Source organism: Arvicanthis niloticus, chromosome 5 (genome assembly GCF_011762505.2).
Source record: "Arvicanthis niloticus isolate mArvNil1 chromosome 5, mArvNil1.pat.X, whole genome shotgun sequence".
NCBI classification, from domain to species: domain Eukaryota; kingdom Metazoa; phylum Chordata; class Mammalia; order Rodentia; family Muridae; genus Arvicanthis; species Arvicanthis niloticus.
This window is the reverse complement of record NC_047662.1, coordinates 84,998,408-85,057,491: the sequence shown is the minus strand read 5'-3', so window position 1 is coordinate 85,057,491 and position 59,084 is coordinate 84,998,408. Positions and strand designations below refer to the sequence as shown.

General features: G+C 43.3%; 1 protein-coding gene and 1 pseudogene across 8 annotated transcripts; both read right to left on the bottom strand.

The window, feature by feature from the left end:
• Positions 1-4,867: 4,867 nt before the first annotated feature.
• Zfp37 (ZFP37 zinc finger protein) lies at positions 4,868-17,804 on the bottom strand. Of its 8 annotated transcripts, none has more exons than XM_034503733.2 (4): positions 17,231-17,804; positions 14,224-14,305; positions 13,782-13,916; positions 4,868-8,905 (listed from the first exon to the last, which is right to left on the bottom strand). In XM_034503733.2, the coding sequence occupies exons 1-4, from the start codon at positions 17,261-17,263 to the stop codon at positions 7,359-7,361; spliced, it is 1,797 nt and encodes a 598-aa protein (XP_034359624.1). In that variant the 5' UTR covers positions 17,264-17,804; the 3' UTR covers positions 4,868-7,358. The 8 variants fall into 8 exon arrangements, with proteins under 8 accessions (XP_034359624.1, XP_034359623.1, XP_034359625.1 ...); XM_034503732.2 differs by having other exon boundaries at positions 14,224-14,308; positions 17,231-17,599; XM_034503734.2 differs by lacking the exon at positions 17,231-17,804 and adding an exon at positions 17,091-17,197 and having other exon boundaries at positions 14,224-14,308.
• Positions 17,805-31,377: 13,573 nt separating this feature from the next.
• On the bottom strand, positions 31,378-32,982 carry LOC117708764 (FIGNL1-interacting regulator of recombination and mitosis pseudogene; annotated as a pseudogene).
• Positions 32,983-59,084: the final 26,102 nt, after the last annotated feature.

The following is a 59,084-nucleotide window of genomic DNA, read 5'->3' as shown; positions in this document are numbered from 1 at the left end:
CCTTTTTTTGTAATATTAGAGTATAACCATATTTTTGAGAAACAAAACCAATCTTTAACGATGTAAGCAATCTATTTTCTCTAAAATCAACACCAAGTAGATTACCTTTATGCTATAAAGTTTTGCTGCCACAAAACAAAGTGTAAAATTTAATGGAAAACTTGTAGCATTATATAACTCAGGCTGCTGGCAGGTACGCCATGAGGATGGGGCAACCAAGTAACACTCAGCAGCTGTAAACAATGGCAGCACTGCAGAATTTGAATGTACTGGCATGGGAACAGGCCAAGATCTAACTATGGCCCATAGTGGTATACTTATCCCCAAATCGAACATCAGTATCAGGAGAATCAGAGCCGTCGTCTTGCAATCTAGCTTCATTCTTCACAATCTGCACCAGCCTCGTAGGGACCCAAATTGGATTGTCTTCACCTGTGGAATAAACACAAACAGCTCCCCTCCCCGGCCATGGCGGGGGCCTATCACGTCCCTGACCTTGGAGAAGGGCCGCAGCCATTTCTAAGTTTGCTGCTGCAAGTCCTGCCTTAGTGAGGAGGCCTCCCAGGCCGCAACAGGCTCTCAGCCAGTCTTGTAGCCCCTTGTTCCTACAAGGGACAATGGCTGCATGGCATTCAGCTGTGGCATTTTCAAAGATCATCTGTTCTATCACTGGCATTGCTTGCTCTGGTCCCCCAAAGATTCTGCCATAGAGGGGGTTCCTTTTGTCCTCCACTCTTAAAATAGAAAAAAATCCAGGCACTGTAACATATATTTTATATAATATTTCCCACATCATAGAGAGAAATGCACCAACAATCTTTTGGTTGTGTGCTGCAGTTTCTTGCTGCTTACACAGACTTGGGCTGATTGGATGCATGTGCTGAGGCAAGACCTGTGCTGAGGTAGGACACATGGAGGACGTGTGATATTTGGAGGGTATAAATAGGATTCCATGGAGTAACAGAGACAAACTGGACTGCTGTTGTATCCATGAAGTGTTTGAGAGTGGATCAAACTGCTGCTGATAACCTGTGAACTGAACTGCTGATTTCCAGACAACACAGATGGGAGTTGCTCCAAAGAACCTTTCTAAACAAATCCACTTGCCCTGTAACCTTTCTTTTTCACTACCTCTGGGTGGTAGGTTACAAGGAAGGTTAAAGTGTTTAAGAACCATAATTTAAAATATTATTTGAAAATAAATTAAAGTTACAGTGGATTATGATGGTTTAATGCTTGGCTCATGAAAAGTGACACTACTATGTGTGGCCTTGTCAGAATAGGTGTGTTCTTGTTGGCAGAAGTTCACCACTGTGGGGATGGTCTTTGAGGTCCTATGTTCAAGCTCCACCCAGTGTGGATGGGAGTCCTCTCCTGGCTGCTGCAGAAGACAGTCTCTTCCTGGCTGCCTTTGGATCAAAATATAGAACTTTCAGCTCTTCCAGTACCATGTCTGCTTGCATGCATCCCACCATGATGATGATAAACTAAACCTCTAACCTGTAAGCCAGCCTCAGTAAAATGTTTTTCTTTGTAAGAGTTACCTTCATCACGATATCTGTTTAAAACAATGAAACTAGGACACAGATCATTGATTTAAAAGGCAACATAAATCATAAAAGAGAGAGAAGTGTGTTGCTGGAAGTATTAAAACCGATCAGCAGTTCGCTACTGCCAGCACTGGCGAGCCACATGGCACCAGAGCGTCAAAACCTCTCCACCCAGCTCACTAAGTTCCCACTGGCGGGTCACTACCACGCCATCTCCGAGCTTCAAAACCCCCACAGCCTTTGTGGTATACAGCAGGCAAACCCACGCTTGGCTGCCGTACCTTTCTTTCTCTCTTGAATTTAGTCGAGTCGCCTCGAGAAGAAAAACACCACACAAACTTAGTTTAGAAACGATGGTAACCTAATCTCTGGGTGCAACAACTAGAATGCTAATTTTGTAAGCCATATTAAATCTAAATCTTCTGTGAGATACTAGTAGCTATATCTTGCCATACCACTGTCCAAAAGGCCCTCACTCTCTCCTACTTCATCCATCCAACCCGGAAGTCCCCCTACGCATCCAGCGATTGGCTCCTTTATTCATTAGGGGATTGGTTCACAAGAAGTCACATGAGTGACTTCTCCTTGTCTGAGTGACTCACTCCTTGTCCGAAGCCCCTCCCAGGAGAGCAGAATTAACATCAAAAATACAAGCAGCATCAGGCCCATCCACAACAGACGTGGAACTTTCTCTTTTCCTTTAGGTTCAGCTGAGGGGAACTTTTCTCCTTCCCTGGAGCTGCATGGAGCAAGTATGGGGTGGAACAGAGGGAAACTCACCTTAGGTAACCTTAGATAACTATTTACTCCTCCCCATGTGCATTCTGCTTAGAGGAAAAGGGGACCTGGATTAAAGGCCTGGCCTTTCCCCATCTCCACACAGGGAGCAACCCTGACTGTGACCAGGAGTCAAGCAACCAAACAAGCAAGTGCTCCTGATCCTGGAGTGGGACAGGTGGAGGGATTTTTTTCTTTCTTTCTTTCTTTCTTTCTTTCTTTCTTTCTTTCTTTCTTTCTTTCTTTTCTTTCTTTAGTTTAATACCTGGCCAAAAGGATTCCAGTCCCCAACAGAATTGGGCACAGGTCTTAAGCGAGGGGCTTCTCATACCAGATAAAGCCACTGGTCAATACAGGTAAACAGAACTGACAAAAACACATAGAAAGACACACAGAGACACACAGAGACACACAGACACACATATACAGAGAGACATACAAAGAGACACATAGACACACAGTAAAGACAACCACGGGTGGTCACCACACATTCATATATGTGAACAGACAGAAGGATTCAGTGACATCTCACATGGATCCCGGATACTGGATCAGCACCCATGACTGACCTCTCCTATGTGTCCAAACAGAAGGTGCCTTAACTAGACGTATCTCCAGAGATGACAGATGAGGTGACTAATTTGTTTTGCTTTTGGAGCAGAGGTGCCAGATCCCTCTGAAACATCAGGTAGCAATTGATCAAAGGGGACTCTGGGGACCTGAAACATCTCAGGTTGCATACCCTCAAGGGGTCTCCTGACCACCACATTCTACCTTGACTTGAGGGGCTCTGAGACCCCAGTATCTGGAGGCCTAGTCTCTAGGATCTCTGTGGGACCACCAGAAATGTTGTGGGGTTATTCACCAGAGAAGACTGTTCAGACACACGTTTAAGCCAATAGAAGGTCTTTATTAGCCAGCTGGAAACTACACTGGGAGTTTGGGATCCCACTGTAGCCCCAAGCCTCAGGATGAGTCTTCAGCACAAAACCCATCTTCTGTGTTGACATGCTTCCGTTGAACAGTTGTCTAGAATTGGAACTAGAGAAGCCCAAAAAGCAAAGTTAATGCATTTAGAGACTTTCCTAGAAGTATATAGACTTTGATAGATTAGTTTTGGCATGTGGTGCTATGTGCTGAATTTTACAGCCTGAATGGCACTTCTGTCATGGAGTGAGTTATAAGATTTGGGGCCCTGTTACACTCTTACTACAGGCATAAGAAGTGTTTGGAGATAAAAATGAAGGATAATTCAGAACCTCTGGGTTCTCTTTTCAAATATATTTTTGAACTTTCTCTGTGGGCTCACATCAACCATGCTCTGTCATTGACCCACCCTCTTGTTTCTAAAGTAATTTCTAAAGTCATTTGGGCCAACACAGGCTGATACAGACTGTCTCCTTTCCAGTGAGAAGCATCAGTCACAAATACCACATAGTAGGCCCCCAGGCCCTACTAGGCCCCAAGACCTGCCATGTGAGTGCTTGAGAACCAAAGCCAGATCCTGAGGAAGAGAATCCAGTGCTTGGTGGAGCCATCTCTCCAGGCCCTACATCCTAAGTCTTAAAGTCCTCCTCTTTAGGACTCTCTGAGCATGTGCTTTAGAGCACTGAAGAGTTTTGGGTTGAAGAAAGCTTCTGTATGACAGATGTAAGCACATTGCATATTTGTCTCTGATCAGAGCCCCTTTCCAGCTGCAATCACTTAAAATTTTGACAATTAGCTATAGTGGGGAGAAATCTGCAGTTCTCCGATGCTTGAGCTGGATTTAGGGCAACCTGTGCCAGCCTGGCCTGGATTTTATGTAGTTGCTGGCCCTTATTCTTACACTTCATTGTCTACTGAACCACCCTCAGCACTGACATCTAGTTCTCTTAGACTTTTTTTTTTTTTTTTTTTCATTCACCAAAGAGAAATTTTTACTATACAAAATGACTTGAAGTATTAATGTCTACTGTTCAGGATAACCTTCTAAAGGGTTTTTTTTCCCAGCTCGGTTCATAGTGACAGACTTCCACTTGGAGAGAAATTTCCAAGGCCCATGGACTCATATTGTACTTTCTTCATTCAAGAGCAGTTATTTGGATATGAAGGCACACTATTCATAAGGTAATCTTCCGATACAGGCATGTACATGGGTACATACATACTTTGCTTTCTCCATATTTATACTTTACTGTTCTCTGAAATGAGGAAGTTGGGAAGAACCAGAATTAAGTATTTGCAGAGAGTATTTAATCACTTACTTGTTTTAGGCCTACTATGCTAGACTGCCTTATATAAACTACTGAGGGGCCAGAATAGGGCTAGGCAAGATCTAAGGACTGAGCATGGATGTCTTGAGAAGGGATTCAATGAATATGCTGTGAGAATAGAAAGGTTACAAATATTGTCTTTGCAGGGAAGGGAGTAAGGACCTGTTTTTATTTTGTGTTTTGTTTCATTTTGTTTGGGCTGGAGAGACAGCTGTGTGTGCTGGGAACTGAATGCTTATATTTTTGGTCATGAGATTAGCCTTTAATGACTGAGTCATCTCTCCAGCCCAAAGGCCTGTATTTTTTTTTTTTTTTTTTTAAGTTTACTTCAAAGTTGTGATTTTGATTCAGCTTCCTAAAATGCTAGGATGAGTGTGAGGAGATCTCAATTGAGAAAATGCTGCCACTAGAAGTGCCAGTGGGAAGGCCTGTGGTGCACTTTCCTGTTTGATGGTTGATTTGAGAGCGCTGCCCTGCTCACCCTTGGAGATGCCACCCTGGGCTGGTAATCCTAATGTACAATCAAGCAGGCTGAGCATGCAATGAGAAGCGGGCCAGTAAGCAGTACTCCTCTACGGCCTCTTACCTCTAGGTTCCTGCCTTCAGTTCCTGCCCCGACTTCCCTGGATGATGAACTCTAAGCTACAAGATGAAATAAACCCCTTTCTCCCCCAAGTTGCTTTTAGTCATGGTGTCTTATCAGCAATAGAACCTAGCTAACAGTTTGCAATGGCAGATAGGTCTCTTGAAAAAAAAAATCAAACTGATGTACAGTGCCTTCTGGAATGCTTCCCTGACAAGCATTCTGAGGCAGACTCTGTGAGAAGCTGAGTGAGTGATCCAGCAACAATATCTGCTACTGGGCAACAGGGTATGGAGGCATTGGTCGCAATAGAGCCGAGATCCTTGGCTAAGACATTTGTGACTTAGCATTCTGAATATGAAATAAAATACCACTTTCACTCATCTGCAATCACAATTCATTTTTAGTTTTTAATAGCAAACAAGAGAAATAAAGTAGCTACAGTTATGAGTCATGTTAACAAAATCTGTGTTCTATAGGAAACTCTTTGTGAATTCACTATCAAGGTTTAATGCCATATACTTCAAATTCATTCATAAATGAGCATAGAAATCTTATGTCACTTTGTCAAATGCACTGTGGAATAGACTCAGTTGTATTTTTAAACTGTGTTAACTAGTGCATATAAAAGTATTTTACTATAATACATATTTGAATAAGACACATATCTACATGATAAAAATGTCAATGTCAATGCTGCACTCCTGTGTTCAGTGGTGGCCACTAGTAATTTTCATCTAGATTTTAAAAAGTCTATTCATATACAAATTTTTGTGTATAAATACATATATATGTACACAGAGGCATAAAAAGACAGACACACATACACACTCTTTGTCTACAATGAGAACATACTATATACACTGTTCAACAATATATTTTCTGTACTTAACAATATAACAAATATCATTCACTACCAACACATTTTCAACTGTTTTCCACTTTTTTATTAACCTTTTATAAACAATATCTAGACAAAACCTCTTAAAGTTTTCTTTTGAAGCCTTTAATTCTAGCACTTGGGAGGCAGAGACAGGCACATCTCTGTGAGTTCAAGGCCAGCCTGGTATACATAACAAGTTCAAGGCCAGCCTGGTATACATAACAAGTTCAAGGCCAGCCTGGTATACATAACAAGTTTCAGGCTAGCCTGGTATACATAACAAGTTTCAGGCTAGCCTGGTATACATAACAAGTTTCAGGCTAGCCTGGTATACATAACAAGTTACAGGCTAGCCTGGTATACATAACAAGTTTCAGGCTAGCCTGGTATACATAACAAGTTTCAGGCTAGCCTGGTATACATAACAAGTTACAGGCTAGCCTGGTATACATAACAAGTTACAGGCTAGCCTGGTCTACATAACAAGTTACAGGCTAGCCAGTAGTAGTACTACATGGTGAGATGCTGTCTCAAAGAAAACAAAACAACTCCCCAAAGTTTTCTACTAATTCAGAAGCTAACAGAGACATTAACAAAGAAAGCTAGACAATACCAGAGTATACCTCACACTCACCTGTATTTTACACAAGGCAGTAAGTATGCAATAAGCAAAATGAAAATTAAATAATTGTGGTGCTTAGGCATACATCTAAAAGGTTCTTATATTGTCATATATTACTGTTCGTTGTTCTAATTAGTTAACATTTTCACAAATGTGTGTGTATGTACATGTGTCAACCTTGGGTACTGTTTCTCAGGAGCTCTGTACCCTATTTTTAAAACAGTTGTTTGTTTTTTTTTTTTTTTTCTGGTGACATTCAGCAAGTCTGGTTGGCCAGGTGGTCTCAGGGACTCTCCTGTCTCAATTTTCCCAATTGTGAGATTGCAAAAACATGCCACCACATCTAGTTTTTTACACAGATCCCAGGGATGGAGTTCAGATCTCTATACTTGTTTAACAAGCATTTTACTGACTACATCTCCTCATCTCCTTATTGACTATTTTAAAAGATCCACATTTTAATCTAAATATGGAGACAATTTATAACAAGTGTAAAATTACAGTATTTTCTGTAAAGGTTTAGGATCAAGTTTAAATTTTATTACCATCTTATGTAAAGATCCATATTCAAATTCTCTCATGTATCACAAAGAATGATTTCTTTAAAAAAGATTTTCTAATATCATCACATTGAGAACATCTTTAAGGTTAAACAATACTGAGCCAGTCAGTTCTCAGATTTCCTACATTAATTTTCCTCCTGAGATTGCTCTTCTGAGTGAATTTTCATATGTTTGGTAAGAGAAGCATTTTGTTTGAAGGCTTTACCGCATTCAATACATTCATAGGGTTTCTCTCCAGTGTGGGATCTCTGATGGATAACAAGTTGTGATTTTGCATTGAAGGCTTTTCCACACTCATAACATTCAAAGGGTTTCTCCCCTGTATGAGTTCTCTGATGTACAATGAGGTGTGCCTTCTGACTAAAGGCTTTCCCACATTCAACACACTCATAGGGTTTCTCCCCAGTATGAACTCTCTGGTGTTGGGTAAGGCCTTCAATTTGCTTAAAGGCCTTACCACATTGATTACATTCAAAGGGGCAATCACCTGTGTGAGTTCTCATATGGTAGGTAAGAGATGAGCTATGTCCAAAGGCTTTCCCGCACTCATCGCACTTATAAGGTTTCTCCTTTGTGTGAGTTCTTTGATGTATAACTAGGTGTGACTTTTTGCTAAAAGTTTTCCCACATTCATTACATTCAAATGGTTTCTCCCCTGTATGAATTCGCATGTGTTTAGTCAGGGATGAGCCATACTTAAAAGCTTTGCCACATTCATTACATTCATATGGTATTTCACCTGTGTGCGTTCTCACATGTTCAGTAAGAGATGAGTTATATCTAAAGGATTTACCACATTCCTTACACTCATACGGCTTCTCGCCCGTGTGAGATCTTATGTGTTGCATAAGGTTTGAGCTGTGTCTAAAGGTTTTGCCACATTCATTACATTTGTAGGGCTTTTCTCCAGTGTGGATTCTTAGGTGGTCAGTGAGGGCGTGTTTATGACCATGCGCTTTGCCACACTGCTCACACTCGTATGGTTTCTCCCCAGTGTGAGTTCTCTGATGTACAACAAGATGGGACTTTTGGCTGAAAGCTATCCCACACTCGTTACACTCATATGGTTTCTCCCCGGTGTGAGTTCTTTGATGGTCAAGGAGTCCCTGTTTATGGCTGAGGACCTTCCCACAATGATTACATTCATAAGGTTTCCCAGAGCCTGGGACTTTGTCAGGTTTACATGGACTACGGCGGGGTGATTTCCATTTCTCCCCAGTCTGAATTTTGTCTTCCTTGGTATGGGACGCACTATGACGGCATACTTTCTCACAGTTCTTGCCGGTTTGGTTTTTGTCACCTTTACCAGACAACTTATTGTTGGGTAATTTGTCACATTTCTTTCTAGTTGAAATTTCATCTTTGTTCACGTCAGATGCAGAATGGCTGAGTGATTTCCTGTGTTCGTTAGCTGTATCAGGTTTCTTTTTCATTGAGTTTTTAATCTGATCAGGTAAGTCTAAATTCTGATTCAAGTTCTTCCCATGCGAACCGGATTTAACCAATCTTTTTTCAGAAGGAATGTGTTTTGAATGGATACTTTTTTTCTCCAGCAAAGCACACTCACTGCTTTTCTTACTGTTTGAACTTTTCTTCCTGAATGTTGCTTCCTTAGTGAGTTTGCTTTGGGATTTCTGCTTTTCCTCCCTCTGCTCGTCATCTTGTTGGACTTCTAAAATAGAATTAATGAAACATTCTTGTGAGTTTCTGCACTCCCACTGAAGTTCTTTATAAGTTTCCTAAAGAGATGCCCTCCTTGTTTGGGGTTGTATACTTACTCAACCCTAACATCCCAGTATAAGATAAGCATCAAGAATGCATGTCCCTACCCTCTTGGACCTGATGGAAAGAAAGTTATAATAACCAGGGGAAAGACAACTGAAGTAGTCATTGGGAAAAGAGTTGGCTGCTTAGAAATAGGATCTTGTAACCTTGAATAGAAGGTGAAACAGACACAAGGAATACTGAACAAGCAATGCATTAAATTAAAAAACAACTTTGTGATTATGCCAGGTATGGTGGCACATGCCTGTTAATCCCAGGACTCAGGAGACTAAAACAAGAGACTTTTTCATAAGTTTGAGGTCAGCCTGGGCTACATAGCAAGGCATTACTATCTCCCCACTGTGATTAAATTTAAGATGACAGGACATAAGTACTACAAGAGCCACACTTATCCTATGTAGTGAAAGCTCTTTAATACAAAGAATGAAGCACCACACACAGGAAGCAGAAATGTAGAACTATTTGTTCTCAGGAACAGTGTGTATAATTTCAATTCCCTGTGACCTCCAAGTTGCCAGTTCTTATTCCTGGTGGAGTTTGGCTAAAGTCTCTGCCCTTGAGTTATAAGAGGTGTACTCATGCCTCTCCAATAAACCCCTCTATTTTTACTAAGGCTGGCTAAAATAAACTAAAACAGAGAATACATCTACCAAGGAGAACTGAGGAACCAGTGGATGACTGAGGCACTAGACAGGGGAGGCTGCTCCTCCCTTCTCTTCTGTGAGCAGTGTAACAAGGACGTTCTTACTAAATAACCAGTGACTCCACAGTTCCTCTAGGTTCCCTGATGCTTTTTACAAAGTCATGAAATTCCTAGCAATTAGCTTGGGAAATGCTTTACGCCATCTGAGTTTACAGTGAGCATCCACCCATTTTTCCAGTGAGCTGAGGAGTACATGCCTCTGATCCTGTCACCATTCCAACAGTTGATGGCCAATTCCAAGCTTACTCATGGCTCTAAGCACTTGCTTATTTTCTCTTCCCTACACTTTACACAATTATACATTTAGAAACATCTTAAAACATCATTCCTCTTCCCTAATAGCTACTCCCTACTATCTCTCTTCATAGAAATAGAATGGGAATCACCTAAGGTAAAAATTTTAAAGATTTAAAGAGAGGAATATATGTAAGAGTGAATAGACACCTCCATGATAAAATAATTTTAAATGGAGAAAATAAGGGTGTCTGCATGGATGGCTGAAATTCTCACTTTTATGGAGGCATTTAAGAGATTGTGGTTTAGGGTACGGTATGTCAGCACACACCTTTAATCCCAACACTCATGAGCCAGAGGCAGGCAGATCTCTATGAGTTCCAGACCAGTCAGGGCTATATAATAGAGATGAGAGAGAGAGAGAGAGAGAGAGAGAGAGAGAGAGAGAGAGAGAGAGACAGAGACAGAGACAGAGACAGAGATGCAGAGACAGAAACAGACACAGGGAAAAACAGAGACAGGAAACAGAGAGAGACAGAGACAGAGAGAGAGACAAAGGCAGATATGTTTGGTAGAAGTTAGATACAGTAGAGGAAGGAGGAGTCCAGAAAAGCTGAACTGTTAGCTGCTCTTTCATCCAGGGACTCAAGAGATCCAGCACCCTGGGATAAAGAGATGAACAGGACCCTCCAGGTAGCCTGGCAGCACAGTCTTCTGTTGCCCAGTGATGATGGGAAGACAGGGACAAATTTCCTTCTTAAAAGAAAATGATCAAGGCTTATACTTGTTCTCTTGACATGTGAGATTAAAACAATCTTGGCCTGTGAATACATGTACACTTGTATATGTGTGCACATATCCATGTGCACATGCATGTGGAAGCCAGTTTGACATCAAGCCATTCCTAGATTGTTTTCTTCGTCATATTTTTGCAACAAGGTTTCTCACCAAACACAGAGCTCACCAGTTGGCTAGACACACTGGCCAACAAGTCCCAGGCTCCACCTCCTTGGTGCTAGATTACAGGTGTGCACACGCAGGCACAGCTTTTCACATGGGGTTAAAGAGCTGACTCAGGTTTATGCTTGTGTGGCTAGTACTTTACAAACTGAGCCATCCCCCTAACCCCATACCAACTTCTTACAGGGATGGATGGAGCTGTCACAGCTGATATCCACTCCCCCAAAAGATAGAAAGTGTGAAAAGACAACCTGACTATGAAGGGATTGTGAAACACAGTCGAGTATGTAACAAGATCATACCAGGGCAGATCTGGGTGTGATAGAATAATAATCGATTAAGGCTGAAATAATTTTCCCTTTTCTTGTTTTTTTTATTTTTTGTTTTTTAAGGCAGGGTTTCTCTGTGTAGCCCTGGCTGTCCTGGAACTCACTCTGTAGACCAGGCTGGCCTCAAACTCACATAGATCTCTTTGCACATGCTTCCTGAGTGCTGAGATTAGAGGTGTGTGTATCCCCCTTCCCAGGAAAATAATTTTCTTAATTTGAGGTAGCAACTATGTACTGGCTGGTTTTATGTCAACTTGACACAAGCTGGAATTATCACAGAGAAAGGAGCTTCAGTTGAGAAAATGCCTCTATGAGATCCAGCTCCATTAGTGATCAAGGGTGGAAGGGCCCCTTGTGGGTGGTGCCATCCCTAGGCTAGTAGTCCTGGGTTCTATAAGAAAGCAAGCTGAGCAAGCCAGGGGAAGCAAGCCAGTAAGTAACATCTCTCCATGGTCTCTGCATCAGCTCCTAGTTCCTGACCTGCTTAGTTCCAGTCCTGACTTCCTTTGGTGATGAACAGCAATGTGGAAGTGTAAGCTGAATAAACCCTTTCCTCCCCAACTTGCTTCTTGATCATGATGTTTGTGCAGGAATAGAAACCCTGACTAAGACAAACTAGAACCTAGATTTTAAGAGAAACCAAATGTAACTTCAGAAACATAAGCATGGGTGCATTGGGCCTCCAAATATAGGTAACGCTTATCAGTACAATATGAGAAGAATTAGGGAAAGTAGACTCATTAAATCCTCCTAAGAACTAGACTTAGAGACAAGATAAACCTGATTCATTTATGTATTGTCAGTGACAACTACGAAAAACAAATCAGTGGAACTTGACAAGAAGATCATGGAATGCAGGGAACCCAGGAACCCCCTATGCTATCCATCCCCCCCTTTTCCTGCTTCTATGAGGATATGCCCCCACCCACCCTCCCACTCCCACCTCCTGCCCACAATTTGCCCCACACTGGGGCATCCAGCCTTCACTGAACCAAGGACTTCCTCACCCACCTATGGCCACCTATGCCTGGCAATGTATGTCATCCTCCCTCCATAGCTGACTCTTAAAAGAATTCCCCACAAGCAGCTCCAATAAGAAGGTACAACAAAGACATTGGAGATGCCCATCTAGATACTGCCAGTGTAGAAAAATTACCTTATATTTGCATAATGGGAGATCTTTTTGAAAGAGACGAAATAGAGGACTAAAACACATGGAGATATGACCTTAAGGGACCATCAGCAAAGTAAGGGGAGCTGGTGAGTAACTCACCCATGTAAAGACACCACAAGAGCTTAAGATTGACAGCTATTAACATGGGCACTAGAGGGCAAGAAGTTTGACCAGAGATTGTATTAGTTACTTCCCTATTGCTGTGATAAAACACCATGACCAAGTCAACAGAGGGCAGCGTTTATGGTTTCAGAGAGGTAAGTCTCTCTCTACAGTCCTGGCAGGGAGGCATGGCAGCAGGGGACTGTCACAGCGCAGGAAGCTGAAAGTTCACATCTTGAAGAAGGGAAAGGGCCACACCTCCTAAACCTCCCCAAACTGCATCACCAACTGAGTGATGTCTCAAATGCCTGAGACTATGGGGATACATCTCAGTCAAATCATCCCAGGGATTAAGGGCGGATGGGCACGATGCTGTCTTACAGAACAGGGGTACAAGGAGTTTCATAAGTGAAGGAAGAAAACAAAATTATTAGGAGCAGGGGTACCCACTGTTGTAAAAAAAAAAAAAAAAAAAAAAAAAAAAGACTGATCTAAAAATGTCTGAATTCATTAAGAGAAACTATGACACATTAGGGAACTGGTGTGCAGGTAAGAGATGGGGAAATTGAGGATTCTTTTTTAAATATGGTAAACAGGAACGAGATTGAGAGTTGAAAAGAGTTGAAAGCTCAGCAGTGGGCATACAGGTAGGGAAGGGGCTGGGTGAGGGAGCTGGGTGCTTCAGGCTGCTGAGCCCTGGACTTCAGCTTTCCCCTATCCCAGTCAGAGTGGTGACTGGCTGTATCTTGCTCTTTATGGAAGACCATGCCTCTCTGGCTCCCCAATTGGAATTGCAGCACCTCTCCTATAAAGAGATTATGCATGCTTACCCTCTGAGCCAGGCAGCTTGCTCTGACCACTCGAAGGTGAGCTACATCTAAGCAGTGATTAATTATTGGAGTAATTAAGTGGTTCCATTCATCCCTTTTTTTCTTCTCCATAAAATAAGAGCTTGTCATGAGCCTCTCACGTGACAGGTTTACAGAAAAAAGAGATATTAGAATCTCCAAGGTATGAAAACACCTGTACTTTGAATTCCTTTTCTCCTGAGAGAGTCTAGTGCTTTTTTTCTACTAGTTCCTAGTTAAGAGAAGAAAACCTGGGACTTTTAAGAAAAAAATTTTTTTTCCATATTGGGATTAAATCTAGGTCCTTGTGAGAAATCACTCTCTATTCTGAGCTGTATCCCCAACCCCAATAAAAGATTACAAATTACTCTTTGAAGAATTCCAAACTTACCACCAAGAAACTAAAAACTTACTTGCACTGCCTCCTGTTTTCTTGGGCCTTGCTATTTTGTTCAGACTACTCGGGCTGGTTTTTTTCACCTTTCCCGATGATGGTTTTTCTTCTCCTTCCAACCTGGAGACTATGCCTTGTTTGGGATCTTGATTTCCTACTCATAAGAAATGGTAGAAACTGAGTGTTGGGCCAGCGTCTCAGAAATCAAGCCCTGATGTCTGTACTTCAGGGCTTTCAGTAAGGTTCTAATGTTTCACGATAAGGATGCCCACTACCTCAACCCAGTAAACCTTCCCTTTTGGTGGCAATGGCACAAGCTTCATTAAAAGGGATTTAAAACTTCCTGACCAACCACCATCACCACCACCACCACCAAAATAAAACAAAACAAGAAACCATCAAGGACCTGGGGAAGAAGGGATTGCAGCAATCACGCTGTGGGTGGTGGGGACTGTCCTTACCCATCGAGGCTGGGTGGCTGCAGTTCTCCAGCTTCGTGCCTTTGTACAAGTTTCTCTGTCCAGGTTCCAGCTGCTCCCATTCCTTCTGAGTGAAAGCCACAGATACATCTGTAAATGTTACTGATTCCTATCATATTCTTACTCGGCCTGGCACTTCTTAACTCTCCACAGTCCTGAGTGACTTGAACAACAGAATTTGTTCTCACCTCAACTCTCCACTATTGCCCACTATAGACATTTAAATACGCTCTCTCAACATGTAAAGGCAATCCCTCACCCTCACAGACCAGCAATGTGTGACTTGGTCACTAATCTTTACCTCACAGACTTCCAGTCTGACTCTTAATAACCCCCAATACTCACTGCCATGGCCCTCCCAATCCCCAGGCCAGTACAATTCTCCTTAATCATGTACGTAATTTTAACAACTCCCAACACCAAATATCAGCAGATCTTTCCAGGCCATAGGTTCGTCAATCACAGAGGCCCACAAGACACATTGATCTCTAACTCCCAGAAGTCCCCAAATCTCCAATCTGACTAATCCCCAATCACTGACACCAACAGAACTCTTCAACAGCATCCATTACAGAAACACTACTCTGTCAGCTCTAGCCTCTTCATTCATTTTAAATAAAATCCACCCATCTCCCAGGGATCCTGCACCTTACAGTGATCTCAAGTAGAGGCTGTGTTTAATTTTTCTCCATGGCTTATATACCTTAGGATCTAATGATGGACAGAAATGATTGCTTCCGCCATTTCTTAACCACGCTCACTGTCTCAAGTCTGTATGCAGGCTCACCAGCTTTTATTACATTAACCTTCAGTAGGAGGAGTGACAAGATTCCATACTGCAGCTGTAATCACAGCCATGTTTCACTACAGCTAATACTCGGAGCAAATCAGCTCATCAGGAAGGGATGAAGTCAGGGTGGAAGCAAAGCCAGGCTTCCGAGAATCCTTTCCCAGTACAGTCATGTAGCACACACTAATTCCTCCAGAAACAAGTTTGGGCAACACATGTGAAATGGGTTAGAAAGCCCCAACAAGGTCCAAAGAGATTTCTACTGGGGGCTGGGTCATATTGGAGCCACCTACATGCATATACCTGGACTCCATCTCCTGAAGCCCAGAGTCTAATCTCAATCTCACCGTCTATAATTAAGCCCTTATTTGCTCACATCCATATGATTTCATTTTTCTGGTATAACTCTGAATTGTCACCATAACCTCTTGCCTTTGACCATTACAATAAACTTCTGACCTCTGGCACCTACTTTTGACCTGTAGTTCATCTTCCATAGAGTAGCCAGTGATGATCTTTTTGATGTATCAATCAGATCAAATCACTTCCAGTGGCTTCTCATTGAAATTAGAATAAAATCCACATCCAATGTAGCCAATATGATCTTACATGATCTAGAACCTTCTACCACTGATTTCATAGTTTTCTGCTTTCCCTGTGTGTGTTCCAGCCACATTATTATTTATTCTATAACAAGAAGTTAATTTCTATGTTAAGACCTTAGCAATTGACGTTCTTCTTTGAATACTTTCGATCCCTGCATTATCCACAGCCTGTCATTGTGTTCATAACTTCCATTTCTTTAAAGATTAACTTGAGACAAACACTTCTGATCTTTACTCTCTACCACATTACCCTCTTTCACTTTCTTCAGAGCAGTTACCTTTGCCTGTGAATAAGTTATCTTATTCACACGTATATTGACATTTTACTGTCTCTTTTCTGTTTCTCAAATTTAAAAGACAGACGGGGGGGGGGGGGGTGGCAACAGTGAGGGGGCTGGAGGAATAGCTCAGTGGTTAAGAGCCCTGGCTGCTCTTCCAGAGGACTTGGGTTCAATTCCCAGCACCCACATGGCAGCTCACAACTGTCTGTAACCCCAGTTCCAGGGGATCTGACATCCTCACAGCAATGCACAAACAATAAAATTAAATAAGTTATTTTTTAAAAGATTGGCTCTGTATGTTGGTACTTAAAACATTCTCTGGCATAAAATAGGTGTTCATCTGATACTCTGCTCTACAATTTTTCAGCCATTGATACCCAAATATCCCTCAGTCACTAACCTTTCCAAACCTCCTCTACATGGAAGTTCCTAATCACCTTTCTTCTCAGAACAGTCACTAACCTCCACTGAACTCCAGTGGCCTACAGAACCTTCTATCATTTAGCCCTGCAGGCTCACAAACTCCTGGCCTCAGAATCACAGAATCATAAAGAACCTTTAATAATTAGTAATAATTCCTACCAAGAACCCCATCACTAACGGGACAGTTAGGACTACTGATACCTTTTCTCCCTAGATGGCAATCTGCCATCCAAATAGGCACTTCAATATAAGACTCCTCGTATTCCACCAAATATCCGCTCATTAGCCTCCAGGCACCTCACTCACTGCCAGTCACACAAAACAGGGACTCTTAAAGACACTGCTTATTAGACTTCCACAAATACCACCATCACTGATCCCAAGGCCTCAACTTCTGATCCTCACATATTCCGAATGAGCCAATTCTCCAAATCTCAACACTGCCCCTCTCATAGTGCAGCCTGTAATTCCCGTTTACCTAAAACACCAGCTCCCAAACAGTTCAAATTCTAATCCTTGTAGGGCTTCCGGTCTGTAATACATCACAAAGCCCTCATTTCTGATCTTGCTAGCTTTCCAGACCCAGACTCAGTCACTGTGACTGTTACAGACGCCTCCCTGCCCCCCAAGCATCACGAATCTCGCAGATCCATCAAAACTCAGATTTCCTGAAATCATAGCAATCCCCAACTCCACATGCTCCAATATCACGGGTATTTAATACTCCATATGCCCATAATATCCTAATACCTTGACCCCTTAGAACACCGGCCTCTCCAAAAGACTATTCAACACCGACGCCACAGATTCTCAAATCTTGTCTACTCCGACTCGAGTCACCCTCCAATCACCAACAGCCAAACCACTCCGAAAACCCTTACAGCCCTCACCGCATCGCTGTCCGCAGACTCTGGTGTAGCCATCTCCTTCGGACTCCTCCTTTATAAATTCTTTGTCCGCACTCCTCCGGCCCACCGCCTCTGGCTTTGTCAGGTCCTTGATGGAGCCAGAGGCCGATATGGCGGCCACCCCGGACACCGCTTCAGAGGGTCCCGGGGCTTCGATGGCGGAGCCCTGCGGAGATTGCTTGTGGGCGCGGCCATCTTGGCATGGACCCCGCCGTACAGCGGAGGCGCGGGCGCCTCTGGGATCACCGTGCAGGCAGGGCTGGCGACTGATTAGTCCCGGTTCCCCCGGAGCTGCGATGTGTCCGAGGCAGGAAGTGCAAGACACGCACCCCAGAATCGAAACCCCGGAGGCTCAGGGAGGCCTCACCTCGGGAGTTCTGTTACAGAACTTGGAATTGCTTTTCCAAAGGGTTTTCCAATTGCAGTTGCCAGGGAAACCCGGGAGGCAGAATGTGGAATCCTACAGTGAAAGAAACAAGAAAAGCCTGTCTAGAGTAATATTGACTTACAGAGAGAAGACATTTATCGTTGAGACACTGGATGAATTCTTTAGATTACTGTCACAATGGGGGAGGGGAGGGAGCAGAGGCAGACAGTGAACACATCACTCCTGGTGAGAGGCCAGCGTTGGTGAAGACATTTCCTCAGAGTTGCACAGCTTTTAAAATGCTTCTCAGTGCACCACTTAACATGCTCATTGCGTTCGCTCAACAGTTTTTAAGTAGAGTTTTTTGATATGTAAATATGTACAATCAAGGTGCTCGACTCTGTTGGTATAGGGCAAAGAACAAGACGATAATACACACACAAACACACACACACACACACACACACCTGTTTGGATTCGCAGTGAGGCAGAGGTGATGAGCTTCTTGCAAATATATTGTTTCTCTTTAATTGATTCAACACCCCTACTCGAAAGTGGACAGAGAAAGGAGACTGCCTGCAATCTTATTATGTAGGAAGCAGAGGCAGAGTCTTTTTAAGACTATCCTTGTTACAGGGTGTGAACTTGAGATCAGCTTGAGCTATATAAAGCACTTGTCTCAAAAGGGCAAAATAAAATGAAGGTTTTTGCAGATTTATTTAATGTGTATGTGCACGGGGAGAAAGACAGAACTGATTTGCAGAGGCCAGAGTTTAAGAGTCAGTTCTCCGTGGGGATCCAGGGACTTCACTTAGTTCTCCAGACTTACCTACCACAATAGTGTCTACACCCTGAGCCTTCTCACAGGCACTAAGATTGTTTTAAGATGTTTAAGATTTTAAGATGTTGCCTTTTTTTCCCCCTGAAGTCCCCCTCAGAAGACAGAAACTAGGGCCTTGTGCTTACTAGGCAACTAACTACTCTATCCTGAGCTAAATCCCAAAGCCCAAATTTAAAAAACAAACAAACCTGTTTGCACCTTCTCCTTGTCTGCTTGTCCCCAGTAGTTTTACCCTTTTGCGTTTGAACCTCTGGTTATGAGGTATTCACCAGAGAAGACTGCTCAGACATAGGTTTAAGCCAATAATAAAGCTTAATAGAAAAAGGCATGGGTGTTTGGGAGCCTAGTGTAGCACTGAGCCTTTCTCAGGATGTGCTAACAAGAACAGTTAGCCGGAAACAGAACTACAGAAGCAAAAAAAAAAAAAAAAAAGCAAGGTTAGTGCATTTTGAGACTTTCCCAGAACCATATGGACTTTGGTAAATCCATATGGTTATTTTTTTCTTTTCTTTTTTGAAATAGTCCACCCTTCTTGTAAAGGGACATCTGTAAATGAATTCTATACTCTAGTCCATATAAAAGATACAAAACCCTGGTATTTTGTTTACAAGCTGTAGGCCCAGACTGGGCAGGTTCTGAACTACTCTAACTTACAACACAGCTCTATGTCCCTTCTTATTTGCAGTTTGAGTCTTGCGTGGGTTATTTTGTTCCAACAGCCTGTCCTCAGGGTCTTCTTCTCCTGGCCGCATGTTCATGATACATTGGCTTCATGGTGGTCTCCTCTTCTCCTTCTCCCCCTGGTCTCTCCTGAGACCCCTCACTGGATCCTCTAATCCTGCCTTTTTTCTCTCTACTGCCCAACCACAGACCTTTTACTAACTAGTTAACTTAACTTGGGGAGCAAAGTTTACACAACAAAGGCTGGTGTTTGGGGGTAAGCAGATCTTGGGCTACAGAACTTAGCATTTGTATACATAGCACCAGACCAACCTCCAACACTTTCTTCTCCCTGCCCCACCCCACACTAGATAGGAGAGAAAGGATAAGAGAGGGAAGAGAGAGGGAAAAAAAAGAGAGATCACCAAATCTAACCTTTTCTTTGTTTCTTCCCTGGCCACTATCAATAACAACCTGTAGGCAACACCCTAAATCCACTGAAATACCAATAACCACCCACCCCACCTCTGGGGAATGAGGGCATTGTGTTCTTTAAAGTGTTTCCTGCTGTGTGGTGGCAATGGCATCTTTGGGGACCCTAAGAAAATTGGGGCATGTTGCCTAAGTCCTGGGAGAGCTGGTTGTTTCATTTGCTGTCCAGGAAGGAGCATGCATGCATAACTGAGGCAGTCTGAGAGGCTGGACCTCTTGGGGCCAGCTGGTTTGACTTCACTGGTGTGTTGAAGGATGTTTTTGTGCATTCAAGTGCTGATTTCTGTATACAGAGATCTAGTTGCAGTCTGGACTTTGGCAGGACTCAGTATTTTGTAAAACATTGTTTTCCATTACCTCCTGAGTGGTTAGATAAAGAGCTGGTCCACCTGTAGCCAGGCAGGAGAGCAAAAGGTGTGGAAGAGAGACAGAGAGAGAGAGAGAGAGAGAGAGAGAGAGAGAGAGAGAGAGAGAGAAGAGAAGAGAAGAGAAGAGAAGAGAAGAGAAGAGGAGAGGAAGAGAGAGAGAGAGAGAGAGAGAGAGAGAGAGAGAGAGAGAGAGAGAGAGAGAGAGAGACTCAGGTGGGGACCAGGAGAGTCACCATCAGAACACAAATGAACAAGCAGGTGCCAGGAGAGACTAAGATGTCAGGTAATGGGCCATGTGTCTGGGAAGCAGGCCAGACCAGCATTGTTAGGTTAGAATAGTTCAGAATCTGTCCAGCTATAGTGCCTGAAACTTTTATAAATATAAAGGTCTCCATGGCATTATTCAGAGCAAGTGTTGACATAGAAAATTTGTACTTTTACACTGGTGTCTGGTTGTTTTGCTCTGAAAACACACAAGCTATTAAAAGTAACATTGTAGGGACATTTTTGTACTAACATAAGTATGAAATGTGCGGTGTGTGCAAATCAGCTAATGATTCCTTGCTCTACGCCTAACCAGGAGAAAGGCATTTGTAAGTCAGGTTGGATTGCATAACTAAACTGTAATGGAGTTTTATAAATCCTCATGCATGGATCCCCATCCATCTGAAAGGATGGCACGTAATAAAGAGTAAGTCACAAGGACCAAGTAGCTACAAAGATTCATTGGTTACTGCAGAAACATCCATGTCAGAAACCTCCATGTCTCCTTAACTGACCCCTCTAATAGCCAGAGGGTTAGGAATCAACGTTTTTGAAACTTGTGCCTGCCGGGCAGTGGTGGCGTACGCCTTTAATCCCAGCACTTGGGAGGCAAAGGCAGGTGGATTTCTGAGTTCGAGGCCAGCCTGGTCTACAGAGTGAGTTCCAGGACAGCCAGGGCTACACAGAGAAACCCTGTCTCGAAAAAACCAATAAATAAGTAAATAAATAAATAAATAAATAAATAAATAAATAAATGAAACTTGTGCCTGTATACAGGCCTCCCATGGTCACATCGAGTCCTGAGTAACTTGGAAGGAATCCACAGCTCTTTGTCTCCTGTGGAAAAAAAGGCAAAGCTTCTTCCCAAATGCAGCACGTTTCCTGACTTCATTGTGAGGCTAACACATCCTTAATTGTCCTTAATATCAGATGATTTAAATCGGCAATCCTTTATAAAATCCAAAATTTTTTGTCTCCAGCTGAGACAACAGTGAGACAACCTGTCTCATTGACATTTTAAAAATTAAATGGTAAAGAATTGTATAATCTCTCTCTGGAAGACCTCATATCCCCACTTTGGTTTTATGAGCATTTTCTTTAAAGTGCAATGAGATCTTCCCACAATTACTTTACCCATAGGATTGTAAGGCATACCTGTAACGTATTTTATATTATAATTTGTAAAAGAAAATTGTTTCATTTTAATGGATACGTAGGATGGAGCGTTAGCAGTTTCAATTTGTAAAGGTATTCCCATGATAGCCATCACTTTTATAAATGTATAATTACAGAATCAGCATTTTCAGAACTCAAGGCAGAAGCCCATTGAAATACTGAATACGTCTCAATTATATATTACATATGTTAATTTTCCAAACTCTGCAAAGTGAAACACATCTGTCTGCCAAATTTCATTTCTTTGGGTACCTTTAGGTTTACTTTAAGCGGGTAATGAAACTTGATTATACAAGGAACAATTAGGACAATTTTTTAATAATTTCTTTGGCTTGTCACCGGGTTATAACAAATATTTCTTTAGGCTTCTATTATTAATATAATATCTTTTATGAAATTTTGAAGTTTTTAATACATTTCCTATTAATAATTGATCTACCTCTTTATATCCTAGTACCAACAGTCCTGGCAAACCCATATGAGAGCAGATATGGGTTGTATATGACGGATGATCTCTGTTTCAAAGTACATGTTGTAGCTGTATAAATAACAGCGTTAATTCTGAATCTTCTGAAATAAGTTCAGCACTTTCTGTATGTAAAACAATTCTATATGTAAAACATTATTAAGAATCAGTAACTATATTATGAGATTCTGGAGATCAGATGTAACTGTTGTGGTCATTTCTTATCCCAATAAGCCCATATAAAAACCACACAACTCAGTCATTATATTTATAAGCTATATGCCTAGATTGGGCAGATCTATTACTACTTATTTATTCCCCAGCTATGAGACCCCTTGCTACTTGAAGCCATGTGATTCTGCTCCATCTTCCTTCCACCTCCTCTCTCTTCCCAAGACCCCCTTTCCTACCCTTTCCTTCCCCCTGCCCAATCATCAGCTCTAGCCTTTTTTTTTTAACTAATCAGAATCGGGAGAAGGTTCAGTTCGATCACCTGAATATTCTAGCACTCATTGGGGCAGCCCCTCGAGAGGAAGCAGAATTAACATTGAAATACAAACAGCACCAGGGCAACCCACAAGAACCAAGAGAATAGCATATAGTTATGATTTTGAACTGGAGTATAGGGCTTTGAATTACTTTATATATTCTGACTTATGAGATGCTGTTACTAACTTATTGGTATCTGTATAAAAGGTAGGAACTTTAGAAATTAGTGTTCCTTCTACTATATGAGGAAAAATCCAATTAGTTATTTTTATAAACTGAAGTCACTTGCTTTGGGGATATTTGTTGTTAATTTCTCCCCCCTATTACTGCAAGCTCCTTGACAGTCCTCACTGATTACCCATAATGAACTAATCTCAGCATTCGGATAAGGCCTTATCATCTCTGTTGGGCTTGTTCCTGCTGATTGGTAAAGTCTTATTCCTGCTATCACAATCAAACCAGAAAACTTTTTAAAAATTGGATATTATATTTACATTTCAGATTTTATCCCCTTACCCCATTCCCTCCCCCCTGCCCAAGAACCACCTATCCCATTCCCCCTCCTCCTGCTTCTATGAGGATGTGCCCCATCTACCCCCCCACTCCCACATACCCACTCTCAAATTCGCCCCCCCACACACACACACACTTGGTGACCAGCCTTCATGAGACCAAGAATCTTCTCTCCCACCTATGCCCGACAAGGCCATCCTCCCCTACATATACAGCTGGAGCCATGGGTCCCTCCCTATGTGCTCCCAGGCTGGTGGTTTAGACCCCGGGAGCTCTGCTTGGTTGGTATTGTTGCTCTCCTCATGGAGCCACAAACCCTTTCAGCTCCTTCAGTCTTCTCTCTAACTCCTCCATTGGGAAACCCTTGATCAGATCAGTGGTTAGCTGTGTGCATCGGCCTCTGAATATGTCAGACTCTGGCAGACCTCTCAGGAGACAGCTATATCAGGCTCTTGTCAGCATGCACTTCCTGACATCCACATCAGTGTCTACCTTTGGTGACTGTACATGGGATGGATGCCCAGGTGGAATGGTCTCCAGATGGCCCCTCCTTCAGTTTCTTTCCCACACTTTGTCTCCATATTTGCTCCCTTGAGTATTTTGTTACTCCTTCTAAGTAGGACCGAGGCACCCACACTTGGTCTTCCTTCTTCATGTGCTTCATGTGGTCTGTGAGTTGAATTGTGGCTATTTCAAGCTTTTGGGCTAATATCCACTTATCAGTGAGTAAATACCATGTGTGTTCTTGTGTGATTGGTTACCTCACTCAGGATGATATTTTCTAGTTCCATCCATTTACCTAAGAATTTCTCAAATTCATTATTTTTAATAGATGAGTAATACTACATTGTGTAAATGTACCACATTTTTTGTATCCATTCCTCTGTTGAAGGACATCAGCTTCTGGCTATTATAAATAAGGCTGCTATGAACATAGTGGAGCATATGTCCTTGTTATATGTTGGGGCATCTTCTCGGTATATGCCCAGGAGTGGTATAGCTGGTTCCTCAGGTAATGCTATGTCCAATTTTCTGAGGAACCACCATACTGATTTCCAGAGTGGTTGTACCAGCTTGCAATCCCACCAACAATGGAGGAGTGTTCCTCTTTCTCCACATCCTCGCCAGCATCTACCATCACCTGAGTTTTTGATCTTAGCCATTCTGACTGGTGTGAGATGGTATCTCAGGGTTGTTTTGATTTGCATTTCCCTGATGACTAAGGATGTTGAGCATTTCTTAAGGTGCTTCTTGGCCATTCAAGTTTCCTCAGTTGAGAATTCTTTGTTTAGCTCTGTAGCCCATTCTTAATAGGGTTATTTGGTTGTCTGGAGTCTAATTTCTTGAGTTCTTTGTATATATTGAATATTAGCCCTATATCGGATATAGGATCTTTTCCCAATCTGTTGGTTACCGTTTTGTCTTATTGACAGTGTCCTTTGCCTTACAAAAGCTTTACAATTTTATGAGGTCCCATTTGTCAATTCTTGATCTTAGAGCATAAGCCATTGGTGTTCTGTTCAGGAACTTTTCCCCTGTGTCTATGTATTCGAGTGTCTTCCCCACCTTCTCTTCTATTAGTGTCAGTGTATCTGGTTTTATGTGAAGGTCCTTTATCCACTTGGACTTGAGCTTTGTACAATGGAATAAGAATGGATTGATTTGCATTCTTCTACATGTTGACCTCCAATTGAACTAGCACCATTTGTTGAAAATGCTGTCCTTTTCCCACAGGATGGTTTTAGTTCCTTTGTCAAAGATCAAGTGACCATAGGTGTGTGGGTTCATTTCTGGGTCTTCAATTCTATTCCATTGATCTTCCTGTCTGTCTCTGTACCAATACCATGCAGTTTTTATCACGATTGCTCTGTAGTACAGTTTGAGGTCAGGGATGGTGATTCCCCCAGAAGTTCTTTTATTGTTGAGAATAGTTCTCACTATCCTGGGTTTTTTTGTTATTCCAAATGAATTTGCAAATTGCTCTTTCTATCTCTATGAAGAATTGACTTGGAATTTTGATGGGAATTGCAATGAATATGTAAGATGGCCATTTTTACTATATTAATCCTGCCAATCCACAAGTATGGGAGATCTTTCCATCTTCTGAGATCTTTGATTTCTTTCTTCAGAGACTTGAAGTTCTTGTCATACAGATCTTTCACTTGCTTGGTTAGATTCACTCCAAGATATTTTATATTATTTATGACTATTGTGAAGGGTGTCATTTCCCTAATTTCTTTCTCAGCTTGTTTATCCTTTGAGTAGAGGAAGGTTACTGATTTGTTTGAGTTGATTTTATATCCAGCCACTTTGCTGAAGTTGTTTATAAGGTTTAGGAGTTCTCTGGTGGAAGTTTTAGGGTCACTTAAGTATACTATCATATCATCTGCAAATAGTGAAATTTTGACTTCTTCCTTTCCTATTTGTATCCCTTTGACTTCCTTTTGTTATCTAATTGCTCTGGCTAGGACTTCCAGTACTATATTGAATAGGTAGGGTGAGAGTGGGCAGCCTTGTCTAGTCTCTTATCTTAATGGGATTGCTTCAAGTTTCTCTCCATTTAGTTTGATGTTGGCTACTTGTTTGCTCTATATTGCTTTTACTATGTTTAGGTATGGGCCTTAAATTCCTGATCTTTCCAAGACTTTTAACATGAAAGGATGTTGATTTTTGTCAAATGCTTTCTCAGCATCTAGTGAGATGATCATCTTTTTTTTTTTCCTTTGAGTTTGTTTATATAGTGGATTACGTTGATGGATTTCTGAATATTGAACCATCCCTGCATTCCTAGGATAAAGCCTACTTGATCATGATGGATGATTGTTTTGATGTGTTTTTGGATTCAGTTTGCAAGAATTTTATTGAGAATTTTTGCATCGATATTCATAAGAGAGATTAATCTGAAGTTCTCTTTCTTTGTTGGATCTTTGTGAGGTTTAGGTATGAGCATGATTGTAGTTTCATAGAACAAATTGGGTAGTGTTCCTTCTGTTTCTATTCTGTGGAACAGTTTGAAGAGAATTGGTATTAGGTCTTCCTGGAAGGTCTGATAGAATTCTGCACTAAAACCATCTGGTCCCGGATTTTTTTTTTTTTTTTTTTTTTTTTTTTTTTTTTTTTTTTTTTGGTGGGGAGACTTTTAATGACTGCTTCTATTTCTTTAGGGGTTATGGGACTGTTTAGATGGTTTATCTGCTCCTCGTTTAACTTTGGTACCTGGTATCTATCTAGAAAATTGTCCATTTCATCCAGATTTTCCAATTTTGTTGAGTATAGGCCTTTGTAGTAGGATCTGGTGGTTTTTTTAATTTCCTCAGTTTCTATTGTTATGTCTCCCTTTTCAGTTCTGATTTTATTAATTTGGATAGTGTCTCTGTGGCCTTTGGTTAGTCCTGCTAAGGGTTTGTCTATCTTGTTGATTTTCTCAAAGAACCAGCTCCTGGTTTTGTTGATATTTTGTATAGTTCTTTCTGTTTCTACTTGGTTGATTTCAGCCCTGAGTTTGATTATTTCCTGCTGTCTTGGGTGTTTTGCCTCTTTTTGTTCTATAGCTTTCAGGTGTGCTGTCATGTTGTTCAAGTATGCTCGCTCCAGTTTCTTTTTGTAGGCACTTAGAGCTATGAGTTTTCCTCTTAGTACTGCTTTCATGGAGTCCCACAAGTTTTGGTATGATGTGTCCTCATTTTCATTAAATTCTAAAAAGTCTTTAATTTCTTTCCTTATTTCTTCCTTGACCAAGTCATCATTGAGTAGAGCATTGTTCAGTTTCTACGTGTATGTGGGCTTTCCATTGTTTTTGTCATTATTAAAGACCAGCCTTAGTCCATGGTGATCTGATAGGGTGCAAGGGATTATTTCAAAATTTTTTTATTCTATTTATGTGGGAAAGTATCTATTCCAAGTTATTCTCTTTGTATAAGAATTCCCATGGGAGAATGAGCAGAAGGCAAAATAATTACTATTGAGCTTAGGATCCAAGTGATTTCTACGTGCATCCTATAATGCCTTCTCTACCAGAGCCAATTCTCTCTCAGCTTCAGCTGACAATTCTCTTGGATTATTTAAGTCTGAATCAAAATTTGGTTTGAAATAAATTATTTAATTCTTAGTACAATTATGAGCAGTAGCCAGTTAATATCTCCCAGTAATTGGTGAAAGTCATTAAGAGTTTGTAACTGATCTCTTCTAATCTGTACTTTCTGTGGTTTAATTTTCTGTAGATTTATCTTGTATCCTATATAATTGATAGACTCTCCTCTTTGTATTTTTCAGGAGCAATTTGTAATACCCAGCAAGGTAAAATTCTTTTTATTTCTACAAACATTTTCCCCCTAAGATACCTGTATCAGAATCAGCCAGCAAGATATTATCCATAGAATGATAAATTATAGGTTGAGGAAACTGTAACTGTTTTGACAACATTTTTAATATCACCATTAGGAGTATCTATTTTATAGCTTGTTTCTGAAGTTGAAGAATGTTAATCTGTGTTTTCTGCTGTTGTAATAGATTTTTTTCCCATAAATTCATCGCTATGTCTGTCACATATGGCTTTAATCTTTCTATCTGACCTCTGGTCCTATACATTTAGTCCATTTTAAACTCCATTTTACCTAAGACAATGTCTCAATCCACAGGAGTTGGGTAGATACCTTTTGAAGTGTCCAAGTTGGATTGTAAGAATTTTGTGGAATTATTTACATCTGCCCCAGTATCCACTAGGCCTTCAATCTCAATTTCATCTAGTTGTAATTACACCTTTGGTCTCTGATTATTCATAACAGTTTGCCATAATACTTGTGTGATGGTTTGTATATGCTTGGCCCAGGGAGTGGCACTATTAGTAGGTGTGGCCTTGTTGGAGTGGGTGTGTCACTGTGGGTGTGGACTATAAGACCCTCATCCTAGCTGCCTGGAAGCCAATCTTCCACTAACAACCCTCAGATGAAGATGTAGAACTCTCAGCTCTGCCTGCACCATGACTGTCTGGTGCTGCCATGCTCCCATCTCAAAGATAATGGACTGAACCTCTGAACCTGTAAGCCAGCCTCAATTAAGTTTTTTCCTTTATAAGACTTACTTTGGCCATGGTGTTTGTTCACAGCAGTAAAACTAAGATAATTTGTTTCCCTGCTACCTTTAAAATCTCTTGTTTCCCCCATCGGGGTAGTTAAGCTTAGAGCAGTGTTTTCTGTCATATCAGGCATTAGTTTTTCTGACTGCTCTCTAGAACAGTCTTTCCTGGGCTGACAGGGACCTCTGACCCCTGGGCCTGAGCGAGGTCCCTTAGGCAGTTTCCTGATCCCAAGGAATTTCCTCATATACTTCTAAATAAAGGTCATGCATAAGCCCTGTGCCTGTATTTTCTACATCGTTTAGAAATCCCGGAAAGATTTCTCCCTGGATTATCATTAGTGAAAAAAATTGTTCTTGGGAACTGTTCATCTACACTCCTTTAGAAAATTACATGGTATTCTACAACAAAAACCATCAGATCATTGGAACTCTCATACCTGTAGCAATTGCCTGTCAAATCATAGCACTAGTAAAAGCATAGGCTCCAGTAATAGCAGTAGATTTAATCAATTCATAAATAGGTGCATAGCTGGCCTTTAAAGGTCTACTAGTCTTGTTGAACTAGCATTAGCACACTCAAAAGCTAAAGACATAGTTAATATCACCCTTACATCTGGATCTGTTATTGTTCTCTTTAAAATGGAGTTACTCTTGGTAAAAAAAAAAAAAAAAAAAAAAAAATGTGTAAAAAAAAATCTTTTTCAGACTCGGGGTATCGCTGTTGTTCAAATTTGTCCTAAACACTTAAAGCTATTTAATGACATTGCTGCTCTAAGGTGGCATCATCAAACAGGGTCTGTATTCTTAATTCAGAATATTCACCTTCTCCTAGCAACTGATCCTAGACAATATTAATACTACGTGCACTTTTGAAGTTGAACTGAATATATTTCTGCATTAGGATATAGCTACAAACCTATGGAGTCCAGGGAGTCAAATATGGTGGTTTGAGTAAAAATGGCCCCTATAGGTTCTTATCTTTGAGTGCTTAAATAGGGAATATTATTATTTGAGAAGGACTAGGAGGCCTTGTGGTCTTAGAGTAGGTGTGCCTATGCTAGAGGAAATGTGGTGGTTGGAGCCAGTTGGTCAGTTTTGTGGTTTCAAAACCCCAAGCCAGACAGACCCAGGGACTCTCTCTCTCACTGCTGCTCAGGGATCCAGGTATAGAATGCTCAGCTACTTATGAATGCTCAGCCCCATGTCAGTTTGCCTGCCACCATGCTTCAAGCCCAGATGACAATGAACTGAACATCTCAAAGTGTAAGCAAGCTGCTATCAAATGCTTTCTTTTACAAAAGTTGTCCTGGTCATGGTTCTCTTCACAGAAATAGAACACTGAGACACAGCCTGAGAAAAGGAGGGAAGGAAGAAACCAAGGAAAGAAGGAAAGGGGGCAGAAGGGAAGAAGAAAGAAAGGAAGGAAGGAAAGAAGGAAGGGAGGGAGGAAGGAAGGAAGAGAGGAAGGAAGGAAGGAAGGAAGGAAGGAAGGAAGGAAGGAAGGAAGAAAGGAAGGAAGGAAGGAAGAGAGGAAGGAAGAAAGAGAGGAAGGAAGAAAGAGAGGAAGGAAGCATGGTAGTTTCAGTGGATCAGGTTTGTTGGCACTGGACTTTAATTTCAGCACTTGGGAGTCAAGAGCAGCAGATCTATCTGATAAGAGGCCAGCCTGGTCTTCTGACAAAGTTCAAGGACACCCAGAGTTACCTACTGAGACCCAATCTCAAACTAACAAAATGTCCACTGAGTTCATTACCTGAGATCAGTCTGCAGAACAGGAAGGAGGAAGGAAAGACATGAGTCTTGGAAGTTTTGCAATGATCTCTATATCTACAGAGGATGCTACATACAGACACACACACACTCACACACACATACTCACACTCACACATACTCACACTCACACATGAAATAAGGAAGGAAAGCAAATAGACCATGATCTGCTTCTAATTACTTCACACAGGCAAATAGTGTATACAGTCCTAGGAAGTTTATGGAGAGATGAATTGACAGCACATGATTGACATGTACACAATTAAATCTTTATTAAAATAGTGAAAACCATGATGAAGCATTACATGACAGGATGCAACCATGATTAAAAATTGAACATGGATAAAAATCTTAACAGGTCTTAGATTAGAGTACCAGCTGGATTGACTCCATCAGAGAGTAAGTCTACTGAACAGGGAGCAGTGGTCCAAGTCCATCAACAGCTGATCAGGATTTTGGGCTGTCCTCATAATAGGTATCATTATCATTAGGCTCAGGATCCATGTCCACTTGATGGACCAATCTTTCAGACAGCCATCAGGCTCCATTTTCTTTTTGTGAAAAACACAGACAGAACCTCGTCCCCAAATTAAACCAGGGTTGGGACCATTCCATGTATTAGTTAGGGGGTCTCTCCATTTAACCCTGGCGTATGAGCTGGAAGTAACTCGATGCCAGTGGCCATCTGCTGCAGACTGACCATCAATTGCATTGACATCCAAATTTTAAAATTTTTAAATAAAAGGCATGATTTAAATAATTTGTCATGTATGGGGATATAACTTCCCCTTTTTTATTTTATGAAGATAATATTTTAAAGTTTCATAATACTTGTTTCACAATACTTTGTCCTTGAGGATTATAAGGAACCCGGTAATATGGGTAATATTAAATTGTTGACAGAAAGTCTCGACTTCATGTCTGCAATAGCCAGTTCCATTATCTGTTTTAATCTGATTTGGAATGATCATCATAGAGAAACAATGTAGGTAATGACTAATTACATTTTTAGTTGCTTCTCCTGTTAAAGCAGTTGCAACTAGAAAGTCTGAAAAGGTGTCAAGTCACAGGTACATATTTTAATTTTCCAAAATCAGAAATGAATAACACCCATTTGCCATAATTGATTATGTATAAGTCCTCGAGGATTAACATCATTATGAAGAAATTGAGGACATTAAGAACAAGTTTTTACCATTGACATGCACAATCTCTAGAAGTACCAAATTGTTGTCTCAAGCTATTACTATTTTGATGATAAAAGAATGAGATTGTATGGTCAATTGTTCCCATAAGGCCTATAATCTTCCTGGTATACAAATCTGCTGTGTCATTGTCCTCACTAAGGGGTCCAGACAATCCAGTATCAGCTCTTAAATGTCCTATAAAGGAACAGTACATGTTTCTTAAATTAAGTTGTATTTGCTTAAATAACCGTAAAATTTGAGAATTAGTAGTATCTAAAAAAGGAACAGTTTCAAGCAATTATAAACCATGAGCTATATGTTGGCTATCAGTATACAAATTAAAAGCTTGATTTTTCTTTTTTTTTTTTTTAACAAAAGCTCTTTTATGTGCTATGAAAATATACAAACATAATGTACATTCACAATTTGATTTACAAAACATCCAGGCAAGGCATCTGAGGAGTCAAACCAGTTCTGTCCAATACACAGTCCATTCATAGTTTACCCTCTAAGCACACAGCATTTTAGCTTCTCAATCCTTTCTTGCAGTGCCCCCAGTTCTGGCAGCAACCAGGCTGGAGCAAGAGAGCGTTTGAGTAAAAACTCAGTTGTCTCCAAAGCCCTTTCTGCAGCTTGGAATATTGATCTGTATTCTGCTTCAAAGAGCGACTCCTGACGGGCTCTCTGTGCAAGGCTGAAAAGCCAACTCCTTTGCTTCTTCTACAGTCACCTTAGCAACAGGTTCCCAGAAAGTGCCTCTCTCCTGTTTCACATTATCTACTGTGGCAGCCTCAGTTTCATGTACAGATGCTGTCTTCTCCAAAAAGCATACAACTTTTTTCTTGATTTCTTCAGAACTGAGACACTGTGGAACTATCTCTTCATGCTCTGTTCCCTCAGCAAACCGAGTAAATGCCTCCCAAGTATGCTGCTCCAGCAACCAATTCTTGTTGACTAACAGTGAAGCAAGAATACAAGACAAGTTGGGCAGCACCTTGTCCCGGATAGTTTGAGATATATAAAGTTTGCCCAGAGAAGATATAAAACCCAGCACTGCCAGAGAGACGTGGTCAGGAGGCTCTAGTTTAATTACCGAGTTCAGGACATTTACAACCTGATTTATCAGCTGCAGATCTACAGTTTGGTTGAAAATTGGCAGCAGCTGACGTAAAAGGCTAAATGCCTGCTGAACACAGGGTTGACTGATTATTTGTTCAATGTTTATAAAAGCCCAAAGCTGGCCCACAACTTCAGTAACTGCAGTTAGTTGTCTACTATCCAAAGCTTCTCCAGCAGAACTGCATACAGTAAGCAAAACAGAAAGTGCTATGTTCAGAGAGTCAAGTTCTGCTAAAGTATGACTGTTGCTCAGCCACTTCCTGCACCGCACTGTGCATACTCCGACCATTTCACATGCCACTTGCTTCCTGAGATCAGCAGACAATGCCTGGAAGGAAATATACTGCCACAAATTCAAGTTGTCTGCTTCTTTTGGAGAAGATTTCTGGATAAATTCTACCTGATTGGGTGGGGCCATGAAGAAAAATAGACACTTCAACAGTATGGATAGGTTGGTAAACTGAATACATTTTCCAGGGCAAGATTTAATCAGATGAGCCACTAAGGTAACATGGTGTGCGCCAAGTTCAGCAGATCTATATCAAGCAAGGAAGCACCACGCATCCATCGCGAACAAAGAGGTACTCATATTTGTACTAAGCACAGCATTCAATAGAGCAGCATCCAGCTCAGGGAACAACGAGGGATGAAAAGAAGCCACAAATGCACACATATGAACACAAACATGCTGATACAAAGTGACAGGCACCTCAGCTTGTCCTTTACTCTTTACTCTTTGTAAGTGAGTAGGCAGAGAGAGTTCACAAGAACACTGCTCAATATTGTAAAAAATGGCTTTGAGTACAGACATTCTAGTTATAGTTTCTTTGCACCACAGGGTCTGCACATCCTCCGGCTGAGAGGGCAGCTTATCCATGACAACAACCAGGAGTAACACTTGTGGGAGCTGCAGTTCACAGGGCAGGTCAAGTTTAATTTTGATTTTTCAACATTTCAAAAACAGTGGTTACAAGCACATAATTCAATTATTTGTGCTGAAGTAGGGGGAAACTCGAGAAAATGAACATGTGATCCAGTTACATATGCTGCCTTCCCATTAGATGAGGTGTCTGCAAATACAGTAAACACATTTTCTATGGGTTGCATGCATAAATTTACAGGAAATACAAAAGCATGCATAGAGAAAATGTAACAACTTGTTTTTTGGATAATGATTATCAAATTTGTCTAAAAAGTCTGCTATGCTATAGGCCAAATATCAGTATTCTGCAATAACCAATTTAGTTGCTTTTTGAAACAAGAAATAAACATTTCATTAGATTCTTAAGACATTCTTTTCAAAATACTTTCATGATTCTATCTACAATTTGGTATTAACACACCAACAGCTTCAGAACAAGGTGTTAAAACTTTCTTTGGAGATGAAGAAAGATGCATCTACATTAATGGTCCCTTTTGCCAAAGAAGTGCTGTGGGCACATGAGTAGCAATAAGCAAACAGCCAACAGTTGATCATCTGTTGCTGACTAATAGCTTTCTCTACTTTCTGCAAGGCTTTTTGCCCCTTGTCAGTTAATTGTCGAGGGGAATTAGTATTTACATCCCCCTTGAGAATATCCAACAGAGTTTTAAGTTCTTTTGTGGCAAGCTTAATGTGAGGTCTTAGCCAATTAACATCTTCTCTTATTTGAATTTTCTGTGCCACAATTTGTTTAGGATATAACTGAGGTCCCAAATGTTGAAAAGGATATTGTCTTTGAATCTTTTCTGGAGCAACAACTACTCCCAAAATTTTAAAGCTTGTTGTATAAGAAGAGCAAAGGCTTGTAGTAAAACTCCATAGTGTTTCTCTCTCCTTCCCTTCTTACTTCTGTGCATGTAGGTGTGGGTGTGGGTGGGTGGGTTCTTGCATGCATGGATGTGTTTGCGTATCCTTGTGTGTGGCTCTACTACCTTCTGCTCATGTGTGTTTAGATGCATGTGGTGTGTGTGTACATCTCTCAGTCTCCAGGACCCCTGCTGAGTTTCCCCCAGAGCTTTGGCAATATCAACGGACAGGACTGGACTTCCCAAAACAGCTTTGGACTTGTAAACAGTGTGGAGACTGTCTGTGTTCAACTATGGGGACTCTGAAAGTTGCACTGAATGCATTTCTGCATTAGGACATAGCTACAAGCCCAAGGGTGCCAGGGAGTGGAAGGTGGGAGTTTGAGGAAGAACAGCCCTTGGAGGTTCATAGATTTGAATGCTTAGTTCTCAGGGAATTGCACTGCTTGAGAAGGATTTAAGATGTGATGTGGTCTTAGAGTAGGTGTGGCTATGCTAGAGAAAATGTGAGTGGAGCCAGTTGGTGGGTTTTGTGCTTTCAAAACCCAAAGCCAGACAGACCCAAAGACTCTCACTGTTGCCCGGGGATCCCGATATAGAATGCTCAGCTGCTTGCCCAGCACCATGTCCGTCTGCTCTACATGTGCCAGGGCCCTCAGGCTGGCCTGTGTATGCTGCTGGTTGATGGCTCAGTCTTTGAGAGCTCCCTGGGGTCTGGGTTGGTTGAGCCTGCTGGTCTGCCTTTGGGGTTTGCTTTCCCTTTCAGCTTCTTCAATCCTTCCCCTAACCCTGAGATTGAACCCTAATTCAATCCTAGGATTTCCCGACTTTAGTCCAATGATTTTGTGTATGTATCTGCCTCGGTCTCAGTCAGCTTCTGGTAGGGCCTCTCAGAGGACAGCCATGCCAGGCTCCTGTCTGTAAGCACATCAAAGCATCGGTAATAGTGTCAGGCCTTGGTGCTCTCCCCACATTAGATGGATCCCAAGTTGGGCTAGTCACTGGATCTATTGGACTGTCTTTCCTTCAGTATCTTCTCCATTTTTGTCCCTGCAATTCTTTAAGACAGGAATAATTCTGGGTCAGAAATTTTGACTGTGGGATGGCAACACTGTCCCTCCATTTGAGGCCCTGTCTGTGTACTGGAGGTAGACTCTTCGAGTTCCCTCTCCCCAGTTTTGGGCATTTTGGCTAAGGTCACCCCCACTGAGTCCTGAGTGTCTCTCACCTCCCAGGTCTCTGGTACTCTCTAGAGGGTCCCCCACTCCTCTGAGGCTGCTTATTTCCATTCATTCTCTTGGCCCTCTGGGCTTCTCTCCTGTTCTCCCCCATCCCTCCCACCAGATCTGATCCTATTTCCTTTTGCCCCTCCCCCTACCATCTAGGTCCCTCCTTCCCTCTGCCTCCTGTGATGATTTCCTTCCCCTTCTAAGTGGGACTGATGCCTCCTCACTTGGGCCTTTATGCCTGTTTCCTTTCTTTCTTATCTTTCTTCTCTCTTTCTTTTTCTTTCTTTCTTTCCTTTCTTTCTTTCTTTTTTTAGTTTGATGTATTTTAATAGCAGACTTACAGGAATAGCACAGAAGACAGACAACATTAAAAACATGTACTTGCATGTAGAACAAATCAGAAAAGTATAGTGAATGGATGGCATCTACTGTGCGATAAAAATGCTACAAACACCATTTAGTTGTCATCAATAAGAAATTGACTTATTTTTTTTTTTTTTTTAAATCCAAATGCTGGCATTTTCCAGAAAATTTTAACAGGTTTATTTATAATTGTTAAAAAGTTGAACTGTTGAAATGTGTTCACTGAAACATTTTGTTTGCATTAATACTTTACATCTTGCATTTATATTAAAAATTCACACACAAACTGCCAATACCTGATTCTGTCCCCTATACTTCCACTTGCAATCATTTACTTAGGTACTTTTGACGCCATGGAAAACATATCTAACATTCAGAACTACTGATAACAGGAAGAAGAGGGAAAAAAGTGTTTTTGAGAATGAAATGTTTCCCCGAATAGTGGACTCTTAAGCACGTTCTCTGCATATGCAGCGAGCTAGCTGGATATCTTTTGGCATAACTGTTCCGCGTTTGGCATGGATAGCACACAGGTTGGTATCTTCAAAAAGGCCAACCAGATAGGCCTCACTTGCCTTCTGCAAAGCACCAGTAACTGCGCTCTGGAAGCACAGATCTGTTTTGAAGTCCTGAGCAATTTCTCACACCAGACACTGAAAGGAGAGCTTGCGAATCAGAAGTTCAGTGTACTACTGATAGTGCCTGATTTCACGAAGTGACACCACACCAGGCCTGCAACGATGAAGTTTCTTCACCCCTCCAGTAGAGGGCCCACTCTTGAGCGCGGCTTTTGTAGCCTGTTGTTTCCTGGGTGCTTTACCACCGGTGGATTTGCGGGCAGTCTGCTTTGTAGGAGCCATGGTATGGGTACCTCCTTATTTTCCCACCTTCTCCTTCGGCTAGAGCTTGGCAAGTGAGAGGCGTCGCTGGCGTTAGAGAGCGGTAGTGCAGCGAAGGCTCGTTTCATTTCTTATGGTCTGTAGGTCATATCCTAGGTATTCTGTACTTTTTGGCTAATATCCATTTATCGGTGAGTACAAGTCATGCATATCCTTTTGGATCTGAGTTACCTCATTCAGGATGATATTTCCTATTTCCGTCTATTTGCCTGCAAAATTTATTATGTCCCCATTTTTAATAGCTGAATATTCGTTGTGTAAATAAACCACATTTTCTGTATCCATTCTTCAGTTGAGGGACATCTGGGTTGTTTCCAGCTTCTGGCTATTACAAATAAGGCTGCTGTGAACATGATGGAGCATGCTTCCTTGTGGTATGGGGGTGCATATTTTGGATATATGCCCAAGAACAGAATAGCTGGGTATTCTGGTAGGTCTATTTCCAACTTTCTGAGGAACCGCCCGGTTGATTTTCAGAGTTCTACCGGTTTGCAATCCTACCAGCAATGGAGGAGTGTTCCTTTTCCTCCATGTCCTCGACAGCATGTGCTATCACTTAAGATTTTGATCTTAGCCATTCAGATTGGTGTAAGGTGGAAGGAATCTCAGGGTTGTTTGATTTACATTTCTCTGATAACTAAGGACTTTAAACATTTCTTTAAGTACTTCTTGGCCATTCATTATTCTCCTGTTGTTAATTCTCTGTTTAGCTCTGTATCCAATTTTTAAATTGGGTTATTTGGTTTTGTGGAGGTTAACTTCTTGAGTTCTTCATATATTTTGGATATTAGCCCTCTATCAGCTGTGGGGTTAGTGAATATTTTTTTCCAATCTGTAGGTTACCAATTTGTCCTATTTACTAAGTCCTTTGTCTTACAGAAGCTTTTCAATTTTATGAGGTTCCATTTATCAATTATTGATCTTAAAGCCTGAGCCATTGGTGTTCTGTTTCCATTTGCTTGGAAAACTTTTTCTCAGCCTTTTACTCTGAGATAGTGTCTGTCTTTGTCACTGAGATGTGTTTCTTGTATGCAGCAAAACATTGGATCCTGTTTACATATCCAGTTTTTAGTCTGTGTGTTTTTATTGGAGAATTGAGTCCACTGATGTTAAGAGATATTAAGAGCAGATGATTGTTAGTTCCTGTTATTTTTGTTGCTGGAGGTGGTATTATGTGTGTATGATTCTCTTCTTTTGGATTTGTTGTAAAATGTTTAGTTTCTTATGTTTTCTTGGGTGTAGTTACCCTCCTTGTGTTGGAGTTTTCCATCTATTATCCTCTGTACGGCTGGATTAGTAGAAAGATATTGTTTAAATTTGGTTTTGTTGTGGAATCTCTTGGTTTCTTCATTTATGATGATTGAGAGTTTTTCTGGGTATAGTATCCTAGGTTGGCATTTTTGTTCTCCTAGGGTCTAGATGACATCTCTCCAGCATCTTCTGGCTTTTAGATTCTCTGTTGTGAAGTCTGGTGTAATTCTGATAGGTCTGCCTTTATATGTTACTTGGCTTTTTTCCCTTACAGCTTTTAATATTCTTTCTTTCTTTTCTGCACTTAGTATTTTGATTATTATGTGACAAGAGTATTTTCTTTTCTGGTTCAATCTATTTGGTGTTCTGTAGGCTTCTTATACATTTATGGGCATCTCTTTCTTTAGGCTAGGGAAGTTTTCTTCTATGATTTTGTTAAAGATATTTTCTGGCCCTTTGATCTGGAATTCTTCACCCTCTTCTATTCCTATTATTCTTAGGTTTGATATTTTCATTGTGTCCTGAATTTCCTGAATATTTTGGTTTAGGAGCTTTTTACACTTTGTATTTTTTTTACTGATGTCTCAGTATTTTCTATAGTATCTTCTATGCCTGAGATTCTGTCTTCTATCTCTTGTATTCTGTTGGTGTTGCTTGCATCTGTAGCTCTTATCTCTTTCCTAAGCTGTCTGCCTCTATTTGTGTTTTCTTTGTTTCTATTTCATTTTTAGTTCTTGGACCATTTTGTTCAATTCCTTTACCTGCTTGATTGTATTTTCCTGTATTTCTTTAGAAATTTGTTTCTTTTTTTAAGGGCTTCTACTTGTCTACGTTTTCTTATACTTCTTTAATTGAGTTTTTAAAATCCTCCTTAAAGGCCTCTATAATCTTCATGAGATGGGATTTTTAGATCATTATCTTGCTTTTCAGGTGTGTTAAGATATCCAGGGCTGGCTGTGGTGAGAGAACTGGGTTCTGATGGTGCTAAATTGCATTGGGTTCTGTTGCTTATGATCTTGTGCTTATCTCTGGCCATCTGGTTCCCCCTGGTGTTAATTGACCTGGGTATCTCTGACTGGAACCAACCTCCTTGGAGCTCTGTGACCTAAATTAGAGCTGGTCTCCTTGGAGGTAGGCAGTGTTGTCTGTGGTTAGAGCAGGCCTCCTGTGTCCCTGGTCACTGCAGACCTCCCGGGAGGCAAGCAGGCTGTAGTGTTTGGGTGGGTATTGGGGCCACTAATCTGGCCCAGGTTTGGAAGTGGGCTTGAAGGTGTAGCTCAGGGATGGGAGGTAGGTCTCTCATCAGCTGGGCTGTATAGGTGTCCCAGCTAGTGAGAGTATGATGCTGACCCCTCTTTCTCTACTAAATCAGGAGGGGTTGAAACTGAAGACAGCATTTAATTGTGTTCTGTTTTATGTGAAGTAGAAACTTAAGGATTCTTTGGAAAGTCAGTTGGATGGTGTTTTGCTGAGGGAAACATGTGAACGAACACTTCATTAAAGTGGACACGGGTGTGAAAGGCTAAGGCAGACTTGAGAAGGAACCTTTTGTTGAAGCAGACACTGGAGAAAGAATGTTCCGCTAAAGCAAGCACATGAATGACACGTGATGAAAGATTCTTTTCTAACAACACACATGTATTGGTCCACTTTATATGCCATAGTTGAGCTGCATGTGTTAGGACTCCATAGAAAAAAATGAACAAAAAAAAAACTTCTGATGGTATACTGCAATTTTTTGCTGCTTCAGCAGACTTAGACTGATTGGATGCACATGCTGAAGCAAGACCTGTGCTGAGGCAAGGCACATGGAGGACTAGTGATGTTTGGAAGGTATAAATAGGACTCCATGGAGTGACAGAGACAGAGCTTGTTTTGCTGGTATTGTGCAAAGCTTGTGAGTCTCAAGTCTTTGCTGATCTTCACTTCCTTGAGAGAGACACAGCCGAGAACTTCTGCTGGTATTTCTGCTGGTCCCTCCTGCTCACTTGAGTGGAGGCTGAAGTCCAACTGTCTCTGCTAGGTTGTGTCACCTCTGTTGCTAACCTGACTCTACCGAACTGGACTGCTGGTGTATCTGCAAAGTATACGCAAGTAGATTAAGCTGTCATTGCTAACCTATGAACTGCCAATTTCCAGACAGGAGTTGCTCCAAAGAACTTTTCTAAACAGGTCCACTTCCCCCATATCCTTTTCCACTACCTCTGGTAGGTGATGGGTTACAAGGGAGGCTAAAGCATTTAAGAACCATCATTAAAAATAGGATTTCAAACAAATTAAAGTTACAACTGTGTGTAGGTAGATCTCCATCTCCAGGACTCCCTGTTGAGTTTTCTCAGGAGCTTTGGTCATGCCTACTGACAGGACTAACATTTTCCAAAAAAGCTCTGGACTTGTAAACAGTGTGGAGATTGTCATCGACTATGGGGACTCTTGAGGTTGCACTGAATGCATTTCTGTATTAGGATATAACTACAAGCTTATGGGGGCCAAGGAGTGGAAGGTGGTGGTTTGACTAAGAATGACCCTTGATAGGTTCCTAGACTTGAATGCTTAGTCATCAGGGATTAAGGCCACTTGAGGATTAGGAGGTAGTATGGCTATGTAGAGAAAGTGCAGCTGAGGTGAGTTGCTGAGTCTTGTGGTTTCAAAATCCCAAGGCAGACCCAGGAACTCTCTTGATGCTGCCTGTGGATCCAGATGTGTTATGCTCAACTACTTCTCCAGCCCCATGTCACTCTGCACCACCATCCTTCCTGCTGTGATGACAGTGGACTATAAACCTCAGAGAATGTAAGCAAGCTGCACTTAAATTTGTTTAGTTTTTACAGAAGTTGCCATAATCATGTTACTGTCTCCAAATAACATAGCCATTGTTGAGAGGATTACATAGGAGCCTCTTTGTTTCCATGTTTATGTAGATGCCTTACCTCACCCACCTGTGGAGATCGCCAGTGTGACTCATGTGAAGTAGGGAAAGAAACATCCCCTGAAATATGTATAGCAGCATCTAAGATGCATGCTCAGTGTACAAATTCACTGTACACTTGTCTTTGATGTGGAACAAAACATTGCATCCCTTGAGTCAGTGAGATGACTCGCCAGTTAAAGCCACTTGTTGCCAACCCTGATGACCTGAAGTCTATCTGGAACTCACACTGTAGGAGGCAAGAATGAGCCACTCCTTCAAGAATTGTCCTCTGACCCCCACGTGTGGCACAGCTTGCAATGCACAAATGTACAAATTCACATGCATGCAAGCACACAGAACCCACAGAACCACACAGAATCACGTGCACATACAAATGAAGGTAATAAATCTTGCAAAAATTGTTGCATCTCATGCATTTTATTGGGGTACACGGTTAAATTCTTACCCACATGACAATAAAAAAGCAAGAATCTTTGACTTGACAACTGTTATGACTTGAATCTGGCAAGTCCCTCGGAGATTCCTCTTCAAGCTGACTGATTCAATCTGGCTTCTCACTGAATTGTTCTACTTGGTCTCAAACTAACTCTGGCAATTTTTTCTAATCTTGTGAATCCTTCTTATTCTCTGACTTCAACTGCCTCTGCTGACTGTTAAGGCCTGCTCCTTTTAACATAAATGTAGCCATTCTTATTTAGTTTTCATTTAGCTCTAACAGGAAACTAAGTTCAGGTTCTCAGACTCCACTTTCCAAAAGTATTTATAGCTGACACTGAAAAATTCTAAAAGTTTATAACACTATGGTTATTATTGAAACCTGCTCCCCCCCCCATTATAGTTGTAGCCATTTTGTTCCATGTCTGCTGGCTATTTCATATTATTGCTGTAAAATGCCTGCCAGTCATTGACCCAGAAAAATAACTTGACTCAGAGCAAGGTCATGCTGATCACATATCCTGTTATCTTCTATATGAGGTTTGTTAATCTTAGGAAATTCCACAAAGCTTCCTATGTAGGACCCATCAGGTTAAAGGTCCATATGAACTGTTCTAAACTGGCTGGACTCAGAGCCGACCACCGGGCAGCACTTCCTGCCTCTGCGTATGAACTCACTGTGGCTTTTGCCTTGAAGTGAGCTGACAGAGAAAGATGTTCAGGGTCTTGGACTCAGGCCCAAATTCTGAGCTGACCCTGATCCATTATTCACATTCTATTATGTTATCCACGTTCTGATATCTCAATACTCTGGAAAACCCCTAACCACCACCTCACTTACCTCACTTAGGACCAGTGAGCTTAAAGGTCAGCTGATATGCTGTCTAGTTAGCCAAAATGTACTACTGCTCCCCACTTGTCTTCTGCATGTGTTTTTCCTATTAAAAAAAAAAAAAAAGCCTGCCCTAAGAGCAAACCAGTGTCACAGTCTGAATCCCAAGTCCTCTCTGTGACTTTAATTGATCAGCCTGAATTAAGCATTCAATAAACTTTCACCATATCTGAGATAGGTGTCCAAGTGGTCAGTGTACAGCTATTCCTGGACCTCAACACTGACCTGCATAAACTCACAAATTAACTCAATTCCACTACCCTGTACTTACTGCACTGACTCCCAAATGACTGGCTGACTTAATTCCATTCAGCTTAACTGACTGTCCCTGCACTGCTCCTAAGTAGCCTCCCTTTCCTGTGCTGTTCTCATGAGAGTTGGGTGCATCCTATTTCTGACTCATTTCTGTCAAATCTTTCTCTGATTCATCACTTTGTCTGGCTCTCAATTAGATATCACTTTCAAACATGGCTGCTGGCTTCTACAAACTAACCTTAGGGATTAAAGCTGTGTACTAAGGGCGTGTTTCTATTCCAGCAAGATCCTACTGTAATCCAGGGTATGTCTGCATTTTGGCTGGATCATATAGACCTAGAAGGTCTTTGGATGTGATCCCTTGCCAGAGTAGCCATATTGCTGGATCGAAATTCCTCTTCAAGGCTTCCTGTTCCCAGTTGTATGAAGTTTTTTTTTAAAAAAAAAAAAAAAAACCACCCAGAACAAGTGGATACAATCTTTTATGTTGATTGGCATTTTTTATTTCTAAGAGATCATATAATTGTAAAATAATCATACACCTCATCTTTAGTTTCTCATGTTCCTAAAATTTGTGAGAATTGGATGTGATTACAACTCAGCAGTACCTAACTGTGGCCATTTTGTATTGAGTCTCCATTTTGCTCATAAAGTGAAATTAAGTTCAGGTTCTTAGAGTCCACCTCCCAGAACTTTCCTTTTTATGGTCCTGAGTGTTGAGTCTTGGGGTGTGCGCTCAGTAAACTGTTCTTGTTTAACTGAGGTCAATGTTCCTATGGTTTATGTGGTGATTCCTGAACACCATAGCACATATCACCTCAATCTTGCCCTTCAAGAATACACCACTCAAGGCTCAAGATATCACGCATGAAAATCTTGAGTGATAAGGGCCTGGGCTTGTTCTGCCCTTGTGCAGTTGTGCCATGGCCACTGCAAATGCAGCCTCTGCATTTGGAGGAACCCTGTGTTTTTCAGGGCTGCCAGGATAGGATGGCAGTCTGGACCCCAGACAACTGCCCAGTGCACCCACCATGGCCCCAAACTTGTCTTTCTCTGTTACCCAAGTATTCACCATGATGATCAGCCTGACATCATTCACTCTGACACCACAGGTCTAAGCAATGGTGTGCTCTACAAGTTGCCATGGTAGCAGTACTGACTCCACTCGCAGTGTGTGTGAAGCACACACCAGAAAATGTGTGGTGCCCCACCAGAAAATACTATTTTTCTTTAATGTCTTTCACATTTTCTCTTAAAATTGGTAAGAAAGCATCACTTTGCCTTTTGTTTTGTCTTAAACAGATTACATACAATGGCTTCCAGCAAAATAACTCATCTGTGCTGCTATGAAGAGCAATTATAACAAAATAATTACCCTTAGCAAGCATCACCTGTCAATAATATCCCCTTCTTTCTAGGTCCCACTGGCACACAGAAGATTAAGATCCATAGGGAGTCCAAAAATTTAGCTTTTCAATTCTACCAGGATGGGGAGTGGTCCAAGGTAGAAAGATGAGAATTTTTAGTGACACGGCTTGGAAAGGGCCATGAGAGGGAAGGAACTCAGCTCTTTGGGCCTGATCTGTTTTTACTGCTCAGAAGATAGGAGACTTCAGACACCAGATGTATCTGGTAAGGACCAAACGGTTCACAGAAACACATATTCTCTGAGGGGCATCTCACCAAAGACTATAATAAATTACTCTCACTTGGTGTCAGATGAGATTCCCAGCAAAGCCTCAGTCACTGATATCAAGGATAGTATGGCTGTTTGAATAGGAATGGGCCCCATAGACTCATGTGTTTAAATGTTTGGCCCATAGGGAGTGGCACTGTTAGGAAGTGTGGACTTAGACTTGTTGGAGGAAGTATGTTACTGTGGAGGTGGGCTTTGAGATCTCATATATGCTGAAGCTACACCTAGTATTGAGACAGTCTCCTCCTTGCTGCCTGCAGATCAAGGTGTAGAACTCTCAGCTCCTTCTCCAGAACTATGTCTGCCTGGATGCTGCCATGCTTGCCACCATGATGATAATGGACTGAACCTCTGAAATTGGAAGCCAGACCCAATTAAATGTTGTCCTTTTTAAGAGTTGCCTTGGTCATGGTATCTCTTCACAGCAAAAAGAAAAAAGAGGCAGAGAGTAATTAATCACCCTGTGCTTACTTAAAAAGCTAAAATGATGTGTAACCTTATATTCCCAGCACTCCCCTCCCTAGACCTTGATAATATCCTTCATTGTTTTGTTAACTGAGAAAAGTTATGAAAGCTTTGGTATATATTGTATATACTTTAAACAGTGTTGGAAAGAAGGGATGTGGCTTTTTGTTTTTACCACTAGAACAATGTAACAAGAGCCATCAAAATCTCTTAGTTACCCTTTGTTAAAAGACACCTGTGACTCTGCCTGTTCTAAGTGGTCTGCTTTACTCTTTACTGAAGCACTTTTTACATTTTAAATAAATCCAGCCTTGTTTCACATTCGACTCTCCCTGAAATACATTTCTTCATCACAGTCCTGAATCTTGATTTTGCCTGAGTGTGTCTCCAAATCCCAAGTCTTTAGTTCCTAGTCCCTAGTTCCTAGTCCCTAGTGCCTCCAAGTTCCAAGTTTCTTCTTCCAAGTGCCAAGTGCCTAATGTCTAATAACTAACTCCAAGTTGTTCTCTCTAACCTAATTCCTACTTCTAAGTTGTACTGTCTAACCTAATTCCTAGTTCCAAGTTGTACTCTCTGAAGTGTCTGATTCTGTTACTCCAAATTGTTCTGAACTCTCCTGTCTGCTTCTCGCCTTTTATATATATCACTTCTAAGCCACTCTGCTAAGTCACGCCTTTAATCATGCCCTTAGGTCTTGTCTCTAAATCTGATCTCTAAGTCACACCCTTAAGTCACACACCTTTAAGTCTCACACACCCAAGGGAAAATCCTGGGTATCTAAAGCAAGATGTTATCAGAGTGTGCTCAACTGTTGCAGACTAATGTAATCAAGTCTCTTATCAGGGTATATGGCTCAAGATGGCTGCAAGGATGATAGCCGCCTTCTGTCAAAGCTAGCTCCCCACAAGTGTATAGTGTTAGCTCCCCACAAGTGTATAGTGGATTGCTCTGCTGCCAGAGACACTGAGAGTTTGGGCATGGAGGAGTGAACTGGAGACATGGCTCCACAGTTATAAACACTACTCCTGTAGAAGACTTCAGTTTGGTTCCCAAACTCCATTAGGTGACTTACACACAGCTTTAAATCTAGATCTGACACCTACTTCTGTGACAGATACCTGCACACACCTCCAATGCACCTACACCCAATACACACACACCCAATGCACACATATGCAATGTACACACACCAAATGCATACACACACTAAAAAGTCTTTTAAAAAAGAAATTGATATTAAAGTTTCCTTATTTTAAAATGAATCTAAGATTGTGTCATAAAAGTTTTTTTATGTACCACTAAGTCTCTTTCTTGCATAAATAATTGTATTTCTTTAAATGTACATTTTAGGGGCTGAAGAGATGGATCAGTGGTTAAAAGCACTGGCTGCTATTCCAGAGGTCCTGAGTTCAAGTCCCAGCAACCACATGGTGGTTCACAACCATCTATAATGTGGTCTGATGCCTCCTTCTGGCATGCAGATAGAACATTCATATACATAAAATATTTTTAAATGTTTTTAAAATATGCATTTTTTTCTGTATAAGTGTCTTTCATACATGTCTGATGTTCCTGATACCCAAAATGATCAGTTCCCTTAGACCTGGACTTCAGTGATAGTCAAGAACAATGTGGGTACAAGAAATGGAGGTAGGTCCTTCCTCCCCAAGACAACCTCTTCTTAAGCTATGATCTATGCCATCCCTCCAGCCAGTAATCACATTGTCTACTCCAAGAATATCTTCTTGGCCAGCTCTGGAAACAAAAATGAAACTTAAAGGACACTTACAAAACGTTTCCTATTTCCTGTTGATGACATATCTGGCTTCATCTCAGACTTTTAATCATGATGTTGGATAGTGAAAATAGTTATTTTCCTTGATAACAAATGTAATTTTCAGTATTTAATAGTTACCATTCATAAAGATACCTGTGGCAATTCCTTCTAAAACAATCATTCTCATGGAACATACATATGTACCTTTTAGCTTTGTTTTTAAAAAAAAAAAAATACTGACACATTAAAGAGACTCAAACAGAAGCCCATGATGTACCAAATTCACAGCAATCTTCCTACTACACAGACTGCTGCCTACCAGGAACGTAAGTGTAATTCGTGAAAGCCAGCTAGGATTATACATTTTTAATACACAGTGATTTTACAATGATAAATTTAAAAACACATTGCAGATATGTGGACACATGAATTGGAAATTTAAAGTATAAGTGGGAGAAGACACCAAGGTTCCAGAACATTTCAATATGCAACAGAGAGTTGGGACCACAAGGTTGGACTGCTTGGCCCAGCCCCTTCTAGAACAGTCATAAGGTCACCTGAACCTTTTTTCTGTTCTCGGTGAAATGGATGATAAAACAATCACCCGAACTGTAACTCTAGACTGATTTTACTACTGGATGCAGTGGACTCTGGAAAAAGTCCAGTGAGTCCTACCTGGATAAAATTTACACCAAGAGTTAGAAGGCTGTGCACATAAAACCACATAAAGAATCTTCACACAATGCTGTGTGGAGCCTGAAGGTATTGTGAACACCTCCACTCTCAAATGCACCCCAGGAGGGCCAATGGGACAGACAACAATAATCTTGCGCAAAGGGTTGGTGGGAGCCTCAGAACACAGGCTCACCACAGAAGCAGTCCCAATGACTAAGACGGCTTCCAGGGGCTTCTAAGTCTCTGGAGGACCAGGTCATGACAAGAACATGACAATTCCACTGTCAACATGTGAGACTACTGTCCTGCCAGTTCTAAAACATTGTGAATGTATGATAGTGCATTCAGGTTTGCAAACATGTCTTTTAAACTAGCACTTTAGAAATAAAAAATAATCTGGATTAATACTAAGTAAGGAACCTGTGGAATCAGGTGGAGTCCAAGGAGGACTATCCTAAGAAAAAGGAGGATCAGTGAGCATTTAGCTTACAGGGAGCACAGAGGAATTTAACTGTGAGGATGCTGGAGAGTACCTCTCTGTGTGTGTGCGTGTGCGTGTGTGTACGGTGTGTGTGTGTGTGTGTGTGTGTGTGTGTGTGTGTGTGTGTGTGTGTGTACAGGAACCTTCACATCTCAAAACTGGTGTGAGGAGTTGGGGGTCCCATTCGGGGAATGATAAAACAGTCCTGGGCAAAGGAAGCACCATGGAGTGACTTTCAGATCACAGACACAAGATTTGTCAACTTAAGAGTTCTCACAAATGACTTGAGCCTCCAGGGAGAAGAACTTTGTGCTTTTCTTGCTCACTCAAGAACACAGAGAAAGATATATGAGGGTGGTGGGGAAGATCTGTTCCTGTGGGGTTACTGAGCCATGGGCCTCGTTCCCCTCCTCTGTAAGACCCCCTGTGTGTACCCTGGGCTCACCTGGTTCCTCCCAGATCCAAAGGAGGGCAACTAATATACTCATCAGTCTGCATAGTCCCTTAGAGCAGGGTTTCTTCCTCAGCCCTGGGTTCACATCTCCACTAGGCTGAAAGCAGGCCAGTCCCCAATATCCTCCAGTCTCCTTCCCTCCACAGTTGGGTTTACAGGAGTTGGCAGGAATGCTGGGCATATGAAAGGGGTGTGGGGGTCTGAGATCAGGTCCTGTGGAGAACGGAGCAAGCATTAACCTCTGAGTTAACCTCTGAGCCATCTCTCCAGCATGTTCTTTCTCTTTTCTTTGGTGAGCAGTAGGCATCTATGTTCTGACATGTGACAGAATTTAGTAGCTTCCAGTTGGCCAAGCAGGTTGACAACGAGAACCAGACAGCAAGGGGAGCCAAGGCAAAGCCCAAGGGAGACAGGGGCACAGTCTCTCCTCTTCTTCCCTCCCCCCAACCCCCGACTGTCTGAAGGACTGTTGGAACTCAGAGAAGCCAAGCAAATGTCCTCAGAGAAAGAGATATGGTGAAGCAGAAGAATACAGAGGCAAGCTGGGCACCACAGAGACCAGGCTCACATGTGCAGAGGCCTTGGGAGGCAAAGCCTGGTGCTGAAGGCTATGCTCCTGCCTCAGCCCTGAGGCATGGCCTGCCCTCCTGTGAAGAGCTGCCCAAGAGGCTCCAGGAGGCACATGGCCAACGCGGCCTAAAGCGCTGACAGTCTCACTGCTCCTTCTCCCCGTCTGCACCTAGCCACGTCCAGCTGCAGAAGAAGCCGGGCACAAGACAAGAACTCACAGGAAAGGACAATGACAGCCACCTGGGAGGGAGGAGGGAGCATCAGGCCATCTCTGGGCCTGTGCCACATGGCCCAGGACAGGTAGGAAAGAGGCTCCGAACTGCTCCCATGTAGAGGGGATGACAGAGCTTCTTTGGAAAGTGACTGGAGGAGCAGTTATAGACAGAGCTAAGGTCTGAGCGGCTGGACAGAACTGAAGCTGTGTCCTGCAGGAGACAGAAAGGGTGCCTGCCCTCGTCCACTCAGTCAAGAGAAGTAGCTTTCAGTGTTGCCCTGCCTGCTCTGCAGCACCCTGCCCAGCACCCCAGGTCCTGGGGTGTCACCCATTTCATAGAACCCTGGATTGCACTGATCAGGGACCATCCCCACCTTCCCACCCCTGGCCTTTGGCCCTCCTGTTCAGAAAACACAGACACAACCTGGAGCCTCTTCATCCTGTATATTCCATATCCTTTAGGACATGCCATAGGCTGAGAGCTGGTGTCCCTCCAAATTCATATGTTACAACCTAATTTCCACAGGGAGAAAAGGAACAGGGTTGTATACAGGACATACACACAAACACGGACTCTCTCTCTCTCTCTCTCTCTCTCTCTCTCTCTCTCTCTCTCTCACACACACACACACACACACACACACACACACACACTCTCAATCCTACAAATTCCCTCATGAATATGCCCTGAAGAACATGGCCATGGGGAGCTCTGATTTAACCCTCTGCCTGTGGAACTCAGCTCTAAGGTGCTGTTCAGGAGCTTTGGGCTCGCCCCAGGGGGTCCAGCTTTGGGCTCACCCCAGGGGACCTTGGCCTTGGCCTTCCCAAGTCCAGAGCTATTGTCAATCAATGAGACTGCATACTTATTAGGGACTCATCTTTTATGTTGAAGCAGGTATCAGGACACACAGCCTCAACAGGCAGCAACCTCTCAGGATCCAACAGGGCAGGAATCCTTGCCTCTCCCAGGGAACAAGGAGTTAGGGGGACAGCTGGCCATGTGAGGGTCTGCCTGCTCCATGGTGCTCAGAGACTCTCCCAAGTCCCCCAAGGTGGGAGAAGAGTGAAAAAACAGAAGAATCGATCAGCAACCCCAGAGAGGACCACAGGACACTTCATAGAGACCAAGAGGGAGTGAGGCATCCTGCCAAGGAAGCAGACATGATCCTGGGGTGAACCCAGTGTGGCCTTTGCTTCAGCAGCTTCACCACTGACAATGAGGAAGGGCCGCAGGAGGCCCAGGCCACACAGTGCCCGGTGACCCTGGAACAGAGCTCTGTCTATGGAGGAGCGATGTGACTCAGGAGTGCCAGCCATCACTGAGCACATCTACCCTAACTTCTGAGACCCACAGACAGGGCTTTGCTGTGGCCAATGCAAGGAACACAGCTGCCCAAGGATAGATGCAAGGCCCAGGTAGGGACCACAAAATCAAGTTCCACCTAGCACACAGGAAGGGGTGGGTGTGTCTGCCGACCCACGCCCCGCCCACCGCCACCACCCTTCCCCCCCTTGCCCCCCCCCCCGCCCCTCAGGAAGGGGATGAATTCACATTCTGAAAGTCAAGGAGTCCCCAAGGACCAGTGCTGTCACCAGCAAGATGAAGGTCATACCAAGGTCATAAATGTCAAGATGCCAAGGCAATCTGGGCCAAGGCACCGTGTGAGAGGCACCGCCATCCCTGCCACCGGCTTCTCCTGTCTGGGTTTAGGAGTCTCCTTGCCTGAGTTAGCACTCAGCAGACTGGGAAAACAGCCCAGGTTTACCTATGCCTCCATCAAAGGAAACCAGGAAGGGCATTGGATTAGAAACCAAAGAGACAGAGGTGTGTGTATCAGGCTCTTCACACGGATGTGGGGGGTAGTGGATGTGGTGGGGGAAGGGGCGGCAAGGGGGAGGCAAGATGAGTCCGGCCAGATATTATTTCAGGGGCTGCCCAAAGTGTGGGAAGTCAGACGTAGCCCTGCCTGCAAGGTTAAGGGGGTCAGAAGCTGAGTTCAGCAGTTGGAGTCCCTGTTTGCCTGCAGAGATGCTCTCCTTTACCCTCCTGACAGCAGCTTGCTCCCTGGGGCCTCTGAAGGCAGGCTGAGGGGGAAAAGCATGCCACATCACAAGGCAAGGCTTGGGAGGACCTTCAGTGGACCTGAGACAGGCCAGTTACCCGCTCATTTACCATCCATGAGCCGGCTGCAGTCCCCAGTCTGCTGGGACCCCCGGGCTCACCTGCTCCAGGACCTGCTGCAGGTCACAGCCTGCAAGGCCTCCACCACAGCTTTCCAGGGACCTGGCCTGGCCACTGCCACCTGACCGGGATGGGGACTGAGGCTTCCTGGCATTCCACACATACCCATTTCTAGGCTCCTTCATTGCACCTGCTCAGAGGCCCAGTTATTAACACTGCTTCCCCATTTCTTGCTATCTCCCATAAGAACAAAGGAATTAGTAAAGAGCCCTTAGAAACTGTATCACAGGACAATGAACCAAAGACCAGAGACTACGACCTAGACAAAGCAGAAGACACCTGCTTCCTCAGAACATCGGGTCCCAGAAAGCAGTGAGCAGGTGAGCTGGGCACAGGAGCCACGGGTGAGGGCTGCTCTCTTAGGAACTTCCCAATACCTTCCAGGTGGGGAGAGAGACACAGCTCCTTACCTCCTGGAATGGGAGGAGCTTTTAAGCTTCAGGTGGTATTTAGAAGGAACCTAAGCTTAAATTGCACTCACTGTGGCAGGGCCCAAAGGGCCATCGGTGGCAGGCAGGCCCTGATCCCCAGTGTCCAGCAGGCTTTGGCCATCCTGCCTAGGGCACAACCAACTCCACAGCATCCCCCAGGCAGGCCTCAGCTCTCCCTGTGCCTGGTGTCCACCAGGACAGGAGAGAGGAGGCTTCTGGCTCTGTGGTGTATGGTGGAAAGGCCTCAGGGGGCCTTGCTCTGACTCATCAGCAGGCTCCTTGGCCAGAGAGTGGGCTCCATGGTTCCTTCAACGGGCAAGCACAACCTCTCCAGACCCAAGAGAATAGAGGGCCTCTCCGGGGGAGGGTGAGAGGACCACAGAAGTGGCTTTCAGGTGAAGTCAGCCAGCCAGGTGCTGCCGAGAGCAACAACAAGAGAGAGGACTGTCAGGGAGCCTTTGCTCTTCTTGCCTTTCCAACAGGAGGGTAAGTTGTGGTCATGAGAAGACAACAAGAATGTCAACCCCAGACAAGGAGGAGGAGGAAGAAGAGGAGGAGGAAGAAGAGGAGGAATGACGACATCATAGCCATGAGCAAGGAATCTCAACTCAGTCACTCGTGATATGCAGGTACCCTTCTAGACACTCTGTGCAGACTCCCTTCCCCAGTAGGAACACAGACCTCTGAGTGGGACTCATGTCCCCACCAACTCACACCAACAGAGAGGGGGGTCTAGAAAGGGCACAGGTTTTCAGTGTCATGTGTCATGCTTCAGCGAGCACAGGGTCCTGGCTGAAGGGCACAGGTCCACGAACACACTGGGTGCCAAGGGTCTGGCATGCCTGCAGTACAGCACTTTATGTGATGGTGAGGCCTTCCCGCTGAGGCCGTGTGCAGACCAAGGGAGGCACCTTCGGTAGGATATCCACGGTAGCTGGGACGTCCATTCCTGCCGACCTAAGGCATCAGCCAGCCTTCACTGTGCACACGACTTCAGTCAGATAAAGCACCTTGGGTAAAGGAGGCAGAGTGGGCGTGGTTTTAGGGAGCAGTCACCTGGCTGTCCCTTCAAGGGTAGAGTGTAGTGGCTCTCTATCTTGGCCCTGGTGGGTGTGTCTCTTGTCATCGGGCAGGAAGATGGTGCCTGGGCCAGGGCACCTTTCTTTTGGCGTGTGGCTCATGTCTTCCTCACCTCCAGTACTCACGACTCACAGAAAATGTTTCTCTTCTGTGCAAACGGCTTTCCTTAAGGGTCCCGGAGAACCCCGGACCCTTTTCCTGCTGGGCAAAAGCATGGCAGCATCCTCTGTGGACAGAGCTCACAAAACACAGGCAGGCCCTGGGTAGACAGATCATAGACAGACAGACAGGTTAGTATGTGCACTCTTGGGTGGCACTCTTGCTGGGTTTATTTAACCTGTCTGCCTCATCATCTTCTCTGACAGCAAGGTTTCTTCTCCACGAGGCCCTCCTTCCCTTAGGGTTCTGCATCCTGTGCACGAGTTCCCAGCACCTGTGTGTGACCTGTCTCTACACTGCCTCCCAGCTCTCCCTTGCCCATTCCCTGCCAGGGCCTATCGTCTGCCATTGCTCCATGGAACCTGGCTCTCCTGCATGGTGCCTTATACTGGAGATCAGAATTTCCACATCAGTCATAGTCATTTTCCTGGTGTCTCTTTTGATTAAACAAACAAACAAACAAACAAACAAACAACAAAAAACCCATTCCTCATTCTTGTCTGCTTGGCTTTTATTTTTGTCTTTAGGCAGGGTCTCATTCAGCCGAGGTTGGCCTTGTAAGCTCTAGGTCGCCAAGGATAACATGGCCCTCCAGGTCCTCATACCTCCATCTCCTGAATACTCAGATTACAGTTGTGACCCACCACATCTGCTTTAAAGTGGCTCTGGGCATCCAAGCCAGGGCTTCTTCATGTGCGCCAGACAGGCAAGCACCCTAGCAGCCCAGCTGCAGCCCGGCCCCTTTTCCTCCTTAGAAATTGAGGACTTTATCGGACAGGGCGTTGCTCTTCAGCGTTGGCTTGTCTGGATTCACAGCAACCCCCCTGGAGAATGAAGAATGGAGAGCCAACGGGTCTGAGCCACTGGATAGGACTTAGCTTCAGAGCCTTTCTGATTCAGACCTGTTTTCAGTATGGAGCCCCGGCTAACCTACGATTCCCAATGCCTCTGCCTCAGATGTTGAGTAGCTAGAAGTACAGTCCATGGCCCTGTGTCCAGCCTTGGCTTTTAAGGCACTGGTGAGTAAGTGCTAGGCGGAGAAATTAAAAAAAAAAGGTGATGGACCATTTTCAGACCTGGTTTCAGCCAGCTGGATCCCTACCACCTCCTTGCAACTGTTTCTAGGCGGGATTCAAACTCAAGGGGTGTTAGGGAACTTCTTAAAGATCTCTTGGCATCGCCCTTTACCAAAACGTGGCAGTGGGTTGCTTTGAAAGTAAAAGACAATGTTACCTATTTCGGTGTGAGCAGAATTTGAACATTTCAAGGGGAGCCAAGGCCTTACCCAGTCATCACAATACCTGAGAGGCTCAGCAGGTGGTGGAAGGCACATTTGGGGAGGTTCCCTCCCCTCTGTAAATTCACTATGAAGCAAAAGCTAGGTTTCCTGCTAAGTCCCAGACACCTCTTGTCCCTTGCTCAGGAAGCCTGGGGCTTTCTCTTGCCTGCCCACAGCTGCTGAGTTCTGGCCCTCTGCTGCTGCCTTGACTCTCAACACTGAGGAGGACTGAGAGGAGGTTTTGCTAATGGCAGAGTCGGGGAAGATAGCCGCCTTACCAGTACCCCACCCAGGTCGTTGGTATTGCTGCCACCACAGAAAAGACTCTGCAGGCAGCCTCCCTCTATCCCACTTCGAAATGTGTGACCGGATCCTGTCCCTCAGCTAGACTAAAGTGAGTTTGGCGCTGGACAACAGAGATGATCTAAGTACCCAGTTATGAGACGATTCCTCCAAAGCGTCGACGACAGACCTGAGCGGACCGACTGTTGAAGGCCCACAGGAGCCTGGAAAAGGAAGGACTGGCTGAGGTGGGGCTGTCTGCATCATCTGGGCATCGGAGAGAAGTCAGATGGCAACAAACCGAATATTGTTTTGGAAATGTGGCTCTTACTCCTGACGCTGAACTTTTCATTCACTCCTGACGCTGAGAGATGGTCCCCAAATTTCACATTTTCAGCATATGCAGTTTGGGTTTCCGCCATTATTTTTAGGCATTGGGCCAGGAGGTAAAAGACCCTCCTTCATCAATTGGTTTGTGAATCTGGCCTGGGAAGAGACCGTTAGCACGGAGGCCACGCGCGCCCTCCACTGGCCGTTTGAGCGCATTGACCGTAGGTGGAGCATTAATAAGGGCTTTCTCCTGATTGGTCTCTTGGAATCACTTATGCTTTCCAGGCCTTGACCTCTCAGGTCATAGTATTCGGAGGAGGCGTAATCAGGAGTCAAGGAAAGGGGAACTGCACAAAATATATGTAACCTAATATCTGGCTGGTTCCCCTTCCTCTTTATAATGGTTCAGTATGTAATTATGTCTAACTCATCTGGGCTTCCCATGCCTTACTAAAGACACCGTCCTGGGGGCTTTTGTATTGATCGTATCTAAGTGGTGCATGCTGATCCAGTCGAGGTGTCTGGAAATAACGGGTTGTTTGAATAGGACTGTCCCCTACATGTGTTCCCATCGGTTTCCCTATAGTCTTATCCCTTCAAAAGCACCAGAATTGTCCCTGATGGCACACATCGAGTATATGGTAATGATGGCATAGCCTTGTCCTGACGCTGTCCAGAGAAGAGCCACACAGGCAGGAGATCTGATGAAAATGCCTATACTCACCTACTAAAAGGTGAAAAAGTAAAACTGTGTTACAATGAAGCTACTGATTGCTACTTACGTTTTCAACAGCAACCCGTCTAAACAAATACGATTTAAAAATATTTTACACAAATGCCAAATTCAAATAAGAGCAAATGATACATAAGATCAAGAAAGTAAATACTAGTTTTTATTTACATCATATATTTATATGAATAAATATGTATATATTCTCATTAATGTATAAGTTGGTGTTAAAGGCTGCAGAGATGGCTCAGCAGTTAAGAGTGCTTACTGCTTGCTCCCCAGTGGCTTTCAAATACCCACGTGTGCTCACAACTGTTAACTCCAGTTCAGAGGAACTGATGATGCACTCTTCAGGCATCCTCAGGTACTGCATGTACGTGGTGTACATACATACATACATACATACATACATACATACATACTGAACACTCACAGACATAAAATAAAATACAAATAACTTTTTTAAAAGGTAGTGTTAAAACAGAACCATGAATTTTGAACCCATATTTCCTTTCTGGGCTACAATAGTCAAGATGGCTTTTAAAAATCAATATAGATGCCGGGCGGTGGTGGCACATACCTTTAATCCCAGCACTTGGGAGGCAGAGGCAGGCGGATTTCTGAGTTCGAGGCCAGCCTGGTCTACAGAGTGAGTTCCAGGACAGCCAGGGCTACACAGAGAAACCCTGTCTCGAAAAAAGAACAACAAAAAAATCAATATAGATGTGTGCCTGCATGTGTTACTGTGCACCATATGACTGACAGCACACATGGAGCCAGAAGAGAGCATTACACCCAATGCACTCAGTTAAACATGGTTGTGAGGAACCTAAGATGTATGTTGGGGACTTATTCTGGTTCTCAGCAAGAACAGTAAGTACTCCTAACCACTGAGCTGCCTTATAATACCTCAATATGACTTTTTAAGCCAGACAAACTGCAATCAGGATAGCAGATGTTTTTAGAATGTCCACTGTGGTTTTCTGAAGGTCATGTCAAATGAGAAAGCACACTTCATTTCTGGCCCTCTCTTGAGTATGGTGCCTTTTTATTCCTCTGCCTTCAGAAAGGGATGAGTGATTTCCTAAAAGCTCTGAACAATGATTCCTAAAGAGAAGCAAGACAAAATGTTCTATCTTAATTGCCCTGTTTGTGTTAAAGAATAAAATATTATATATGCAGAAGGTCACAAGTACTGCATATCCAACCGGTTGAAACTCTCCTAATAGAAGGCAGAATCGTGATGGTCTGCATTTTGAAGCCTTGCATCCTATGAGAAACTGAAACAGGTCTTGTCCAGCACACATGATGGAGAGAGGGTACTGTTGAACGAGTTAAAAGCAAAGGAAATGTCTTTTTCACCTCCCAACTGGTCCCAGGCACGCACGAAGCAGAGAACGTACAACTGGGCCATCAGTAGAAAATACTCAGCTCCCGCCTCCTGGTTCTTGTCCTCCTTGAGATTGTAACCTGACTTCCTTCAATGTGGAAACTTAACTCAAATAAACCCTTTCCTCCCCAAGTTGCTTTGGTCATGGTGGTTCATATTAGCAGTAGTAACCCCACCTACAAAGGGGGCTGACAACCAATCCTGCGCGAGCACAACACTAATGTCATTGCGCACCAACGGCCAGCAGAGGGCATGCGCACAAGTTTCAAACCGAACCTTTAAGTTCAGTCTCAAAATGCCCTAGATTGGGATAAGTCATCCTACACTGATCCTTGATGAGAAGCGGGAAATCTAACGACTTTTCCTGTGCATCAGGGAGAGAGACTACATTCTCAGAGGTCAAAAGTGCATGAAAGGCCTCATTTCCAAAACAATATTCGGTTTGTTGCCATCTGACTTCTCTCCGATGCCCAGATGATGCAGACAGCCCCACCTCAGCCAGTCCTTCCTTTTCCAGGCTCCTGTGGGCCTTCAACAGTCGGTCCGCTCAGGTCTGTCGTCGACGCTTTGGAGGAATCGTCTCATAACTGGGTACTTAGATCATCTCTGTTGTCCAGCGCCAAACTCACTTTAGTCTAGCTGAGGGACAGGATCCGGTCACACATTTCGAAGTGGGATAGAGGGAGGCTGCCTGCAGAGTCTTTTCTGTGGTGGCAGCAATACCAACGACCTGGGTGGGGTACTGGTAAGGCGGCTATCTTCCCCGACTCTGCCATTAGCAAAACCTCCTCTCAGTCCTCCTCAGTGTTGAGAGTCAAGGCAGCAGCAGAGGGCCAGAACTCAGCAGCTGTGGGCAGGCAAGAGAAAGCCCCAGGCTTCCTGAGCAAGGGACAAGAGGTGTCTGGGACTTAGCAGGAAACCTAGCTTTTGCTTCATAGTGAATTTACAGAGGGGAGGGAACCTCCCCAAATGTGCCTTCCACCACCTGCTGAGCCTCTCAGGTATTGTGATGACTGGGTAAGGCCTTGGCTCCCCTTGAAATGTTCAAATTCTGCTCACACCGAAATAGGTAACATTGTCTTTTACTTTCAAAGCAACCCACTGCCACGTTTTGGTAAAGGGCGATGCCAAGAGATCTTTAAGAAGTTCCCTAACACCCCTTGAGTTTGAATCCCGCCTAGAAACAGTTGCAAGGAGGTGGTAGGGATCCAGCTGGCTGAAACCAGGTCTGAAAATGGTCCATCACCTTTTTTTTTTAATTTCTCCGCCTAGCACTTACTCACCAGTGCCTTAAAAGCCAAGGCTGGACACAGGGCCATGGACTGTACTTCTAGCTACTCAACATCTGAGGCAGAGGCATTGGGAATCGTAGGTTAGCCGGGGCTCCATACTGAAAACAGGTCTGAATCAGAAAGGCTCTGAAGCTAAGTCCTATCCAGTGGCTCAGACCCGTTGGCTCTCCATTCTTCATTCTCCAGGGGGGTTGCTGTGAATCCAGACAAGCCAACGCTGAAGAGCAACGCCCTGTCCGATAAAGTCCTCAATTTCTAAGGAGGAAAAGGGGCCGGGCTGCAGCTGGGCTGCTAGGGTGCTTGCCTGTCTGGCGCACATGAAGAAGCCCTGGCTTGGATGCCCAGAGCCACTTTAAAGCAGATGTGGTGGGTCACAACTGTAATCTGAGTATTCAGGAGATGGAGGTATGAGGACCTGGAGGGCCATGTTATCCTTGGCGACCTAGAGCTTACAAGGCCAACCTCGGCTGAATGAGACCCTGCCTAAAGACAAAAATAAAAGCCAAGCAGACAAGAATGAGGAATGGGTTTTTTGTTGTTTGTTTGTTTGTTTGTTTGTTTGTTTAATCAAAAGAGACACCAGGAAAATGACTATGACTGATGTGGAAATTCTGATCTCCAGTATAAGGCACCATGCAGGAGAGCCAGGTTCCATGGAGCAATGGCAGACGATGGGCCCTGGCAGGGAATGGGCAAGGGAGAGCTGGGAGGCAGTGTAGAGACAGGTCACACACAGGTGCTGGGGACTCGTGCACAGGATGCAGAACCCTAAGGGAAGGAGGGCCTCGTGGAGAAGAAACCTTGCTGTCAGAGAAGATGATGAGGCAGACAGGTTAAATAAACCCAGCAAGAGTGCCACCCAAGAGTGCACATACTAACCTGTCTGTCTGTCTATGATCTGTCTACCCAGGGCCTGCCTGTGTTTTGTGAGCTCTGTCCACAGAGGATGCTGCCATGCTTTTGCCCAGCAGGAAAAGGGTCCGGGGTTCTCCGGGACCCTTAAGGAAAGCCGTTTGCACAGAAGAGAAACATTTTCTGTGAGTCGTGAGTACTGGAGGTGAGGAAGACATGAGCCACACGCCAAAAGAAAGGTGCCCTGGCCCAGGCACCATCTTCCTGCCCGATGACAAGAGACACACCCACCAGGGCCAAGATAGAGAGCCACTACACTCTACCCTTGAAGGGACAGCCAGGTGACTGCTCCCTAAAACCACGCCCACTCTGCCTCCTTTACCCAAGGTGCTTTATCTGACTGAAGTCGTGTGCACAGTGAAGGCTGGCTGATGCCTTAGGTCGGCAGGAATGGACGTCCCAGCTACCGTGGATATCCTACCGAAGGTGCCTCCCTTGGTCTGCACACGGCCTCAGCGGGAAGGCCTCACCATCACATAAAGTGCTGTACTGCAGGCATGCCAGACCCTTGGCACCCAGTGTGTTCGTGGACCTGTGCCCTT

Bases quoted from the DNA above. Each gene is read 5' to 3' on its own strand.
- Zfp37 (XM_034503732.2), bottom strand. From the start codon at position 17,263: ATGGCTACACCAGAGTCTGCGGACAGCGATGCG. The intron at 14,309-17,230 runs GTGAGGGCTGTA...GCTTTCACTCAG, and splicing joins AGTCTGCGGACAGCGATGCG to AAGGAATGGGAGCAGCTGGA. The intron at 8,906-13,781 runs GTAAGTTTTTAG...ATTCTATTTTAG, and splicing joins GAAAACAGGAGGCAGTGCAA to AAGTCCAACAAGATGACGAG.